We start from the raw sequence: 62,874 nt of genomic DNA, 5'->3' as shown, positions 1-62,874 counted from the left end.
TTATATTTTATATATGCAGTGGGGCACTGTAGCTTGCTGTTGGATTACACAATATGAATGAGCCTATATCCATTTTTAACTATAGCATATTAAAAAAAGAGAAAATAAAATGAAAATATCGATAGAACAGATGCGATTAAACGTAAAGCCGACTTGATCCGTTACAATAACAACCTGGGTGCAGAAACAATGCTGATTTCTGTTTAAAAAAACTGCAAATTGCAAGCATATATTGTTATCGGGATATTGTGACTCGGAAACTAGAAATATATGTTTAAAACCGTGGAAAATATCTTTAATAATTTCACAATTTTAACTTGTCTCTTTGTTAAAAATGGCGTCTAGGACCTGCCTCCTAATAGTCATGGGGAAATGTCATAAATCCGTTGTTGTTTTATGAAAATTTACAACTTTGCAATAGAACTTTACGAGTTGTTCGGTTTTTCCATTGGCCGCTGAAAGTCATGTGGAGTGTAACCGTGAACATGAACTTTTTATAATTTCCCTTGCGACTATAGAGCTGCATTCTTGTGCTAAGCGCGTCTTGGTTCGGATGTGAGAGCTTGCAGGCTTTTTTCAACGCATATTTTGTTCTTTTTTCCCCCCTCCCAGCGCAGTGATTATTGGCCATGGAGCGTCAATGCATCCAAGCTTTCAGCACAGATCTTATGGCTGGCAGCTACAAATTCCTCCACGGAAGGTGGAGCATTGGATTAAAAAGCGCCGGCTCTGATCCGCAGGGCAGTTTCCTGCAAGTCGTCACCAAACGCCGCTGGCGGAATGCGAGAGCCATTGGCCTGGGATAGAGCCGAACGGACAGCTGTCAAACTAGCACGGGCTCTACAAACACTGATACTGGGGCTCAGCAAACACTACACACGGCCTGTGCAGAGCCCGGGACAGACAGCCGGGACATACACTCAGCAAGAAGGTAAGGCCTACTCGTCATTTTCAGCTATGCAATTCTGCAAAAATAAAACATTGCCTTTTATACAAATTATTGTAAATCCGTACTTTAAAATGTTTAATTTGTGAAAGTTGAAGCAAATGATTCAGAAAGTGCCGACCACCTTCCGAATGTATTAACTCCAAATGTTACATTTGTTATGCATTTATTTAAAATAATTTGACCGTTTTCACTGGCAGCTTTTATGCATTTGAATAGTTGAAATATTTGTTTTTAAAGAGTGTGAATAATGTTTTAAAGTCGTACGTACTGGTTGATGTGATCAACAGCCAGCTTGTTGGTTCAAAGTGTTTTGCATAAGGAACAAATATAAAGAAGCATTCCTTGATCGAGTTTTTAAATGTCATACAGTGGGAATCCTGAGGATGAGTCTTATTTTAATACACGCGTTTGAAGATTTTTATGGAGGGTGGGAAAAAATACTTATTTCAGTTGCAAGTAAAAAATCTGCCGGCTGCAGCGATGGCGACGATGTCTTTCACTGAACAAGTGATTTATTTCTTTTGAATCGTTTTGACAACAGATAATTTTCGTTTAAGATGCTATGTATTTTAAAAATATTTTTATTATTCCCTTGGAAAACTGTCTGATAGCAATCTAATGCGTGTTGCACATTAAAGACTGCTAGCATTTACCTCGGAGGTGTCATCCCTAATTATTTGTGGTTTATTCCTGTGCTGATGGTGTTCAAGAATGAGAAATGTTCAAAGACATCGTATTCCGTTGTGAGCATGCAGATTTGTCTGTTATTGTTTTTACTTAACGCGGAGGTTGTCTTTCTGACAGTCAGTCAGTCTTGTCTGACTGAAAATGTGTGTGTGTGTATGCGTGGATATTGATGTTTGCTATCCTTTTTGGACTCGTTGCTGCCACCGTGTGTTTGGAGTGTGGACAAACTTGCGTTCGTGATGCATAACGTCTCTTCTGGTCATGTGTTGTTGATTAAATGGTTGAGTTGCGTTCTCCAATTAACCGTTCTATGAGTTGCTTTGTGGATTAGGCCAGTAATCAACGTTTTGCTTGCTTAATACCTGAATGTACTGAACTCGACTAAAGTGACATTTAGAGCGCATTTACATTAAATTAATTGTTTATATTTAAAACGGCTGTAAGCATGAGCTTTGAACTGCGCTCAGAGAAGAATGATAACCCCCACCATTGTGCACTGTACGCTCCCTATAGTACTAAGAATATGTCAAGTTTTTGAGTGGAATATTTGTACGTCTGCAATACATGCCCACAATTAGTTATTTTTTTCTCTTCGATCGTTAGTAAATAGTTAATATTTATGCAAAACGTAGAAGGTAAAATACGAGCGTATCTATGGTTAGAAATAGAAAATTAGATTTAAAAGCCAGTTTGTGATTGCTGATAAAAACTGAAAGATATTAAATCCGTTCGCTGTAAATCTACGAAGTCTCGTTAATTATATTCTTAAACTGTAATAATAATCCATAGTGAAGATGTCAGAGCTTTTCTAGATTTTTTCTTACTGGTGGTAGAGCGAAAGAAACGTGAATTGGAATTTAACGAAGAGTTTGAATTCACTCTGAAGGTTCAAACGTGTAACAAGAAGCTGTGTTGTCAATTAACCGAGAGTTTACTAGACAGGCCCGTTTTGTGGTGGTTAAATAATGCAGGCTTATTTTAATCTCTTAATAATACAACTATGAATAAACAGAGCCTGCAAATAAAACATCCGATCATTTAAACACTTCAAGGATACATTACGCTTTGGAAGGTGTGAAAGTTACTACAAAGTAATTGGAAGATTTATACTGCTTCCTTGCACTATGTGTAGTTGAAAAAGCGACAACTTGTTAACGAGAGATGAACATACCAATAATTATATTAAGCGCCAGGTGGGTTGCCATCTTGAATCACGGCCTCGCATTTCACAATTTCAAAGAGGTTACGTTGATTTCGGAAAAATGAGGTGAGTAGTTTAAATACGTGTTTAAATGTTACTATTTTGTAAAATCGGTATTGGTCAGGAAAGCGATAATGTCGTTTTAAGTTCACTAATAGCTTCAAACTAAGACCCAGTTATACCTAATAGGCCAGGAGAACTAAAGTTATTTATGACTGGAATTACATCTGCTGCAACTGATTAGGCTGCATCAGTCCTGATCACCCTAGGAACAAATACGACCTGGCCAGAAAATCCCCTCTTATAAACAACATGATAAAATCTCATTTACATACTTGTGGATTTCACAGTATTCCAACTTTCTTTGTTTAAAAAAAACGATTTGGCTGACATTCTTACTTCAACAGTGCGAAAATTCATTACATTAAATTCTAGATTCACGTGTTTACAATATATTCTTTTATATTATCATTCGGAAGTTTTTGCTATCTGCAAGGAAATGAAAATAGACCATCGGAAGGAATAAATCGCAATGACAATACTTTAACCTTTCGCAGTCGATTTCCTAATTAATTGTTAGCTATGGTGGAAGGGAAATGAATTGATACTGTACTTTCTGAAAGCGTCATGTTAATTTAAAAGATGAATTGAAAAATATAGTATCAAAGTGTACATTAGAAATTTAAAAGTTCAACTTGTTCTGCGTTCTTTTCCGTTCGAAAGATAACTACAGATCAAGTTATCGTTTAATGCATTATTTGTGCTCTCAAAGTGCCATTTACCCCACTCTGTGTGTTCATACTCTAATTATATTGCTTTGTTTTATCCAGTTTTCCTAAGACATGTGCAGCAGCAGTTGTGAAGTGGTTATTAGCCGTTTCACCTAATTGGAAAATAATAGCTGTGCGTTACACAGTGCCCTTTTGTTCATCTTTTAATATCATCTGTATTTCGCTCATTTGCACCACACCAACTTGTGAAGAGTCCCCGTTATAAGCGTACAGCCATTGTGGGGGCTTCAAAATCAAACCCTCAGGGTTGTGTAATGAATGTCACGAATAAACGAAAACTTAAAATAAGACGTAAAGCAACTCATAAACAGAACAGATCAACGTTGATGAGAAAACTTCGCATTTATTAAAATGTTATGTACAATAGGAAGAACAAGCACAAATTACACAACATAGTAAAAGGCTGTAGGACAGTAACTGAGGAAAGCGGCAAGCGTCGGCCTTTCATTAAGAGGGTTCGAACTGACGTGTTCTTGCACATTTTCCTCCATAGTTGTGCTGCATTTATACTCACACCTCGAAAAGACATAGCTTTTGATTTCGGCCGGCTTTCGGGTTGGTATTTTTTTAGTCAGTCTATAATTAGGAAAGAAAGACAGGTATAAGCTTTTAAGACTGAAAATTAACCTACTCGTGGTATTTTAACAACTTGTAATCAATGAAAGAGCATCCATCCCAAATAGACATTTTTAGCATTCAAAAATGTTAAATTATCCGACTACTAAACAACCGCGTTTATCATTTAGCCTTAACTTGCAAGCATTGTCCTATAATTGGTATGTTTCTAGTTCAGTTATAGGTGCTATAAGAATATTTACTACAGTGCTTAAATATTTGCCCTATTTAAAATGTATAAAAATACTCGTCATATATATATATTGTTTACAGTACTCTAGATATTTCATTATGTGATGTAACAATTGTTGACAGGAAAGGAAACCTAACGAGATAATGAGACCTTTAGCAAGGAGCCCTGAGCTTCCGTTCTTTCACTGCGATCTGATGCCGCGCTCAGGGCGCAGTAAATGCTCTGTTATTCCAAAACACAAATGTCTCCATCGAGATGTTCAAAAATGCCTAATTATTCCAAAAGAAACACTCCACTATTTTATGGTCGATAAAATCTTAACAGGGTGCAATTATGGAAAATCGAAGTTGGGATTTGGGGAATATTAGCGAATTTCAATCGCATGCAATTAAAAACAACATTCTGATGGAAGGGAGCCCATATACTGGCTTATCAAGTATAACATTGAGCTTCTGTATGTTTGCAGGTCGCTTGGGCGTTTGAAGAAACCTCGTGAACGTTGGTTAAATACTTTTCTCTAGAAGTACTGTGACATTTGTATACTAAATGCACATGTATATGCATGCATGCTTTAATGAAGAGCGCTGGTGCAATAACAATTACTACCACACACAATTACTGTGAAATCTTTTAAAGCTAAGATATCGCGTTGCGCTCTTGTGTTGGGATTTTCTTTATAAAAATATCAAAATTAAATCTATAAATCATCTTCCTGAATATATACTCTTATCACCACGTTCTTTCTATTTATTTTACCAGTATTAACTTACTGAATGCTGAATGCAGGGATATTTGGTCTTGTGGGTTTCAGTGTTTATAGACGCTATTGTTCTTTACCGAGTTTAAAATGGACAGAGAAACATATTATGGAGAGACTGATGTCTGATGTTTCTCAAACTAGTCCACGCAAGCTAACAAAAGGAATCATGTGTCTGCATGATCCAAATAGAGAGCAGAATTAATAGAATTAATCTATTCTTGCAACTGTTACTTACCTGTCTAAGCTACCCTGTGCATCTACCTATAACGCACATCTACTGAACTAATGATTTGTTGATTTATTTCTTATTATCGTCCATTTTCTATCATCTATCTTCTAATCACTGTTGATCCAGCTATTGTTGGATACATAATGCACAGTCACATTTCCATATGTGGGGCTTTTTAAAATGTGTATGCATAACTATACCCTGCAACATAATAGTGTTCTTATTGGGCCACTAATATTCTATTAGAACCACCTCTGTTATAGTTCAGAACTGATTTGGTTGTTTGTAACTTTGCTAGCAGAGTCGCCGGATCTCCAGGGAGTTTTTTGAACCAAAGTCGGTTTCTATTGGCCAGAGACTGATCAGCTGGTTATATTTGCTGCTGTCGCTTTGGCGCTCGGCCATCCTGAAACAAACCACCTCGATGACTACTAATAGCTAAACCACATTGTGTACTAATACATAACAAATCATATTACTACAGAGTGTGGAGCAAATGAGTTCGTATTTCGTGAACCCTACTTTCCCTGTTTCACTGCCCAGTGGCCAGGACTCCTTCCTCGGACAGATCCCACTCTATACAGCGGGGTATGATGCTCTAAGGCACTTTCCAGCTTCCTATGGGGCAACGACCCTCCAGGACAAGAGTTACTCGTCACCTTGTTATTATCAACAATCCAACTCAGTAATAGCTTGTAATCGTGCATCGTATGAGTATGGAGCTTCTTGTTTCTATACTGAAAAGGATCTAACCAGTGTTTCGCCATCCAGTAGTGGAAAGCATAGAGCCCAGGATGACTTTTTTCCCTCAGACCAACATTACAAAACAGATTGTGCGCAAAACAAATTTTTAAGTGAAGAAGGAAACGACCGGAAGTACAGTACTCCAATTTATCCTTGGATGCAACGAATGAATTCAAGTTCTAGTGAGTATTTTTTGTCGAAAATAATAAGAAAAAAACTTTAACTGCAGCACTTAGTTCCAACTTTACGTAAAGAGTGCATGAATATGTTAATTACTATGTTAAACGCAGCACAATTATTTGAATTGGAAAATTGAATAAAATGCTTCCTTTGATAATATTAGTTATTTTTTCAATTTCTTTTGCATTTTTTCCCCTCCATACAGGTTCTGTATTTGGGCCACATGGGCGTCGAGGGCGACAGACCTATACACGATTCCAAACTCTTGAGCTGGAGAAAGAATTTCACTTTAACAGATATTTAACTAGACGCCGTCGGATAGAAATTGCCAACGCACTCTGCCTCACAGAACGTCAGATAAAGATCTGGTTTCAGAATAGGAGAATGAAATGGAAAAAGGAAAACAAACTTCTAAACACAACAGAGTCCAACAGCGAAGAAGCGGAGGATAAAACAGGGGAGTAAGAGCTCGAATTCAAAAGAAGTTAGCCTGGGCCTTTCTGTTTGGTAGTGAGTTATTATGTGCTCATTCTGCTAAACAGTACAGAAAAAAATATTCGTATTTCTGTTTGTTTTCGTTGTCCCTCTTTTTGAGCTTATGTCTATGTATAAGTGGTAGAGGAAGTATTCAAATAATTCTGCATTCCATAGGATGCTAGCATTATACGGTATAGGATTAATTGTTTTATAAATGCGACGTGTGAATGTTTCTGCTTCTATAGGCGTTACTATGTGATGAGTTTGTCTACAAATAATACCCCAATTGTTTCAATGGATAGTTTTCTTCGCAGATATAATTTGACACTCTTCAAATAAATGTACGCAGTAGATATGCCCATTTGCTAATGATAAATATTGTATTGTATAAGTCCATATTTTACCTCAATATTTCTTTTTGTTTTGGGCTAATTAAGAGGACACAGTGTTCAATCAGCTTGTGCCATGCTTTCTCTACAAAGAAAAACATTTATATTTGCTTTTGACTTGACATTCGTACTATAAATAAAGCTAGGCTGGCAACGCTATCGCTCTTAAACTGAAATTTCGCGAATAAAATTTTCTTAAATATATATTATAAATATATACAGTAATATATATATAAATAAGCTGCCCGATATTCAAGCGTTTAGCCTTCAACTAAAGCTGCCGAAACTTTTTTTGTATTAAATAAGCTGTGAAAGGAAACTTAGCACTGTGAAATTGATCGGTAGATGTCCTTGTTTCAGAGAAGAAAATAGACAGTATACGTGGTAGGAATGACTATTTGGTTTCTGGGTCCATTAAATACGGCAATTTTCACTAACTGCACAATTAAAGACGTAGTTGGACCCGCGGTTAAATTATGAAGCATTCTTCATAATATTTACTATAGCATTCCTAGAAACAGTATCCAACACAAAGCTCTTGTTTTGATTAGGCGAATGACTATTTGTAAAGTGGGCTCTCTTTTGTTGGATACACTATTGCCTTTCTTCCTAATCGAACCAACACAAAACTATGTGCAAATAAATTGTTTCCATGTAAATTAGGCACAAGGCGACGTTTATTTACCAGTCGGAAAGGGGTTCTGGTTTAACATGTACTGTGTAATAAAGTAAATTGGAACGATTTAAATGCATTTTCAATATACGTGACATGATTTTTAAGAACACGAAGATTGGTTTGATAGTTTAAGTGTGCGATACCTTCGAAATTTCCACAAATACGCAAAAATAACTCCAATATTATGAGCTGTACGGACAAAACAGAATTTTAAAAAGCGTAACATATGAAAATAATTGGTATTTTGATGCTGTACGATACCGTTCCCCCCCCTGAACTAATCAGCGATGACAGCCCAGGCGTAAGAAAAAACACTAAACGCATAATAACTAAAATTAAATCTGATTTGTTTAAAATTCAAAACAAACCAGTTACAAGAAAACCTCGAGTCCTATTTGTAACACTATCAGCGCTAGCACATTAAAAAAATCTGCGCTTGGGGATTGAACAAATGTACCGTCACCTTGCGTGGATCTTTTTTTTTTGAAAGATGCCCTTCTCACTGGTTTATGTGGTTTATTCTACGAAATGTAACGGTTACGTTTGAAATGTGTGGTAGCCTTAATTCGACCCGAGGCCGATTGCCCCGTTGATCAGAACCACAGGATCCATAGCCTCAGTCTCCAGAGGGTGGCGCGCAAGGACAACCCAAAGCTACGACTGGGAGCCGGTGGCGCGCCTCCGTGCGCGTACCCCTCATTCTTCCTTCCACGCAACCTTCCAATTTGCAGTCACAGTGCACGGATTTACCTCTAGAGGTCATCAGCGAGAATTTACGACTGGACAACAAAAGCACGTGATTCCAAATCGTACCCCATATTTGGGCGCCTACGTAGGAGGGAACGAAGTACATGTCCCAGTCATTTCCATAATTCATCATAAATTGTGCAGGGTGCTAGACGCACAAACGACCAAGAGCCACAAATCAAGTAAAAAATAAATAAATAAAAAAAATCAAATGAGCTCTTACTTTGTAAACTCATTCTGCGGTCGCTATCCAAATGGCCCGGACTACCAGTTACATAATTATGGAGATCATAGCTCGGTGAGCGAGCAATACAGGGATTCTGCAACGATGCATTCCAGCAGGTACGGCTACGGTTACAATGGGATGGATCTCAGCATTAGTCGTCCAGCATCTAACCACTTTAATGCCAGTGAAAGATCTCGAAGCTACTCTGCAGCAGCAACAACAGCAGCAGCAGCAGCAGCAGCAGGACCAGAAGCAGGAGCAGACACCAGGTACAACCAACCTGCCACATCCACTCAGTCTCCTTCACCTGACCCTCTGCCCTGCTCCGCCGTGGTCAGTCCGCCTGCCAGCGACAACCACCATGGAATCAAAAACTCCATAGCAAGCCCAACTACCTCCTCAAATTCCAGCAGCAGCAGTCACATCAGTAGAGATGGGGTTGGCACGTCGCCTGGTACTGAGGATGACACCCCGGCAAGCAGCGACCCTCCAAGTTCACAGAACGGGCAAAGCACAGCACAACAGCAGCCTCAGATTTACCCCTGGATGCGAAAATTGCACATAAGTCACGGTAAAATCCCTCCTCTCTTATCTTTGCAATAGTGGAGTCCTAAATTACCCTGGATGTTGTAAATCAAAGCGCTAAATATACACGCTAATGTTTTTTAATATCTCTGTAAGGGTCATCATTTTTAAGTTGCTATTATTTTTGGAACCATTTGGGTGATGGGGTATTTAGTGTTTAGTTGCGTATCAGTAATGTAAGAGTAAGTAGGAATGGATAGATAGAAAAAGGTGTGGTTGATTATGGGACTGCTTCGTCCCAGTGGATACTTTAACATTTAGTTCTAGTTAAGTTTCTAAAGTCATTTTGTTATTTAGGTATAGGAAGAGCGCAGAGGTTAGCGTAGACATGCGTGTGCTAAATTTCGGTATTCTGCTTTCAGTTCGTCTTTATGTATTTTGTAGTGTATTTCATATTCGACAATGTACTGATTTCACTAAACAAAGGATTCATTTTTGTGTGTGTGTGTGTGTGTGTGTTACAGACAGTATGGGAGGACCAGAAGGTAAAAGAGCCAGGACGGCTTACACCCGATACCAAACCCTGGAGCTGGAAAAGGAATTCCACTTCAATAGATACCTGACACGGAGACGACGGATAGAAATTGCACATGCTCTTTGCCTCACAGAGAGACAGATTAAGATCTGGTTCCAAAACAGGAGGATGAAATGGAAAAAAGATAACAAGTTAAAAAGCATGAGCATGGCCGCTGCAGGAGGCGGATATCGTCCATGATCAATAAAAGTACTGGGCAGTAGCTGACCAATTAGCATAATGTCAATACAGTACTGACTTCCAAAACTCTTTTCCCGTGTTACTTCTATGAAGAAAATCATTTCCATGTTGCTGTATTCCAATCTTTGAATCGTTAGTCTGTTTTCTGGTCGTACTGTTGCCTGTACAAGTAATCTGCTTACAGTATATTGTCTAGGAGTAGGATAGCCTTGTGAATTATAGCTGTTTTAACTTATTTATATTAATACAAGCGGTGTTACTTGAAGTAACTGTATAAAATCGTCCAGTAAAAATGTAATTATGTATTGCACTCTGCAAAAAAAGTGTATGTATGTGTTAGTGATGCTAAATGTCAAAATAGCTCCAAGCTTGCAATACGTATTTAATTTCAGACCATCGTCCTCTGTAATTGATATCGTAGTGTTAAATCACTGAGATGCTACCTATTCTGTGTTATTAGTGAGCAGTGAATTTTGTGAAGGATATTGCGACTTTGAACTGTATGTCTATGCTGTGCCTTTGTATGACTTTGCACGAACTCCAATAAGTGGCTCTTAGCGCAGCGTCAGTGTATGTTTTTTGTGACAAAGGATAAATATAAAGCCTAAAAGACTGGCAGTTTAAGAAATTCGTGATGAGCTTTTGTATTTGTTTTTAAAACTGACTGGAAGTTAAAATAAAGTTTCTATAGTAACTTTCCTGGACTTTGGCCTCCCAGATAAGTATTTCTGTTGCGTCTGTTGTCTTGTGAATTAAATAGTTTCGAATATTTCCGTTTATCATCGTTTTAGTTCCAAACTCTCTCTGAAAGCAGTAAGTTTGGCCTAATCTGTACAACTTTTCACCATTCCTCCAGATGGGTGTCTTGCAGCTTGGATTTATGACAGGCAATCAAGTTGCGCAAACTTATAAAATCGGACGTTCAACAAATATATTTCTAAATCTCTGCTTATTGGAAATGGTGGAATTCAGTAAGGATTAGTACAAACAATAGTTAAACGTGGTGTTATATTGTAATTTGGTATATTTACGCAATTCGAAGTAAATGCGTTCGCCTCTTGCAGTGCCATTCCATGTGCCCTGTTTGTTGCGCACTTCAATACCGTTTGCTAAATTGCACAGTTCCTGCTAAAACCCAATTTCTTTTTTGTTGCTGTTGCCTTTCTTATACAACCCCCCTTTATAGACGTGTTTCTCGGAAACTCTATAGTGTTGGTTTGAGGAAAAAGTGAACCCTGAAGCACTTCGACCACTTTGTTCCGCAGGTAGGCGTTAGTCACGTTCTCTCAACTCCTCTACCAAAGTGTAGCGTAAACGTTTTCCAACAGGTATTTTTCACTTTATAGAGTTAACTTTACTTACCGCGTGAAGGCAGGACAGCAAATTCGCCTCTTAGTTCCTGACAGCAAGGGGGATCAGCACTTTTACCCTTTCTGCTTACTGAATGCTTGCTCTTTAAAGTTATAAACAGTAAACTTTTATACACCTCAGTTCCTGCTATATGACATTTGGGTGCCAAATGAATAGGGTTTTGTCTAGGAATTAGATCGTAAAATCATCCATAGCGCAGACTGATAGCCTCACTGGCTATAAAAAATCACGTGGTGTCATTAAAGTAAGTTTTATGGTTTTGGGGAGTTGACAACCAACAGTATATTCTACATAACATATAATCTCACTGACGCTGCACTTCATTTGGCTCCTTTGCAGATTGCGTGTGCAGACAGGCCACTCAAATGGCTAATCTTCTTGTTCAGAGGACTATCCACAGCTCCACAACTCCAGTGTACAGGAAAGTTGCATTTTCTTGTAAGACAAGGTAAATTGTGTTGAAATATTATCGTTACTTACTTTTCACGAGGAAATTTGGCCCAGTAAAATGGGCCTTAAGCAGCACCCAGAGTGCACTGAGGCAGAAATGTGTCTGGGTAAGCTACTGACTGGTTTCTTTCTGTGTTCACATGGAGCTTCTATTTTATAAACCAGATAGAAAATGAATGGGTAAGATTAGAAAAGGAAATAACTTTTAGAGGGAAGAATGGGTTCTAATTTTTTAATATTTTATGTGGTACATGTTTTTAGAAGATACTCAATTATTTTTCATTAAAATTTACTGGTATTGTTCAGTACCTTCATATTGTGGGGTAATCATTCTTATTCCTTTTTGCGGTTGCTTTCCCCGCAAACTGTTGTGCCATTTTATTTGCTTATTTGTGTTTTGCTTGTGGGGAGTGGTATGTTTCTATTGTGACAAGTCTCCAGTTGGTACTGTTACAAAGTATATATTTTCAGACGTCTTCATTGTCATGCATTTTGGGAAGTTGTAGGGCACTGACACTTTAATGAGTATTGTGTAAGTGTTAACAACTTGCTATTACTCTCAGTGTTACAGCAGAATCTCTGTCGTCACACACGAGCTGATTAAGGTACACACAATGTACCACATGCATGCTCTCACGCATCCAAACAATCCCCTCCTTATTTTAAATTTAAACTTTTATGGCGACAATCATCATTCTCTTGAGGAATGAAAGTACACGTATTATAAATAAATATGTTAATGAAGAAGAACAAAACAAAAATACAAACAACCTGGAATGAGATATAGGTGCGATTGAAACATTTAGAGAATTAAAAAAAATATTTGAAATACAGCCAGCGGAAGAACTACAGTAACTTTAAATCTGACTGTTGTAGCACTAACATTGATTTTGGTGAATTGCAGGTTTCCCACAGTTGTGACTGACAAACCATAAACTTTATGACCGTTTTTCATTCTTTGAAGCTTCCGCAAGTCTAGTGTGTATATGGAGGCATACATGTGTAATTTAAGGAGGACTGCTTGAAGATTTAGTGCTTCTAAACAAAAACTGCAGATTTTAGTAAATGTGGAAGACTAGTTTCTATGGGTATTCAAAGTTTTTCTATATGGACAAATCCTATAGTATCGGAAGTGGAGATAGCAGGCAACCACACGGTTTAAAGGGATAACACGGTTGAAAGCAATTACCATCCAGAATTTCTACTCAAAACATTCCACTGCAATTAGGTTCGTTTTACGATGTGCTATAAAGATCCAACAGTAAATAAAGGAAATCGGCCCCTGTATCAGTACAGCAGTTCCGGATCGGCCATGTCAATCGCGTCAATCTGTTGTAATTTCCTCTGTATTAGTTTACATTTAAATATGACAGTTTAATATATCATCTGTCCAAATCACTTAAATACTTTTTTATAACAAGACGAAACAATCTTTAGTTTCACTCAGTACTAGGGTGGCATTCAGACTAGCATTACATATCAGTTATAAGATTAACAATTGATTTACGTGTAATTACTTTCCTAAATATTAGTGATTGTGTTATTTCGTTTCAAATTGCACAAAGGTTTGTGCTTTTGAAATATTTAAATTTCGTCGAAGTCTCTAAAACTGTGCAGTTTAAAAATCCGAGACTCCAAAGGGTGGGGGGGGTGGGGAGGGGGCGGGGGACACAATGTATATTCAAAGGATTAAATATGTAAATGTTTATCTAAACTGCATAATCATATACGTAAACACAATGAAGACTTTCTGTGGGAACCGATGAAAAGATAAAGTAGTTATGGGGCTCTTTTCTAGAAATACAGAATCCCTGACCTTTCATCAAGAAGGGAGTTATATATTCCCGAAACGTAGAGATTTTCTTGTTTCTGCATTTAGTAAACAAGCTCTGTGTGTGAGAGAGGAGTTCAATTCTTTCTGAAGAGAACTGTGTGGAATTGTCTTTCAGAAGAGCTTTTTCTATGATTGGGGCTGCCATCGTACGTGTATGCAAACTTATGCAATTTTATGGGGGGCGGCAGTTATCGGGGTGCATTTTACAAATGTTTCCTCAAGAAGTCTCTTCACGAAAGAAAAACATGCTATGCAGTATAAAACACATCTGTTCCATAGGTCAAACATAAGTTATTAATAAAGTCTTCAATTTCTGTCACAACCGAGGATATAAGCTGAAATCGCAGTGAATCAGTTTCCCCGCCAAAATCTCTATTACAATTTATAAATCTGACTGGCCAGTCTAACTATAAATGTGAGGTCTTTGCTCTATCTTACATTAAACTATTGCCAAAGTTTTGTTTGAGGCACTTAATCCAGAGCTATCACATATCATATCTGTACCTACCCTTTAACATGCCATCTCATTAATCAGTGGCTAAAATAAAAATCAGCTACTGTTCGGTTTCGCCAACAATTCTCTGAAGCATATCGCGAAAAAAAAATACAAATGTAAAACAAATAAGAAGCTGTGAGTAGTAAAATAAAGAGGTGGTCGCCATAAAATCTGGAATGCGACGTGCTTACGTTTCGTCTGTGTTAAGGGCACCGAAAGGACAGCACATTTTTCAATAGCAATCTATGCTAGTTTGTCTTTTGGACACAACAGAATTTTCCCTAAGCATTGCAAATGAGCTTCTTCAACAAATCCAGGGCAGGACGTACTGTTAGTTTAACAGTTTCCTATTTGTAAACCTGTGCAGCTGCATATTATGTGATGAATCTGTTCAGGACCCCCTTTCAGCGAATTTAGGGGGCTCCGCAGCATTGTGGTTTCCTAATTCTGAGCAAAGTAACAGATAATTGATTTGGCGTTTATTAGCGCAGTAAAATATCTTAAAAGAGGAAGCATTAATGCTGCTTCTTTTGTATATGAACACGATACGTTATAGTACAAATCACTATGAGCAAAATAAATAGAAATGCATGTGTGATAATATCGTCATGCACATGGTAATCTAATATATCATTTCCATATTACAGAATAATGAAGCAGGATAAATCTTTTACAGATTTGTTTCCTTTTTCAATTCTATTTACTGTATCTATCTGACTTTTAGCGATCTAATTAGTTATCATGGAACTTCATACAGAATCCTCTGCAATCTAAACAGTGCTTTGAAGGGTTTTTTTAAACAGAAAGTAATAAACTTATATGAGTTTCAGGGGCTGTAACATATTCACATTTTAATACTTGTATTTGTTTTGCATAATGTCCTTTGGTACTCACCATTTATGAAGTTAACAGATATTCAGCAGGCAAAAAAAAACAACGTAAGGACGCAAATTGTTACCAGATAGTCTGCCAAGAATTTCTCAGCAATAAAGTTTTAGCTGCAGCATGACTTTGTAGAAATAGAGGACTCCTTAAGTCTTCCGGGAATGGATTTATTAATAACTGCGGTGTTTACTTGAATGCAAGATATTGCAATACACAGCTGAAGGATTGCATTGATATCATTGCATCATACTATAGTCAGAATGGGGAGAAAAAACACATGAACCCACTAAATAAACCTTTTGCCTTTTATTTTGTTATCAGAGACAGATCGTTTCATAAAATAAGGAAGCAAAAGTAATTATTAGCAACACAGTACTTCTCTAAAAACATATTAGATAATAGTAATAATAGCATTATGAATTACGTCTATATATGTATTTGTATTTGTCAACGTCGTAGTTCGCTTGAAGAAATGGACACTTTGGAGCTAATCTTTTAAACAAAATGCACATAGAATCAATACACAAAAGCAAATTTAAACAACATTTATTATTTTCTCTTCATTTGATATTTTGTTATTGCTTCATTTTAATGCTTGCAGTTACGATATGCTAACTAATATTGCACTATTTTTTCTTAGAGGAGTGTGATTAAAATAATCTGTCTTTGGCACAAAAATTTAAAAAAACATATGCACCCACCCTTCCCATTTTTGCCAAAATATGCTACTTGAATCGTGGGTTATTTCATTGTTCTAGGGTTTTGCGTTGCTTAAACCTAAGAGGATATGTATTCAGGAAAGAGAGAGAGAAAGAGAATTACAGGAAAATGTATCTGCACACTCTGCGACTCACCAGCAGAGCTCGCTTTAGACCAAGTTCACAGTCATATTGTATTAGCATGGACTGGGAGCTCACGCATCCATTGTTCTATCAGTACAACAAAAAAGGACGGAAATACTAAAATAGACTCAAAAGCTTAATGAATTTGTTTTTTTTGCTATACTATCTATAATTACATTGGCTGGCCGCTGCAGTAAAAACTTACCCACTTTGGCATATCCAACTAAATAAAAGAGCACTTGAATAAACAGCTTGCAGACAGTTGAGGTTCATGCCATTTTTGAGATTAAAGAAATGTTTCACTTATGGGGGACGGGACGAAAGTGTGGTTTCGCGAGGAGTGGGGTGCGGACGATGCCTTCATCATTCCCAAACCTGAAATTAGCAGTATATCATGAAAATAGTGAACGAAAGGGGATATTATTTCAGACCTCAGTGGTGCTTTGAAAAAAGGCTCCCTGTACCGTGGTTGGTAGGGCGGTACAACTGTAGGTCAAAAAGTTGAGGGTCAAAAGTTTACGTTTTGCACGACTTGTAATCATCTGCTCAGACAGAGTTTGATGTCAATGTTATAGCGCGATCTTGACTATCAGCACAAAAGATAAAATAGCTTTGAGTTACTCGTGTATCATACTCTGGACTCCAGGTGAACCCTAGCGACTGAACGACCTCAATTACTGACGAAAGGAAAGAAAAAAATATTCTTTTCATGATCGAGACACGTTGTATTTCATCTTGAAAAATTGACCACGGTAATTTTTCTATCTGCTGTGTATGTGCAGCAGGTAAACTTTTAGCAACTGTACAAACAAAATTAAGAGACTTTTCACGTAAAAAGAAATCGAATTGTTTTATTTGAATTCGCCTTTTTACGCGTCGAATGCCGTTTTTTTGAGATCGAAATACAGCAGCCGTCTGCCTATCAAATTACACCACACAACAGTGTACACCGTCTAACTCAAGGCAAGATCGGTATCAGTTGGCTTAGATTCACAGACATTCCCCAGATTATGAACCCGTTTTAAAAATATAGAAACACTGGTGCTAATTTAAAATTAATCAGCATTTCAAAAATACATATATTTGAATTTATATGTAATTTAAATCATATAGTTTGAAATATGTGACCTATTTTGTATTTCTTTCAGTTCCGTTTAGATAGTACAAGAATACTCTCAGGCCCAGAGCGATAGAATGCTTATCAATTTTTTTAAAAGTCCCTTGTCTACAATGCAGAAATAACATTTATGTATAGCTCTTCAAACACTTTTATTTATTTTAATAACTATCCGACTGTGCCTTTCACTCTTATTTTCTCACTGCTAAAATACATTTCAAGAATAATATAAAATCGATCAGCATAACAAGCATGATAACCTTATTCGTAATGTAAATAAAGTATTACAATTTAAAATTAGCTGTGGCCCGTGATGTTTAAAGTAAAGGACTGAAGCCCATTTCACATGATTTGTGAGATTTCAGCATGTAAAACAAGAACACATGTTGTATGTGGTATTAAATCCTTTCCCAGATATAATATTTGATATCAAACATAATCGTTTAGCTGCACCTTTTCCGTTTAGATGTCTTCAAGATAAAAGTCAAATGTACTTTATTTAAAGATGCTACAAGAAAGTTTAAAACCATATTAGCTTATAAAATTTTAATGTTATATCACTTCATTCTCACATATTGCGAGAAACGAGATACACAATTTCTGACATATCTATTTCGGAGGTCAATACTATTATTCTTCTACTCTGTGCAACTGGAGAATGTGTACCTTCGAAAACATAATAATTAGCACACAGGTAATGGATCGGTTAAAAAAAGACGCATATTATGCAGAGATAAACGAAAATAGTTTTTATTACGAGCTGTTCAAAATATACACCATATACTAAAATTTGCAAAAGACCAATCATTTAATATCTGAGGTTACAATAAATGCATTATTCAATAGGTTAAGAAGCCTTCTTTATTCGCAGTCCACAGAACATTTTCCAACAAATCGCATTCCACTTGAAATATAACATTGATTTAAAATACAAACTTTAGCGTGTATGCATGTATGGATAGATAGGGAGAGAGGCTGACAGAAAAAAACGGACGGAGAGAAATATCGTGGATTTAAATGAAAGAGGAGTACTGCATTTTATAGTAGAGAAGAGCATAAAAAATATCCATTATATATAATCTGACCTTTTAATCTCCTTGAGAAAGATGAGAAACGTATTTCAAACGAATAATTTCGTTTTGCTAAATTGACACTTGTTACTAGAATAGTTTGCAAGACATTAAAACGTAAGCGATAACACATGGATTAGGGTCGCTAAATTGATGAAATAGAAATATGTGGATTTTTGTCACTGTTTTAAAACGGAAGATTACAAATTGAACATAATTTTATCCTAAAAATCTAAATTATTTTAGGATTCGATTTAAAAAAAAAACAGCCTGCTTAAGTTTTGAACCCTGTAGCACACAGATGGAGGCACAAATGAGAGATTTGAAATGAATTGCAGATGTATTGGTAAAACAAGGCAGTCCTTTGTGTAACTTTTTTTGCAAGTTAAATTAATTTCAAATTCCAACAACAAATTATCTAATTACAGAAGCCGTTAAATGTTATTCAATATGCCTCCACTTTAATTGCTTTCTGTGATACATCAAACAAAACATTACACATCTATTGATTTTTACTAGAAACCGTGTGCATTTTATTTACAAATATTTAAAGACGGTTACCGAATGGGCTATTGAAACACTCAGGACTGCATAGAAACCACTCATTTTGCCTAGTTTCCCCCTCTACAAAGGTAATGACCTGGGCAAAACACCCTGATATTTGAAAGAGCACTATAGGCCTTTTAGAAATGGCTAAGTCCAAGGCCGAGGTGAAATTCAGGTCACCGCGTCTAACAAATATGAAAATGTCGCCTCACGAATGGCACGCCTTGTTACTTAACAAAGACTGTCAATGTATAAGATTAATAAGAAACAAAATGCACACGGTGTCACTTTTCGGTCACTTCCAAACTTAGCTTAGCGTATCCCTTACGAAATCTCATTTCATTGAATAAAATCTTTTGTTTTGTTTCCCGTGTTGTAGTCCAATAAACGCACAGTTGTGCAGCTCTGTGGGATGTGGTGCAAGCCTGCTCGAAGATATATCTTCCAAATGTATATTTTATTTGTTTTATTTTGTTTGTCAGTCGGACACCGGCTGTTTTAACCATATGTCCCAGATATAATTGGAAAACAATCACAAGTCACCTTGGTACAATCTATCTGATACACCCCGAGCAGTGCTGACGGATTCAGACGGTAAATGAAGAAATTATGGCACTCTTTATCATCTAAACTACTGATTTGCTGTTCGGAGGAGAATTAAAACTGGTAAAGTCTAATGTCTGATTTATCAAACCTTGAAACAAATCTTTCCTTCAATGCTTCGGATCTTGGATGATCTTTTACGTAAAACAGATTTCATAATCTCGACACTTTCTAAAGTGTAAATTTGATATTAGCTCTTAAAACACACACGTTTTCGAAATGTAAAAAGAGTTAACTTTGCCTTTCGCTTTAAAATGGCTGTAAATCTACCCTTGCAGTAAAAATGTCAAATGTGCACGCAGGCGAGGTAACACTTGGGGGTCCTGGCTCGATCTCTGTTTATTATGAAAAAACTGCAGAGGGGACTGACCTGCATTTGCTCGTTCTAAGTAATGCCTTGTGTTTATGCAATAAGAACCTTTATTTCCCATTTTTCTACAAACCGCTTAAATACACACATTGCCCCAGCTAATTACTCGACTGCGTTATTTACAGGCAAGTTACGTGGTCAGAGCAAAACGATGCACATCGCCCCTGTCAACGAGAAGAAAACACATTTTTGGAAAGTTGAATTTTATGGGAGCTTTTTTTTGCGAAAAGAGTTTTAGTGACATCATTTGGACCAGTTTACATTATAAGACTGTTTCGTAACCATTTAAAATATATATTATGACTGACCTAAATATAAACATTTACACAAGATGTTCTTGGTGAATAAAATAAAATCGGACAAAATATTAAGTCTATTTCCATGATGATTTACCCTACACATCCCCTTTGTATAGTGAGCAGTGGAAATAAACGTGTTCATTACACGGAAAGGCAATTGATTTTACTGCGAGATATTTAGCTGAAAGCGTTCTAATGGACGATTACACTGCGCAGCAAAACAGGGTGGGTTGGTAAATGTACCCTACAAACTATGTGTTGTAATGGTTGAAGAGGGTTCATTCTAATGAAATGTTAGCTTGTATGTCCGGATAGAGTATATTGTCCAAACATTAAAACAGGGTTTTATAATGCGTCCTTGATTGACAAGAACTCATGTTGTGAATCGATTATATTTCAGGGAAGAAGGCATATTGCATATGACTACTTTGAAAAAATAACGTGCAGTGTATCTAAATTGTCACTTTTCTATTTAGTCAATTTCATATTGCGTGCTGTTTGAGGTAGATAATAATTCAAATATAAAAAATTATGTCATTTTAATCACGTTAACTAATATGACAAGCTAATTAGTTTGCAAATGTTTACGGCAGGTTATGTTTGTTTCTGAAAAAAGGAAGTAAACATTACAAGGCGTTACCAATTACTGCTGGTGTTTTATATGTTTCTGAAACGGATTACATTTATTGAAGTAACAAATTATACTATATTCAGTCTTAATCGTGTGACTATGTTAGAATCACCTGAAATGTAATTGATATAGTCAGGATTTAATTATGTAGGGAGTTTGAAATTAGCAGTTTTGTTCCAAAATTCAAATGTACAATACAAAATGTGTGTTAAATACCTTAGAATTGAGCTCCATTCAATTTAATCGTTTTATAAATAGTTGTGTTTTTGTGCATTAAAAAAAAGTATGCGATCAGTATCTACTTTTACTGGGTATCTCGACTAACAGAATGTTCGTTTCTATAATTTTATTTTATGCAGATCAATTAAAGAAGGGCTAAAACAGAATCTCGCAGCACAGTATTTTGTTAAATATACCACATTACAATCGAACAAGTAAATTATGGCATATTGTAACCAACATTTATTATGCCGAGTAATAATCTCAATTGATTATATAACGTTTATGTAATATATATATGCAGTAAATGGACAAAATCCTCTAACGTTGCCTTAGTTATTTAACACTTCGGCATATACTTTGAATTTACATTAAGCTCTGCAATGAGATATTCGATCTTTTCTAAGACTTAAAAATACGTATTTTATTTAATAATCCAAGTATTTTCGCAATTTTATTGAAATTCTTCTTGTATGGGCTGGATCTCAGAATGTCTTTGATAGCATCTTTTATACTAGAAAGGACACGCGAGTGTGTTGAATTCTCGTAATTATTTTCCCAACAGTCTTAATTTTGTCCCAGAGAAAGCACTGAAACATGTTTTGTAGAGAAGCATTCTCAGAAAAGAGTAAACTATTTCAGACAGTAGCAGATCTCTGCTGATACTATCTTGTGATTTTTCCCCCGTCAACATACATTTTCAAATATTAGCATTCGATAAAACATCTTAACATCATTACCCATTTTAGATGATTTTAAAATTAGTGTTTTCCTGAGTGTTGCAGTTTTTTCTTTCTATGCGACAACATAATTTCAGGGGAAACGAGATTTTGAATGATAATATGGAATTTTTGACTGGACTCCATGCATTCATCATTGGTGTATTTCCTTATCCGGGGCCCACAGCTACTCATCCCATTGGCTGCTTACATCACATGGACAGCTAACTTTATACACTTGACAGCAAGTAGGAGGGTTTTATGGAACAGAAAAACGACAACGCGAGAAAAATTAGTATTTTGCACTTCAGAAATTAATGACCATGAGTTCGTTTTTGATAAACTCCAACTACGTTGAGCCAAAATTTCCACCTTGTGAGGAATATTCTCAAAATAACTACATACCAAGCCAATCTCCTGAATACTACGAGCGGCCGCGGGACCCTGGATTCCATCATGAGGCACTATACCCACAATCAAACTACCCAGAGCCGACCTACAGCTTCAACAATGTCCAAGGCACTGGCAACCAAGACATGTCGCAAAGGGGTCATGTGCAGTCGCAGGCTAGCCTCCAAAATCACATACCGAGACAGAATCAGCTTTGTGAAGTGGTCCCAATAGCCACACCAGCTTTGTGTAGCCAGAATGCGAAAAATTCCACTGCCCAGAAAGGTACTCTCAGCAAAGAGCCCATAGTTTACCCGTGGATGAAGAAAATTCACGTTACCACCGGTAAGTAACTAAAGCTAACTGAAACAATTAAAATTCACTTGAAATCGGATGTGCGGAACCCTTTCTGTAACTAGCCCTTTCATGAGATTTACGATCACCTAACTGTTAGGTCGGTAATTACAGCGCCCATAAATTTGATTGCCCTGGCTCTTGCTCCTGGCCATGTGTCTTTGATGCTTTTCTAACCTAAATACCCAGAGCCATTTTATTGCAGTAGATTGTTCTCCGTTGTCAGAACACTTTGAAAAAAAAGTCTTGTCTTTTATAACCTTCATTCACGTGCATCTAATCCCATTGTCAGATTCATGCCTGTGTCTGTATTTATGTTTGGTTACTTTTTTTGTTTTGTTCAGTGAACCCAAATTACACTGGAGGAGAGCCCAAACGGTCTCGAACTGCTTACACGAGACAACAAGTCTTAGAGCTGGAGAAGGAGTTCCATTTTAACCGTTACCTAACCAGGCGTCGACGCATTGAGATTGCACACACTCTTTGCCTGTCTGAACGCCAGGTGAAGATCTGGTTTCAGAACAGAAGGATGAAATGGAAGAAAGATCACAAACTGCCTAACACTAAGATGCGTTCTGCTAGCTCATCATCTTCTGCAGGCCAGCAAACACAAGTACCCTCCCAGGGCCCACAGCCAGATGGTTCAGCACCAAATTCATCAAGCCTATAGCTGCTTCGAGTCTCCAACCCCTCTCCCACAACATAGTTTGGACCAAAATGTGTTTGCCACATAACTGACTTGAATGTGGAGGGATTTCTTGCAGTGAGAATTTTCTTCCAGGTGGATGCTGTTAACCCCAAAAGGGACAAGCATTTATATTGTGTTAACCTATTCTCTGCAGACATTCAAAGTGTTTTCTGTTTGATTGGGTACATTCTGTATCCTTCATTAACTCCACATGAACTGATGCTTGGTTCTATCAAAGTGGCTGTTTCCATGATATTCAAAGCAAAAAGAGCAGAGGACAGTGATTAATAGATATTGTGAGGAACTGTAAGCGTCATAATTTCAACTAGTGTAGTCTGTTGGAATATTTGTGAGAATTTAAGAATAAATCTGTTTTAGAAAATGAGAGAGGCAGCAATATGTGTGGATGTGGAAAATGGTTTTAGAGTGATTAACTGTCCAGATGCTACATATATAGAAAATAAATTATGTCGCCATCATTATTTAACGTGTTTTTTTTAATTTTAAACCTGTATCCTCTATATAGTTGTGGTACTGGTATCAGTATAACGAATGTGCAAGGATCTTATCCAGAGATTTCAGACGAGTCGTTGTATATTTAACAATTTTGGTACAGTCCAAACTGTGACGAAACCGTACAAATCATTGGTAAGATTTGTGTATTTTTCTGTGGATATTTCAGTGTGCTATGTGCAGTGCCAAATGTTGCTAAAACGAAAGACATAAATTACAGTGTAAAAATAAAGCCCGGGCTTTAAATAAAATGGTAATTCGTGGATCAACTCAGTTCTTATGTGTATAATTTACTTCCAGTCAGGATTTAGCAAACACACAGAGAGTCAGACTTTTTTCGACTCCAAAACGTGACTATGCATTTAAGTGATTTGGTTTGACTATATTTTTGTTCATATTCTTATTTTCAAAATAAAAACATTTTTTTAAAAACCCCACTGCAAAATATCTAGTGTAGTTCTGAAGAATAACTCAGAGAACGAGGATAAATTACTGCCTGGATCTAGATTTCATATTTCTACAGCCTTTCCACATCAAGTTCTACGTCACCAAGTCGTAAATAATGCAGTAAAATGTGAGGCGATCAAATAATGTCAGCTATAAGGTGGCGAACACGGCCTTTTGTAACCCTAAATGTTATATATCTGATCCTAGAGTGCAGTGAAGTCATGTGGGATTATTTTTACTTTGACTTTCTTATACTGTTGTGCTTTCTCATACATTACAGAATTTAACGCGACAGTAACATTTTAAATATAAAATCGCAATGAATACTTATTTTATTACATGTACTATATGGCCAAATAAACCATAAACTGCAGAAGTAAATATTCGAATGTATACTGTGATTTAATTTGTTAATCTTGGGGAAAGGGTTGCTAAACAATTTCACTGAACATTATATTCTAGTTCTATAATTATGATAAAATTCGAATATGATCAATGTTATTGATTGCTTGAAGACATAACAATTATCAGGGTCCCTGAAAGAAATAGTATACATCGGAGGTTTCTTTGTACAACAAATAATGCACTTCTTCAAAACCATGTTATCGATTTTGATACATCTGTATGTCCGAGCAGCCATTTAAAAATCACAGCAGAAAAATTCGTTCATAGCTGTTCGTTTCCTCGTCAAATAGAATGGATAATAAGAACAAACGATATCAATACACAGAATGCACCATGTTAATGGTGGGGAACATACACTTCATTTATTAAGCATATTGGATGTATTTCCCGCTAAAACTATTTTGTCTAAAAATTGGAAGACGCTGTAATTATGTGAAATTGCTCACAAATAATGTATTCAGAACTTTCGGTGGGAATTTCACGAAATGGATACAATTTCCTAATTTCAGCTTCTTCAGAGAGAAAAATATATTTTGCTGCGAACTAGACAAATATTTTGTTTTTACAAATGGCAAACAACAACTGCTAACACTAGCAGGCATAGACTTTCTTAAATATGTTTTGTATAATAGCTTTAAGACGAGCGCAAAAGCATATAGAAAGACAAAGAATAATACGATGAGAAAATTCAACCCCATTAGGCAGTCGTGCTTGCTTGTCTGTAAAAGGAATTTTAAACAGATTGAAAATACCAGATTTTACCCAGAATCATTAATCACCTCATTCAATAAATACTTCTTTGTATACTTCAACAGCAAGTCTGAAGGGCGTTCTTTTGGAAAAGTGTGTGTGAACACACTGGATTCTCCCGAATAAAATGTGGCCATCTCGACGCACACCATGTCTCCCCACCACCCCCCCTCTCCACCTTGGAATAGTTGTTTCTTGTTGGACAATGTTTATTACCACAGAAAATTATAAAACGCATATTTTCAAAGGCAAAGCTAATTTACAGTATTTAACGGAAGTTTTGGAAAGTACAAGTTTATTAAAGCCAATCCTTTATATGATCAAACTTTAGGCGCCGTTGGCAAATGAAAACCCGTATGCATCTTTATTTTCTTTCTCTTTGATGTTTTAGTTTATTGTAAATCGAACGGTCTTTTGTAATAAAACGTTGCATTGTTTATCAACGGCTGGGCAACCAGAGTGAGTTCACCAAGAGGACAAATTTTCTGACCGATTAGCCATTTTTAGCGGCGCAGACTGACCCCTCAAACCCTTGACCTTTACAAAGATGGACAGTGCTCTTTCCACTATTTCCTATGCCTGCAGATAGGAGCTTAAAGAATGTCTTTCGTTATCAAAAATCTCTTATAAAAAATCCAAATAATATATTTTAAAAATTAATGTTTACGTATACGGCGATACTGAGAGAAAGGTTTATATATTGTGCATTTTACTGTGTGGTTATGTGCTTGTGTGAAAAATAATATTGATTTATACGTAATCGCGAAAAGTCCGTTTAAATACAATCTTCGTACGTGGTAAGAAACAATGCTTGTTTTAAATGGTTCAGTTAATAAAATTTTTGTAGTTAATGGTTGTCACAATTTAAAAGAATGGTTCCAATCCTTCACATGTTACTGTGAGATAATTCACTTATTGTGGGAGTGGGGGTGGCTCTATTGTTCTGATTATTGAATAGAGGAGTAACTGGCATTTTTTCCATCAAACACATGCTTACTTTCTAGAAATTATATCTGTGCCCGTAGCTCTTTGCAGCCAGTATTTTGGAAATGTATTCGTATTTAATTTTTTAAAAATGATGCAACATTTAGTTTGTTCATTCAAACGTGCAACCGCATGATTTCATCAAACTGAAAACACTGCAGGTTGAGTTTAAAGCACAATTAAAGCAGGTAGCAAAATTGCCACCAACCATTAAATTCACTGGAAGTATTTTTTAATCAACTGTTTGTAGAACACAATGTTCCTTATCACCCTTAAATGAACTAGCCTATGCACTGTGGTAATCGTGGGCTTTCTAAGTCTACCAGACATAATAACAAAACTAATACACATTTAGGTGGTAAAATAAAATATCGACTTTGGCTATTGAGGGTCGATTCGGTGTCAAATTTAGCAGCCTTGCGGGGATGTAAAGTCATATATGAAAGAGTTTGCCTTACATGTGACTGTTATATACGCGGGGTACTGTAACACTGAGCTTCAATATCAAACTGTCAGGCGGACAATAAAGACAGCTTGAAGAAATGACCAAGAATATTGGAGTGAGGCAGTTCGAACTATAGGTGACATAAATGGCAGACCTGTCAAATCTGGGATCAGCATAAGCCAGTCATTTTTGTATTACCACATACCAGCAAGTATCCAAAGACTAAAAAAAAAGCCAGAACAATAAAAATTCAAGGAAGAAGGGGCGCAAAGAGAAAAAAACACTCCACACTCCAAGAAAAAGGGTCACGCATCTCCTCTGTGTATGTATTGAAATTTTAATCTCCCTAGTCACGTGACTCATTAAATAATTAATGCAGCCGGTCCGGAATAGATATGTAGTCGTCAGTATTCGCACTAGATCTGTTTCAGTCTGATGTGAAATTGAACTTTCCTTTAAAAATAAGTCTATAATTGGAAGATCTGTCTCAGAAAGGGGAAAGGCACAAATCAGGCAAGAATTGTGGTAAGTAGTGTCTTTATGATCCATGCTTTATTCTGTTTATAATTTTACAATATTTTTATTTCTTAAAACTGTCATAAATGTGATGAATAGCGCCCTTTAGTATTCAGATTTAAATCACGGCATGTCTGTGATGGTGTTTAGTCAGTCTATCGCGTGTCAGTAATATTTTAGATTTTTTTCATGATTAATTGCAACAAATACAAACACATATGATGATGTTCTAGTTCACAGTATGTATGCCTGGATACCACGGTGTAGCTGTGCTGCTTTGTTCAATTTTCCTGTCGTTAATAAATCACCATCTCTTACATGCGCAGGGCTGAGAGGCAACTGTAGGCAGCAGCGTTTGTAAATGAAGAGGCATAAGCTAAATTCCTCTATGATTCATTAATTTGAGCGATTTACAATAAGTGGCAGAGTTATGGTGCTCCAGCAAATGCACTAACATATGTAATTCTGAGCAAAGTGCAGCACTTATTCTGCCTATGTACTGCTTGTCTTGTGCAACTATGATCTGGATAATACACATAACACCAAAGAGTTGTACAGAAACACCTGTCTTTATTGTTGTGTTTCATGACATATGCCCGGCTCTGTTTATTGTCTAAATATTTTATTCATATATTTTGTTCATATATTTCCATAGTGTTGCTGATATAAACTCTGAACGTGTTTGGACGCAGTTTGTCCTCGTGAAAGAATTCAATTGTTCCTTGCAATGATCTTGCTCTTAATTTAACAGATGCATTTGATGTTGATACCTGACAAAAGTACATCCAGAAAGCGTGCATTGTTTGCACTCATAATTAAGTACCGCTCCTAATATTTACAATAAAAGATCATTAGTAAAAGTATATAGCACTTAATTAAATGTCTCATCGCTCCAGTTAAGTACATTTTATTATTCTTACTATTGGCTATGATCCATCAAAACAAGATAATTGGAATAATATAACGGCTGGTACGATGTCTTCAGCTTCCGGGCTGGCATTCCAATAAAACACTTCTGTAATTGGATCCAGCTCCTAAAATAAGAACAACACAAATCCATTATGAGTTACTATTTGGCAACCGATTCACGATGCGTTATTTTAACGACAATAAATGTGCTCTTTTTAGGTCTAGACTGTCTCTATCCAGAAACAAGAGTATTTCCAGGATAGTCTAGCTGGGCATTGAGATGGGCTAGAGTCCGAATTTAAGAGGTAAAACATTTTGATTTGGTTGCCCTGCTGAAATCGGATGTCTGCTTTCAGGTGGACTCGTTTTATTTTAGTGTAACAGGTGGTTTAATGCTGCAGTTCATCGGAATCAGTGAACACTAAATGAAAATGTAATTTATTTTTCCAACTCTCTTATAAGATGAGAGGTTGCGTGCACTCCGCAGAGCTGATTCCTTCCACGTTGAAATGTATTACCCAGCTGCAAAAGGTAGTCATGGAACCATTTGAGAGTATCAATTCGGTGGTTATTTAAGGGAACAAAAGCCTAGGGTACTTCCTTTGTTTGGGGTTCACAGCAACCTCAAAGAATTCACTGGAGCTACAAACATACAGCTTGATTTATTTAAAATAGAATACAATAATTGTCATTTTTTAAAGGAAAGACAACTTTGTCTGTGATGCTATCAAATAATATATTTGTCACTTTCAACTTAGTATGAATTTGATAAACGAAATTGGCAGAGAAAACTATTATAACAAGATATACTTCAATCGTGTAGGGCAGCTATGTTCTTTCGCATGTTAATTTGTTGTCTTACAGATTGCCAAAATAAAAGTGCTTGTAACCATATTTGAAGGCTGGCATGCTTTGTACAGCCACCTATATATATTTTTACAGGAACCAAATGTCACTGCCAATGTAATCTTCCTCAATGTCTATATTTAAAACGTTCTCATGCAATTTTATCCCATTTATGTTTATATGTTGAAGTTAACCCGCGATTCTACTGTTGTAATCAACAAAATACAGTGAAGGGGTCTGAAACCCCTTTGCTGGAAGTGAGCGTAAAATATATCAGCTTTCTTTGTTTTATTATTACGAGACTGACAATAAAAATCGAAGAACCATCCGCCTGTTTCTGTTTCCCCCATCTTTCTGCTTCGTGTAAATATCTAAAGACACGGACTTTCCGATTTGATGTGCAATTTTTCAAAAGACAAAAAGCAAAACATTTTAAAATAAATAGTTATTTTCAACCTTCTTGAGTGAGACATTGGACATCTAGTACAAATTAATAATTTGGGTGTGATATCTATTATAGCACGAGAATTGGAAAATCACATCTAAATATTCTAAAAAAATAACATGTTAATAAAGAAAAATAAATCCACAAGTAAGAATCGACTAAGGAAAGTAATGTAGGACAGAACAGCAAAGGGACCTTTAATCTGCACACCATTCCATAAACAATATATTGAACAATGTGTTGGTTTGCCCGCAGTGAATACGAGTAAAAGGTGTTGCTAGACTTTTTGAAGTTCCGACGTGGTAAGAAAGCTCAAATGTTCTGGTTAGTTTAAAGTGCCGTTTGATAACTAGAGTAGTTTTATGGCGTGGAATGAGGAGTGTAATAAATTACTCGGCCTTAATGCTTTGTTGTGATGGGTTTGTCAATTGCACCCGCATGCAGAAATGAGTTTCTTAGAGGGCCACTCTTAAAATGAAAACAAATAGAATTTTACTGATACTTGGCTGCTTTATTTTTCAGATAGTTTCAGTTTAAAGTTGATGACATTTAGATTTAAACAAAAACGATTGTTTCATTGCGGCCTTTCGTTTGTTGGAACGTTTTCTAATACTACAAGCTATCATCCTCATTTTATTCAGATCAGCGTCAGTCTATATCTTGCACCAAATCCTGTTTCTTAGTTTATTTACCAGTTTCAGGGTTTAATATTTCCACCTTAAGATTGTATTTGTTCAAGGGAGCAAACTGAACGAAGTTATGTTTAACCGTGGTTGAACACCAATAAAAACGTTATCGTTTGATACCAAGGCAATCGTTCCCTTATCCATAGTTTTACATTTGTTACATACTAATAAATGGATGTTTAATAAGATCAATTATGATTAACATTGAAACACGTAGCAGTGGTTAGTGCTTAAAGTGCAAACCCCATTTGGTCTGCCATGCTGCACGGCTTCACCCTTACCTTCGCAATGCATTGGGACTTAGCTCTCTTCAAGTCTGGTGCAGCTGTTTCCTAAATCAACACCGCCTAAATGCAATGCCAGTTTGCAAGCATACTAGCCTAACAATGAACCACAGAAACTTTATTGTATGTGGCTGATAACCAGATTTGATCCAGATTCTGCTAACAATTATTTTTAAGTCACGTGAACGGATTCCATAAGGGTTTTCCCCCTCGACTTGGCCCTGCTTTTTTGCCGGGCTGTTTTTTTTCCCTCTCTCTCTTCAATACATAGATCTCATCGAAAACCAGTACCCCACACGCCTGCAAAAACCTATAAGGCAAACAGTTCAGCATTTGTAGGGCGCCGAATCAGTATTAAGGAGTGAAACTTCATTCTCCGGCCTTCCTGATTTGAAAAGGCTTTGCAGAAAGCAAAGCTGCCTGGAGTAAGCGCAGAGCAATATATTTAAAACAGCCGGATAGTCTGGAAAATGTAGAATCTTCGGTGTGCTTTGAAACTTTCCCCTTGTAAAGCACATTACCAATTTCGCAGCAGCCTTTATCTGTCCTTTGAGGCTGGTTTGGATTTGGCTGAATTCTCAGGTAAGCTATAACATTTCTTTGTAGCTCTGTCTATTTGCACACAGGATAAATTGCAGCCCAGTTCTTAATTAATGGCACAAAATTTGACCTATGGAAAGGGAAGACATTGCTTATCGCCAAGCCCGATGGCCCTTTACTCGGATTTTCCTATCTTTATAATGCACACGTCGATTGCAGTTATGGCCTGGAACCTTTTATGATTCAATTTTGTATTTTTTTAAGTTTGTGCTGATATTGCAAAAATGGCTATTAGTTGATAGAACAGAAGATTATTTAACTTTGGAAACTTTAGCATTGATAGATCTGTGAGCTGTAAGAACGATTTGTTGGCTTGATGGGTTCCACTTGCCCAGGAGTGTCCAGAAGATATCTTTTAACTTTAGTCGGCGAATAGTCGATTTCGTCTATGTCCCAATTTCAGAAGGTTTCTTGCACCTTCTAAGAAACCTGTCGTAAGTTTCTATCTATCTATCTATCTATCTATCTATCTATCTATCTATCTATCTATCTATCTATCTATCTATCTATCTATCTATCTATCTATCCATCCATCCATCTATCGATATGTGGGTACTTACATATGTACATCTATGTATGTATGTTTGTACATTTAATAGTTTCTGCGTCAAAATGTCGAACTTCACTTCGTGGCGTTCATCAATTATTCATTAATGTTTTACTCTGTGTGTTAAAAGTTTAACTGTGGCCTTTGTAAGACGATTGCACGGATTTTGTTCAGAGTAAAGAATATGGAGTGCGTCTAAAGTTTGCTGACATTGAAAGGCCAGTAACCTCGCCTTACTTTTGTACGCTGACATTTGAAGTTACTGCAACGATTATAATTTAACTTAATTCATTGCCGGCTATACTTAGCTGTTCAGCTGAAAACTTTTGGTGTATGCGAGTTTTCCTAAAACTGTAGAGTGGGGCATCTAAAACAACTTTCGATCATTTGTGGCATTAAACAATGCTTACATGTCAGAATAGTGTTTCAAGAAAACGTGTCTATATTGTGTAAAACTGATTGTATTGAATGCTTATATAACGGCTCTAAGAGATGTTCAAGAAATAAAAATGACAATAAGTAGAACGAAACTAGGGTGGAAGTGGAACAGTCGCAGGAAAGTAAAAGCAACAGAATGAAGGGACGTAGCTCAGGACAGAATTACAAGAGGAAGGGGTGTTTTATAATTAAATTTAAATTAAAGAACTTACGTGCTTAGAATAGAGACAAATGAATTACTAATCTCTTACATGGAATGTATTTTAACAACTTCAGTCATATGCAAATAGTAGGTGTATTGGTATTTTCTCTTACATGCTTTCTCTTTGCTCCCAAACTTTCAATACGTGTTGCACTAAAGTAACATACATCCCGTAGAGAACCAGCCCTGTGACCCAGAGATTTCAATTCTATTCATTAATACACACTGGCCAATTTCTCATCAATGGTTCCGTATCACTATTAATATGTATTACATTGAATCTATTTTGCACTTTCTTCCACAAGAAATTCCATGCATCACTCAATTGGCAGAAAACATGTAACATGTAAGCACACATTTTGCATGAGGGTCCCTACAGACACGATTTACGATTCCACTGGAAAAAAAATCAGTATCATCACATCGCTGTCAAGTCCACTCCTCACCCTGCGTTACACTGACTAAATTCATCTAAGCTTTCTGTGACACTGCTTTGCCTTTGTCAGGTAATTATAAACCTTTTCTGGTTTCCATAACTAGCATGGTGTAACGTGTGGGTGTTAAGCAAGCCCAGTACAATAGCGCTCTAAAAAGCAAGCTCTGAAAAGGGAGTTTCGCACGGAAGCTTAACCACTGTGGGGCTTCCCTGCTTTGGTCGAAAATGTGAGATGCTCCCTTCTTCATAGATCGATTTAAACTCCCGTTCCTGGTTTTAGTCCGTTACAAACAGCTATTTATCTGTTCAAAGTAGTTCAGTCTACATGATCCGGATAGAGGTCTTTCACACTATGAGATACAGGCGGCACAACTTACCTTATCGTGGATTTCCTGCAAAGAATTATCGCGGAGCAACCTTCTACAAGACCAACAAAACTCTGCTTAAGAAACTTCTCAGGTTTTGTTGGGTAAAAAGTTAGGGTTTGCCTAAAAAAAAAGTGCTCCTTTAATTATCTCCCAAATTCAAATAAAAGGATTTAAGTTGACGTATGACCACGTGAGCACATAATACAGCGCATTATTGTGGCATTTGGATCGGAGACCTATGCTGGCTTCGGCTGTGATTACGCTTTTCCACTTTCTGTTAAGAGCCAGCTATTTTCTTCTAAAGAGATTGCACTCTGGGCGCTGGATTTCACATGAAGGAATATATGCGAGCAGGGAGAGATGCTGCATTTAGCGGAATGGATTTTATTTTGAGGTATTTCAAATGCTTCCGTTGATTGTTCATTAATATGGTGAGTTATTACTGTTCAAGGCAAAGGTCAGTAGAAAGGCTTACGGGTGTCAGATTGTGCCAGAACACGCTTAGTTTCCTTTTTTCTGCTTGCTTCGGCACATAATCCATTTCCAATAATATTTCTCTCCATATGGTAAATACAAAATAAGTTATTTTGTGGAATACTATGCGTATCACATGCATGTGTTGTTCCTTAAAACACGAACAATCGAATATTGAAATCCTGTCAATGGCCGCTCTCTGTCGATTATGTACAAACAAAACATCGTATGTTTATCACATAAAATTCGACGCCAATATATGTAGCTGCGATGGCCGTTAATAAAAGTGATTATTGTATCACATGGGCATGAATATACATTTACTTATTCTGACATTTTATTCATTATATAATGTGCTCCAATGAAAGGTTCTTCGTCCATCTTAGAAATCCAGTCAGCTAGTTTGTGAATTGTAGTGTCTCTGAAATTAGGTTATTAGGGTTTTCGTTACTAAGTGTGTGATGCCGAACTCTCAATGAAACACATCGCTTAATGGACGGACATTACATTTTATGTTTCGATATATGACATACAGTGATTTTATGAAAAAAAGATAAAGACAGTTCTTCAATGTTGATTTAAAAAATTCATTGCTGTGTAAAAATTGCCCATATTTGCTCATCGTCACAGTGGTAGTATTTGATTAATGCAAGACATAAAGCAGGTTGAATCGGGGGATTATTTACTAGCAGGCCATCATTGTGTTGGAATATTGATTGCCTGGAGAATTTAACGAAATAAATTAAAAGGTGATACAACCTAAACCAATATTGCCATTTAAAAAAAGAATATATGCGCGATGAATAACAGACAGGAAAAGACTCGTTATGTTATGCTGGGGGTGCAAATGTTATATAAAATTGCACCCACCAGTGAGTCCTGCTCAGGAAAGGTCAGGATGTTGCGATTTGATTTATGTTTTCCGTGTGTTGGGACAGCCGTGCCAATGCAATCTGCTTTAACGAATGCTTTACTTCTTTTTATATATGACAAATCACATTGGCAATTATTGATAGCCAGATCAGTACCCTACCGTAATTCTACCAATCGCGTAAAATAAAGCTAAATATGTGTGTGAGTGTGTGTTGGTGGTGGTGGGGGGCGGGGGGTCATTGTAAATAAGCGAAGTTAATTTCTGCGATATATTCAGTTCTAAGCAACATGCATATGAATGAAACACATTTATTGGAGATTCTCACTACTTTGGAAACTATTATGTCTCATAATTCTTCATGTCCGTACTTTAAACATTGTTGGAGTTTATATTATTTTTCCTCATTGCTCTATTTAAATCCTTGCATTAAATCTGCAGTTTATACAGTCTCCCCCCCCCCCCCCCCCCCTCCCCTCCATCGTTGAATGCAAACACTGGGCAAAGATTTTTGTTAAATACATTAAAACATTTAATTGCAGTTCGGTTACACGTCACTGTTTCTTTTTGATTTATTATTCAGTCTTGGCACACATTTGACAAGGCTGAAACACATAAATAATACAATTGTTTTATAGTGTTTGAGAGCAAATGAGAATTGGATTAGTACAGATGTATTTGAAAAAGGCACATACATAAAGTACCGTGTTAGCTATGGTGCACAGCAAATCTACAAGATTTTATATGATAAATCCTTAGCTTGCAAGATTTCGTTCAATATTCAACAAAAATCCTAACATAGTTCAGAAATTATTTTCTCATTTATTGGAATGTTATATCTGTATAATTGATTCAAGATGTTAGATTGGTTTCTGTCCGTTAATAATCCACGTAGAATTGGTCGATGTACTTAAAACAAGGATCTCAGTTCTCCGGCGCCTTTTCCTTTACTCCGTGGAAATTAATGGTTTCTCGTTTCCGTTCCAGACTTTATTCTAAATAACAATTCTACGACCAGAGGCTTTTCAGTGAGACTGAACAAACTTTCGGTGAGTCTTCTGAATTATTATGATTTAAAAAAATACATATGGTCGTTAAAAGCCCGAAATGCAATCATTGCAAGGTGTCATATTTATTAGCCCCAGTGCAGGCGGTGGATGATGTTGAGCATCTAATAAAAGAATCACAACAGGCTATTACAATTTAAATCAAAAATGGGTTTTAGAATATTCGGATAAGTAAACAGAAATATATTAACTATAGAGGAAATTATATAAAGCAGGCATTATAGGTCTTAAAATGGGTGCTAATTCATAGCAGGTAACATAATTTAAGTATTAAAGATGGCTGGCGGAAATGTAAACTTTTGGTTATGGTGTTTGAATTTCGAGCAAGCTATCTTAGAAATGGAAGTTATAACTGCCGCAATACAATATCAACACCTTTTAAAAAGCAGTGGGATCTATCGCTTAGATTAAACCAAACGTTCTCGCCCTTTCTCTCTCTCTTCGTTTACTTTCTCTTTGTAGAACTTAGCAACTGGCTGCAGGGAGAGTCGTCAATCACCAAAGGCGTAAAACATTTCTTATCCAGTATTTTAATTCGCTGCACCCAACGACCTGGCGATGATTTTAGAAGGCGCGCTGACATAAACCGGGCGCTTTCAATTTCTATCCAGTCACTTCTTAACTGAAATTCACTGAGCCAAACTAAGTTATAGAAAGTTTAAAAAAAATCCAGCACCCGTTGGCGTTACTTTTTTTGCCACCTTCCTACGACCTCAAGAGAAAGAGAAAAAGTTGGTGTAAGCACTTTAAGAAAAGTGTAAGGGCTGATCATTGACAAAGTACTTCACTACACATAGAACATTGAGCGGCTTACTTGAAAAGTTGCATACGAGTGAATTTTTGCCCCTATCTTCCCTCCTACGCTGCTTGGCTTCCCCTTTCATGTAGTTGCATCGCAATAAGCGATAGGAGCAAGTGTTTTCTCTTTAGTGCTCTGTTTACAGCCTGAGTGCATGAAGTCATAAATCTTACGTAGCTATAAACGACAGAAGCATTGGCATGCATAAGGGGTGGCTATAGCTCATATACTCTTTCACTCCTCGCCTTTCAGCCTCGGTTTTTCTTCTGAAGTGTAACTTTTCACTCCTGTGCCTGAAACACTTTTACTTCAACATCTTTAACACCTTTAATTTTCTGAATACTAAGAAATTGACTCTGCTTTAGAACCAATTGAACCTGTTTGAAACCGGGTGTACTTTCACCCTTGTGTCATATTTTCTCCGAACTATTCTCATGCTGTACTTCAAACAAAGGCCTTTCTTTGCAACAAGGAGTTAATAAAAGTTAAGGCAATACTTTTAACGCGGAAGATTAAAAGCATATTTAAAGAATGTATACTTTTATTATTATCTTAATACAATTATTATTAAAACGTGAGTTGATTGAAATGGGCTGAGTTCGATTCAAGTTATGATTGCAGAGATTCAATGATTGCCAAACCCAGGCGCTCGTGTCCTCCGCGTTGGTTAATTTGCATAATTTTTCACTTGTGACGCTATGTTTCGGGGGAGTTTACCCAGTCTGTCTGTTCAGTACTCCCAGACAGCAATCTTAAAATCCGCGCTTTTAGCATTCAATATTCATAAGAAACATACCCCATTTCTTTGGTATTAGATAAGAGCAGCCAGGAAAGCTGATAGTAGTCTTATCTCCCTGACCAGGGCGCGCTACCATAATCACAAGAGCTGTCCATCCAAAAGCTAGAGCCTTCTCTCCAGTTCTTTGCAGCACTACCATTTTCCTTTCCCCATTTGCCGTTGTCGCCAACGAGTAAATTTCAGCGCATAAGAGTAACTGTTTGCCTTCATTCCACTTAATTTGGAAGTTTTGAAACTCCTGCTATCGATTTCCCCGGTGAATCTGAAAATATTGTGCCGTGGTCTGCGTCTATCGTCAGAGGCTAAGGTAAGCTGGACACAAATAGGCTATCACTCGTGAATGGCGGAGTTTATGTCCCAGTGATTTATGACCATATGACTTAAATCTCGGTTCAGGAAGAGTTCACATGCTATAGCTTCCTTTCACATCGTGACTGATACCCGTAGGCTTCGAATTCAAGTCTTTTATTTTTATTTTCTGTTTCTCCTTCGCCGTTGTTCGGGTTCTTTGAGATATTTTCCTTTTCCTTTTCCAAGTTTTATGAATTTATTATTGCCTACCATGCCGCCTGAGGCACATTTATACACATGAATTAAGAAACATTTACTGTTGCTCTTGGTGGAATCTGGGTTCCATTTCTTTCTTTTTCTACCTTTCTTACGTTTATAGGGAACGCGGAAGGCTGTTTATGGTGGCAATTTATTTGTAAACATGCATTCATGCCCGTGCTTATCTGTATCATTAGCTGGAAAAAGATTCCATTAATTTAACATATCTAATGTGGAGAAAAGTTTGTTAGTCATGAGTCCATATTTCACTCCAATAGATAAAGTTTTACTTCTGCTGTGTTGTCCAATTGGCAATGTAAAATATTTTTGTAAGAATAAAACAGCTTTTGTATTATCTGTACAATGTATCAGTTTCCAGTCACAAACCACTTTTGTACTAAAACATATAAACAGAATGAGAAAGAATGGCACTCCAAGGTTTATTTTTTTTAAAATTAGGAACATTGAAGAAATTGGTTTACAAAAGACAGAAGGTTACTGAGTGTAATGGCGTAGAATTAGACGCAGAGCGTTTACACAGGTGAGTGAGGTTGTATTTGTTGTTGAAAAAAAATGGCGGACAGCACGCAGGTCTGAGAAACCAAATGAAGATTTTGATTTGTGAGCTCCGATGTTCAAGGATTTCCAATAATTATTTTTCATAATGGAAGGAGTAAAACAGCTTTTTCCTAAGAGTTTATTTCTACATGCTTGGGAACGAGTTTTGATAATATAGCAAGAATAACTCGAAACAATGCAAATTATTGACAACTCCTCAGCAGTCAAACCCAATAATTCAATAACTTTTATGTTACTGTCGCCTATGGTGGCAACCAGCTCCTTAAACTTATCCAAGGGCCTGTGGTTTCAGGCGCAGCACTGAACAGTTTTCTGTGCATCACTCATTATTTAATGATTTCAGCTTTCGAAAATGCTCCGGGTACATTAAGTGCTGCGAATAACAACAATGGCAGATGACACATTCTAAGGGCAGGACCTTACAATGATATCTCAAAAGCATTTTTTGTTGCTTGCAGCGTCCAGTTTCAGAAACGCACAAAAATGTCATTTAAAACCTGTACTTAGCACAACTCTATCCTCCCTTACTGACCTTGGCAGCTTTGCTTTCGCGTACAGCTCTAAAAAAAATTATAGCAGCCTTGAAGACAGCTCCAAGTTCAGCTCATATTCAATGGGCTGTTGCGAAGTATGTTTTACAGAAAACTAGGAATGTACAAGATTGGGAAAGGACAATGAGGTCCATTTGGCCGGTCTACAAAATTGTGCAAAACCCGTAGAAAACATTTTGAAACAATCAGGTTTAAAATGAGTAGTGTTTACCAGGAGCTTGAACTATTTTCTTAGCAGTTCTACAAAATGAATGGGCTCGCTTTAAAAGTGTATTTTCCTTTGTATTAGTGTGACTGGGGCAAAGAAAGGCCTAGCAAACAATGATTTGCTTGACTAGGCTGTTTTTCTTATTCAAAATGCAAAACTCTACATCTCTTCATAATAACCGATTTATAGATACCTTAAACTACTGAAAATGCGCATTTGTGAGAAAATATCCGAATTTTTTTTGTAGAATTAACAAAGATCTGCAGGCCCAAAAATGATCTTTGTATATCTGATGCGAAAACAGTTCTATGCTGTCGTTTCAATTGATTTTTATTTCATGAGAGATGCAATTTAAAATTATTCTTTAACTAAGATATAAGGATTATTGAATTTTTAAGAAGATGATAATTAACTGAAACACTTGAATAGATTAGTGCTATGTTTACTGCCGGTTTCTCCTGATGCAGGCGCTTTATGTGGGCTGGGCTCCCAACTCTTCCCCCGGCCCAGTGACCCCCATACATCAAATTACGAGCAGTTTCAGAGACAGAGCCTATTATCGTTTGGTTGGAAGAAAAGTTCACACCGTGGTCATGAAGAAGAACGCCAGTTTTTCAGGTTCCTGGTGTTTTCCGATCCATCATGCCTTTAGCAGGTAGAATTCAAACAGTAAAAGGAACCCTTGGAAATTTCCGCCAGACCAAATGGTGACCTGTTAAAAGTGGAACCAACAAAAAGCAAGACTTTTCTACCCGCCAGTCTGGATAAATCTGGGGAGCCAAAACAAACACTAGTTTAAATGCAATGATATCAAACACAGAGCACTTAATGTCCACTTAGGGCACATACTGAATGTTTGTTCCAAGTCCCGGGTTTGAGAATGGCGAGAACAGAATTTTAAAATTATTTTCCAAAGAAATGTCTTTATTATAATACCAATGCCTATTACACGAGAGGAATGTACAAATACGAGCTAACACTACTAAACAGCGGCAAAAGCTGCCAATATTTTTAACTGATATTTAAATTGTAGCGTTTTCATACGGTGCCGCAATTAATCTGCTAGTTATTATTTGAATATAACAATAAAATAAACCCATATATAAATTAGAGTTTACATATATTTTTTTTTTCTTCGCAGAAAGTTTTAGCTGCTAAAGCTGGTTTCATTCGGTTTCACTTTTAACGAATCATTTACTTGTCCCAGTGATTGCAACATTTGAATTTCATCTCATTAGATCTGCTTGAGATGCAACTAACGAATCACATATTTACAATTGAGTCCGTTTTATAGAGATGTACAGAGATCGCAAAACTAATACATTCCGTAACCATTGGTTTGAATTTTTTAATATATATACATAGAGTGGTTCTTCTTTTCAACTACCCAAGAAGAAGGCTGCCTCTAGTTTAACCTACCGAAATCCATGTCTCACGTGAACCCTTATGTAGTACTGTATTTCCCCGATGAGACAAAATAAAATAAAAAGCTGGAATCTGCAGCTAGCGATCGTTTGCTGCTCAGCCGCACTGAGCATTTACCGCTGAGAATCAGTTTTAAACTGCTGTTATACTCAGATTGCCCAGGGCTAAGCTGTGTGACCAAATATTGCTGCACACTTTTTTTTATGGCTTTTCATGTCAGTTGCTATTGAGAGTAAGATGGATTTGTACCATTTCGCCATTATGGTTTTGTTTCTTGTAACCCCAGATCAACCCGAAGAGGCCATTGGAAGAAGAGAGTCACGTGACACAGGGTGCCAATGTTATTCTATAAGGGTGTCAAGACCCTGTCAGTTTGCGAAATAAATATTGGGAAACAACGAGATGCAAAAAGCGACATACTACGACAGCTCTGCAATTTTCGGTGGTTACACATACCAAGGAGCAAATGGTTTTAACTATAATGCCAGTCAGCAGCAATATCCGCCTTCGTCCCACGTGGAAAGCGACTATCATCGACCCGCCTGCTCTCTGCAGTCACCTGCTAGCAGTGTCTCCCATCACAAACCCAACGATATCAATGAAAGTTGCATGCGAACCAGTGCCAGCCAACCGAGCCACCACCCAGTTATTGCAGAGCAACAGCAACAGAAGCAGCCACCACCTCCACCACCTCCGTCTGTCTCACCGCCCCAAAATACCAGCAGCAACTCGACCCAGTCCAGCACAAGCAAAAACCCCACTCTTACCTCACAAACCACCATTAGTAAACAAATATTCCCCTGGATGAAAGAGTCGCGCCAAAACGCCAAGCAAAAAAACAGCAGTTCCAGTTCAGGTACTTGGCGTCCTCTCTTACCTTTTGATTATCAATCGATATGTCATTGCTACAGTGGGTAAAGTTGCTAATGGAGCTATTGGAACTGCATAGTGATCGCCCTCATCTGTAGAATATAGGAACAACTGAATAATTTCAATAGTTGTGGAATCCTGCCCTAAAAATAATGTAGAGGTCATTATCAAACAGTGATTAGGCAAAAAGTCTATAAACATAAGCACTTATATTTCCTAAATATAGGTTAGATGCTTTAAATATATATTATCTGGAAACAGTTGAGAGTGCCTCTCCCCCTCTCCTTCTCTTCCCTTCATTCCCCTTTCTCTCCCTCTCTCACCATCTCCAATCTCTCTCCCTCTCTCCCTCTCCCCTTTCTCCATCGCCCATCCCTCTCTCCCTCTCCCCCTCTCTCTCTCCCTCTCTCTCCCACCCCTTTCTCTCACACACATCCTCTACTCTAAATCTACATTTACCTAAATTATACCAGCTATTTCTAAATAATAAGATATAATATATATTTATATAACATATGCATATAAATCTTCAGTAATGTGCCTATCTCCTACCTATGGATGGTTTTAGTCTCAATGAACAGTGTATATATGGTTGGACTTGCACCGTCTACTGTACATGTGCAAATATGGAAATATATACATGCACACAATTCTAATTTATAAAACTAAAATATTAACTAGTGATAACCAGATTTGCAGACACCTGAATTGCTTGCACTAGTTATAATGATTTGATAATAATTAGATATTATCTGTGGCTGCAACTGCAAATACACACACCTATACTTGTATTGACAGAGAAAGAGAGAGCTATGTTTATAAAGATTTCTGATCAATTTTCTATAAACCATAAGACAAGATGGTAACAACTCAAAATCACGATGAGTGGATTTGAATGATGGTTCCTTGTAATTAATGTGTAATAAAATATCTTTAGCCAAATGTTTTTCTTAGCTATCATCCAATAGCTGGAAAACGATCTTTCTCATCATGTTTGTTACCATTGTGACGTAAACAAGTGTAATTGTTGGAATGGGGAAAGGCACTGCAAAGTTGTTTGTTTGTTTTTCACACGTAAAGTGGCTCAGGTAGCAAGAAATAGGTTTAAATTTTTAAGTAATACCCAAACATTATGATCAGATATGCCTATCTCTAGGCAATTCAATGTTATGGGCATGCATCGTGTTTTTTTAAAGGCTGTTCTACTGATTACATCATGGGTCAAATTTGCGCATCATTTTGGCATTACCAGTTCAAAACGCAATCTTTTGATTGGAAAAATTCTTATAAAAATAAGGCGCAATAACTTTTAAACAGTAATTTAAAGTGTAGTTTCAGATTTATTTCCAATGGTGCATTTTAATAAAAGACTACCTAGCTTTATCAAATTTTACAGTATCAGATTTTAATATTAAATAATGAGATAGTCGACGATGGTTTATGTATGGTTATACCTCTATAACTAAGTATAATATAATCTAGTAAAGAAGTAAAGATTGTGTATTATTTTTCGAAGGTGGAGAATGAGCCATTAAGGTTTTAGTAATGGGGTCTAATATGTCAACATAACTTCTTGAGAATATATTAGAATATGTCACAGAGATAATTATATATGTATATATATAGATATGTTGTATTTTCAACACCTATATTGCCTATAAATAGATTTCATCATTGTTTTCATTATTTACAGTTGAAAGTTCTGCTGGTGAAAAAAGTCCTCCAGGTCCAGCCTCCAAGAGGGCACGCACAGCATACACCAGTGCCCAGCTGGTGGAACTGGAGAAGGAGTTTCACTTTAATCGCTACCTTTGTAGGCCACGGAGGGTCGAAATGGCCAACCTGTTAAACCTCACTGAAAGACAGATTAAAATCTGGTTCCAGAATCGTAGAATGAAATACAAAAAGGATCAGAAAGCGAAAGGCATGCTAACTTCCTCTGGAGGACAGTCGCCCTGCAGAAGCCCCATCCCACCATCAGCTGCAGGAGGATATGCAAACTCGATGCATTCCTTGGCAACCAGTGCTCCATACGACCCCCACTCGCCTACATCCTTTAGCAAACCTCATCAAAATGCTTATGCTATTCCTACGTCTTATCCCGGGCCCATCAACAGTTGCCCGCCTCCACAGAAGAGGTATGCTGGGACGGCAGCTGTGACGCCTGAATATGACACGCACCCTCTTCAAGGCAACGGCGGCTATGGGACTCCTCATTTACAAGGCAGCCCAGTTTATGTTGGAGGAAACTTTGTGGAATCCATGCCGAGCTCTGGGCCTTCCCTTTTCAGCCTAACCCACCTCGGTCATCCTCCCTCTGGAAACATGGACTACAATGGTGCAGGGCCAATGACCAGCAACCATCACCATGGACCTTGCGACCCACATCCCACATACACAGACCTTTCTTCGCACCATCCGTCTCAGGGAAGAATTCAGGAAGCACCTAAACTGACCCATCTGTAATGGACCAGTTAGCTCCTGGTGGACTATCACTTTCTCATGCTTTTATGTCATGTTATCTATGATTACACTCCCTCTTTTCCCCTCCCCTTTTTTGATTTAGTATCAACCTTTATAGTTTACATGTAATGTTGTATCTATTGACAACCAATCCTTGCTTGCATTGCTCTGTCTCTGATTAGTGGTTGTTCTTTTCATGGACTCCAGCCTTAGCATTCAGTAGTAGAAGTGAAGTACTAAGGCTTACAGAACTTTGCATATATAATCTTCTACTCTTATGGAACAGGGTATATGAACAAATTTTCTAAAAATTACTTAACGTGAATTTGTTCGTGCTTTATTTTTCCTTGCGAGGAACAGTAAAATGGTTTATATTGCACTTCTTTACATTGAATGGTAAAACAAGATCAAAGCGCTTGTACAGGGTTTCCCTGGGAAAATAAGAGTTCTTGTCCATCTTTCAGTATGTGTGTATGCTGGTGAACATTCAAATTTATTTATTTGTTCTTGCAAAGGAGAATATTCTAAGTGTTTAAAATATTATTTATCCCCATCGACGCATATTTATAAAGAGAACTGTACATTGACTATTTACTTGGTTCTGTTCAGCCTTGTGTTTTAAGTCATGGTAAATATATGTTTTTTTTTAATTCCTGTAAAATACACAGAAAAGTAGTTTTCTGTTAGTAATGTATTCATGAAAAACACAATTCGGTCAATTGTGGGAATAACGCCAAGACAAAGGACTTAGTCTGTAACTGTAGTATTCTTAAAATGGAACACAAAATTGCTACAATTTTGTTTTAGGTATGCATTCCATGCTGCAAATAAGATATCCGTTGAACAGCTAGTTCTGACGAATAAATTTTTTTGTCAGCAATAATGTGTTGCTTGTAGTGTTAACTCCCCTGAAACATATACTGCATTTTTCTTCTTAAATATTAGCGAAAATGTAAACTGGTTCAGCAATATACAACAAGCACACAGCTCTCTAGTCAGACTTCCTTTGTGTTGTGTGGCTACAACCAAGTGCTTCAACCCCCACACTGTAACACCATCCATTATCATGTGGCTTGCATCTGTCTCCAATGCTCCATTTATTGAGGCCGAAAAAGAAAAGGACTCATTTTCTCCCCCACGCAAGAAATGAAAAGATCTACAAGGAGGCATTACTGGCTTCATTTTATTTAATTATTAATAATGGTTTGTTTGATCAAGATACATATATGGTACATGTAAAAGGTACAGATATTGCATTGGATAAAAAATATTTCACCAGCCAAGAGAAATATTGCTATTGCCGCCTGGTCCGTTTTCCAAAGTATCCTGTATATGCAGAGAGAGGGAAAGAAAAATATAAAACGTCAGGATTCAGACGGGTTTGGTATTATTAATTTTCAATTCATATCTGATTTAAGAACACTACTGAAAAATATTTTTAAACTCTAGCCGTTGAATATATAAATTCCAGATATGTCACGATTTTATAAAATAAAGACAATTTGAGGTGCATTTTCTATAATAAAACATCAGACATCAGTCATGTCTGTGTAGATTCCGGTATTTTAATGCGCACCGCTCAACATCCGACCATTTCAAATAAGATACGAAAGAACCTTATAAAAAAATTGCTGGCATGTCCCCTACTAAAAAATGCAGCATGTCCCTTACTTATTTTAAAATGTGCTATTAATTTCAGGTAGAATGTACTCGACATTTGCTCTTTCACCAGTAAGCTGTTCTGTTAAAACTACAGAATATGATGTATAAAATATTCTGCAATTCAACATGTCCAAAGATTCCTTTTAATTCCTATGACCAAATCATTTTCAATACAGTGCGCATTTCTCGGGCCAACAAATAAAACTCAAAAGTGAAAATATAGTGATAGTGTACCATTCCATTTTACAATCATTTGCAGATTGATTTCAAAAATAATATTTTGAGATTAGGTGGCATGGACATCAATTAATGTATTACATAAAGATCAACTATACACATAGAAATATATATATATATATATATATGTAGTTTTAGAAAACCCATTACTGCTCTGCAAGTTGTGACTATAGGTTTCTTAAATTGTGGAACAACGGGTCGAAGAAGAACACTTACACTTGGTACTCAATTAAAAAAAATGGAAATTAATTTCCATGTGGCAGAGCCTGAGCGCCGAGAAAGGAGACGCCATGTTGTCGGCATACTCGCTGTCAGAGCTTCCCAAAGGACATGCTGTCTAATTTATCTTCCTATCCAAAATACATAGGAGACTTTCTTTACTCAGCTAGCAATGTTTTAAATGTGATAAAATTAAAGCGCATATTGACGAACTGAAGGATTTTACCTCAGCATAACATGGTCTACATTACATCAACAAACTACTATAAAACACAAGTTTCGTAAATTCAGATTGAATTAAATTGTTTTGTGAGCTCTTATAAGCAGGGTCAACTTTTTCTCTGTGCAATACATGCAAATGAACCTTTTTAACGAGAGCACGCTTTAAAAAGTCTGGATTTAGACGCGATCCAAAAGATTGCTGTAAAATTGCATAATTAAATATTAAAACATTATTTGACAAATTTACTTGGTTTCCAAATATTATGTTACAACGAAATATCCCATAGAAGTGTGATATTTTACTCAATATTTATTACTTCCCTTAACTCATTTTAGAATGACGTTTCCAGTTTTGAATCCGCTTAAATGTCTGTTCTCAAAAACAATATCAAGCCACATAATTACTCCCAGAACACAATCATGATTTACTCACAAAATAGTGATAATCTAACTGCCGCTTACTTATTTATATAAACACACAGAACAGGAGTTCTTCAAGCCGTATGGGTTGCAAAACTGAAGCATTCTCTGTGGGATATGTGCCTTTTTCCTAAATTTGCCAAGTAGCATATGTACTAAAAAAAATCAACATTTTTACATCGTAAAATTATTTTCTGTTTCATTCCATTTTGTATTGCTAACAAACTGAATCAAATGCGCTTTGCTTTCGCCCACATGCCCTTGCAACAGTGAGGTTGTGAAAATCTGCAGAACGCCAACACCTACACACATTTCACATACAAAGCCCCATTTAATTGAAAAAAGGTCATTCCATTTGTAGCTTAGCACCAAAACCTACAGTTCAAACTTAAAAGAGGGAAAGCTAGTATAAATGATTAAATAGTTATATATTTTCTATGAACTCACCTTTTGCTGCGTTATATTTCAGTCGCGTTGATGATAAATAAAATATATTCTGTAACTATTTAAAGTACCAACCAGGGTTCCCACTCTCTTACTGATGGTATTCGACATTATAGAGAGAAGCTTCAAATGTGTTCTTGGGGGCCAGAAGCTGTCAGACCTTTTGCCGAACAAGATTGATAGCGCACATACTTCCTTACAGCTTTGTTTGCGGTATAAGCAAAACAGAGGCCTAGAAAATCACTACCATTTCCACCTTGCCCATTTCAATAAAATTCCAGCACTTTACAATACCTTGTTTGCGAAAGAGAATTTTTCTAAGTGCCGATATATTTACTAAATACTGCATGGCCATAACGAATATAAGTGCATTGTGACTTTGCTCCGCGCCCCTTCATAATTTAAATAGAAGGAGTATTAATTTTTAAAAGGAAATTGAAATGTTAAGTTTTTCACAGCAAACGTACAGTTTATTTCTTCGTCCATGCCACGCGAGTTATCGTTTTATTAAAACCGTTTCGTTTTATTTATATATATACATATATGTGTGTATGTATATAAATATATATATTTTATGTAAGTGTCTGTGTGTGTGTATGTATGTGTGTGTTAAACGCAGTAATCTATTATCACGTGCAGTTAATCTTTAGATGTTACAAATTTCACAAAACACAAGAGAATACAATACCTTTAGTGATATGCCTTTTACGTTTTCCGTTGGTCATAAAAGACTATAAAAAATAATGTAATGTAGTATCCAGAATCACCACCACATTCGACCTCCTGCTTGAATTTTAGCCTCCATACAGCACAATAATCAAAGAATATCCGGTACTGTACAAATATGATAATAGGGGACCGAACTCCCAACGAAAACATGAAGCAAATGGCTGAAGCTTCGCCTTGTGTAACTTCTTATGTGGCTGGGTTCTGGGGTCCAGTGTCAAAACTTTGAAGATTAATGGATTACTTTGTTAATGACTCTAGGCGTCAGATTTAGGTGCAAGATGATTTGTGAGGTGCAAGTCGTCTTCCTGACAGTCGGTAACACACAGAGAAAGAGAAGCCAGCAAGTGTGCAGGAGACAGAGAGGGGGAGAGAAAGAAACAAGCAAGGCTGAGTGAACTGATTTCCACGAGATTTAAAACAAAAATCTTTTACACATTTATTATGGGAAGATGGATCAAAAAGTGGAAATCAAAACACTGCTGGCCCAGAATGAGGCGTTCCTCTCCGACTTTTTGGATCAATCACATAGACAGTGCCTTCTTTTGATTAAACCCCAAATTGTCATTGGGCAGACGCAATCATGTGACAGCGAATTCGGTCCAATTTCAACCTTGTCTCCATGAATTCAATAGTTTAATAGTAGCACGGTCCCCATACGGCTGTAATCAGTGAATTAGAAAAAAACCAGCAGCGATATTTATTATTTTTTTAACGGGCCAAAAAATAACTAACACCTAACTTTCTCCCCCTACGTTCTGTGGAGACGGCAATGAATTACGAATTTGAACGAGAAATTGGTTTTATCAATAGTCAGCCGTCGCTTGCTGAGTGCCTGACATCTTTTCCCCCTGTCGGTGATACATTTCAAAGTTCATCAATCAAGAACTCGACGCTTTCACACTCGACAGTGATTCCTCCTCCTTTTGAGCAAACCATCCCCAGCCTGAATCCCAGCAGTCACCCTCGCCAAAGTCGGCCAAAACAGAGCCCAAATGGCACAAGCCCTTTACCAGCCGCGACTCTACCTCCGGAATACCCCTGGATGAAAGAGAAAAAAAACTCCAAGAAGAATCACCTGCCTGCTTCTTCTGGACCCGCAGCATCCTGTCTTTCACAGAAAGGTCAGCTCAAAGACGTTTCATTTCTAATTATTGCCTTAACTTAGCCTCGCTTATTTGCATGAATTGTTTAATCAGTTTTATTTTTGCTGCTAGTTAATAATTAAGAGATCGAAACACTTTCGCCGACTTATTTAATAGAGGATGATTTATTTGCCGAGCTAGTCAGAAAATGACCTTCTGTGCTCTCCCCATCCCAGAGTTTTGATATTTGACAGTAATGAAGAGTGATAGATGAGCGCACTTTCATGGTAAAGCAGCTGATGCAGAGATCACCAAATGTGGAAAAGCTGTTGCAAACTTTGCTGCAAGATTGGGCTTTGGTACACGTATATTTTACAGTATATTTAATATTTTAGCAAGTGGCAGTCGCCACAGCCGCAGACATTGAAACAATGGGTTTACTGCATTCAGGCGGCCATTTTGTTGCAGTGGATGGTCTATATTTTATGTAATTTTGGTTCAAGTGACTATAAACTGTTTTAATATTGTTATTCACTTCTATTTATTTGTAGAACCTCATGAAATTCCGGATAATACAGGCGGGGGCTCGCGGAGGTTAAGGACAGCTTATACAAACACACAGCTTTTGGAGCTGGAAAAAGAATTTCACTTCAACAAGTATCTGTGTCGACCCAGACGGGTGGAGATTGCAGCTTTGCTTGATTTGACTGAAAGACAAGTGAAAGTGTGGTTTCAAAACAGACGTATGAAGCATAAAAGACAGACCCAGTGCAAAGAAAACCAAAACGGAGATGGCAAATTTAAGAGTTTGGAGGACAGTGGGCAGACTGAAGATGACGAAGAGAAGTCACTCTTTGAGCAAAGCATCAACAATGTTGCAGGCGCTCTCTTGGACAGGGAAGGCTATACTTTTCAAACCAATGCACTGACTCAACAGCAGGCCCAGAATTTACACAATGGAGAAGCCCAAAGTTTCCCAGTTTCGCCTTTACCCAGCAATGAGAAAAATCTAAAACATTTTCATCAGCAGTCACCCACTGTTCAAAACTGCCTGTCAACAATGGCCCAGAACTGTGCAGCTGGCTTGAACAATGACAGTCCAGAGGCCCTTGATGTCCCTTCTTTACAGGATTTTAGCGTGTTTTCCACAGAATCCTGCTTACAGCTTTCAGATGGAGTATCGCCCAGTTTACCAGGGTCCCTCGACAGCCCTGTGGATCTTTCTGCTGACAGTTTTGACTTTTTTACGGATACTCTAACCACAATCGATTTGCAGCATTTGAACTACTAACTGAAAAGTCGCTGTGAGCAGAATATGCCTTCTTTTAAATTCGTTTTCTTTCCTTCAGTCCCTTTCAAATGGTCAGTATTTTTTCATTTTAATTAACTTGAATGTTTTCGAAGCCCATCTATAATTGCAAAAGTTCGCTATTATCTTTGGACTAATGCCCCTTCTTTCATAACTCGTCATCCAGCAATACATGGGTCCCTCATGAAAATTATTGCATAGAAATCGACCAATTTTTACTTTCCCCTCTTTTACTTTTGTATTATTTTAGGGTGCATTGTCATAAATAATTTGATAGAGCAAAGTATTATACGCTACAGGTAGCTATCCTGAAGCATTTCTCTCTCAGGACTATTTTCACTTAATAAATATCCTTTGATTTCTTTTTGACATAAATTCATTAATAAAATTGAACAGTCTGGTCAGTCTCGTTCTTTACATTTTTCATAACAGCATTTATTGAAGAAGAATAAAACAATTCAGGCTCTTTATTGTATGACTCCACAGAAACAACAATAAAACTGGGTTTGAAAACTTTGATCGAAACTGTTTGTGACACAGAGCCAGGCACTAGGAAAATCTATTATTATTGCGTTTATTAAATTATACAAAATATGTGGCGCTACATTTTAGTATTAACACATTCATAATCTGAACAAAAGCAAAAGGAATGCCATATATATAATATTTCGCAGAAAAATCTTCTTAAGTTCACACCCATCGACACATCTGCCACCACTCAGAAAATCTAGGAAAGAAGGAAAAAAGTTTAGGAGTGTCCACGTCCATGTGTGCTTGTTATTAAACAAACTGCTTTATTTATTGATGTCATAACTAATCTTTAACGCTGATTCCTCTATTCCTTATCTCGCTTGCTGCCAGTCATCATCAGCAAAATAAATTCGCATATGTTTTACTCCGTTAAGCGCCGTTTATCCTGCTATTTAAAAAACTGGTCTTAAGAAACTCACGCATTACCACGCAGTTTATTATTTTACTAATAAATCGTACATTAGAAATTTAATATCGACAAACGATTTTATTCAATTAGAATCACAACTTCATTTTAAGAAAAGAAAGAGTGCGCTTTGAGAGAGCGCTGGCGCAGCGCTTAAAAAATCTATTCAGCACAAATGTTTAATTTGTAACAACATTCTTTTTAAAAAATACTTCAAAAACATGATCTGAAATCTTGGCCCACATTTTATAAAAACACAACGCATATTCTGGCCTGTTATTACATTAGTATTTGTATAAATAAAACAACAGCTGTAGGAATGCATCCTCATTGTGCACTAGGATTTTTAGGCAACCATTCTTTTTTTTTTTAATCCTCCAGTAACAGCCCTCTCCCTCCATGCCCCCTCGTCCGAAGAACTTGTAACACTTATTTCGATTCAACAGAAACTTTCAATATTAGCCGCGGTGCATTATATGTTGCTGTTGCGGTCTGAAACACGTTGGGCTTTTGCGTAAGCAGTGACAGGACTGGCTCTGGATGTAATTCTTCCCAAACTCATAAATCAAAGCCCTTTTATGAATGAGAATGTCATCCAATGGATCAATCGCAGCAGCACATAACAAAAAAATCATCTTACGTATTTGCCTGGACTGGGGAACCCCTGTCAGCTTCTAAATAGTAGGCGTTGAGTCGTAATTCATTTTCACTGTTTCTTGTAAAGTGTAAAGCGCTTTCTATTGCTGCTGCTGGCACTCACTTCAAATTTGAACTTACAATGTAAGGATTTACAGTGAGGCTACTGCTGGGCTGGAGTTCCAATTGTTCAATCATTAAGCAGGGAAATAAAGGGAAGGACGTTTTACTGCATACTGTGTTACTGACTTTGTGTTGAGGCGTTTTTATTACTTTCTTTATCAGCTTGTTGTATCCAGTGCATAAGGAAAGCGATACATTTGCCTATTAAAAACAAACCGCACGGGCAAATAGTGACACATTGTCAATAAGCTGTCGCTATCAAACAAGTCTTTACACGACATAATGGGCATGTTACTCGGTGATGTGTCCTTACCGCGAAAGTACAACGCGAGAAGCTCGCCCGGTTACTCTGAACCACAGGCTCTCACGCCGCCCACAATGGCGAATCGAAAAGGCAATCACCCTAAAATAAAAGTCAACACTTCGTTTACGGTGCGGGGGCGAGGGGTGCGGACATCTCACAGGATAGTTGGGAAAACTGCCACAAGAAAAAAAATCCTCTGCGGGAGGGGGTGAAGTGCCTTTTTTGTAGAATTCAAAATGAAAAGTACACAAGACATTAAATGTTTTTTTTCGAAAACGATCCAATGCAGATTTCTTCAGCAGTCAGTTTCCGCTACACTGAATGTTGAGACCTAGTAAATAAAGATGGCGGACTTGTTTGCTACAGTAAAGCTTTTCATTTGTTCCGAATTACTAGCAAGTGCAAAGAGAAAAAATGCACGAAAATAGGATTTCTAATTGCCGTCTAATAGAAGACGAAAAATGCATTTTCCAGGTAAATCGATAAAATTTACCAGTGCGAACAGAATCGACCGAAATATTATTTCGCTAAACTCCGAAAAAAGGGTTCGTGTGTTTTTCTTGGTGCATTGCAATTCATTTCCGTGTTCATTTTGCCTGCTTAAGGATAATAGGTAAATAGGCCATTACTCAATTGGAGTTAAACTGAAGTTTTGCTGAACTTCAATCGACAGATCACAGAGTAAAAGCATCATACCTGTACAAACAGTGCATAAAAGTTCCATGGCCCATAAGTAAATATTGAAAAAATATTTCCCTGTGACATTTTCTTTTAAACAGATTTTTGCTCACTTTATGAAGTCCGTTTAATAATTAAAACACACACAGGCCTCAATTAACATCAATCAACTCGTGTTCCACTGCATTGTCCAAAGATACGTGGACTACTATAGTTAGGTTATTTGGGTTATTTGGAAGACTCGTTCAAAAATATTTCACAAATCTTAATCGGACATTTATTTTAATTCATGAGTTTTTAGATCGCACTGGTGCTCAACGCCTAAATCTATACCGAAATAATCTCGAATGTCCACGTGTGATCGCCATTTCGCAATGCTTGTTTACAGTCGAGCTATTATCCATCGTTTCTCATAATTAATTAATCCGAGTAAATTACTGTCTGTAACCCTGATCCGCGTCACTCTTAATGTGCAAAAGATTGATCTCAAATCACCACCCACCCCGACTGCTCGGAGAGGGCTCTACAGGAAGCTGACAGATGGGCGGCAGCGCCTTCCAATCGGCCACGTTTGCTTACATTTGCTTCAGCCAAGGGATGTTATTATTCATATAAAAATATTCTGATTCCCGCTGCAACCAGAATAAATAGGCAGGCAGCCAATACAATATAGAAAGATTCTTTGGCTGCCCGTAACCCTTGCGTGAGGCGATGCTCCCACCAGCCTGTGTTCGATTGAAGAGCCTGCTCATTTCCATGCCAATAGCTAGAAAGCTGAGTACAGGCAAAGGCCAAACCTTGATAGGCTGTTGCCTGCTTCCTTGTGGCATTATTGCACAGTGGAGACATGGCGCCTCCTTTTACAACCGCACATCATATCACACACAGTTTAAATACAAATCTCTGCATCAAAAACCTCTTCAATCCAATCAATCATTGCACCCTTTGCTTTGAGGGTCGTCCTCAGAATTATGTTGCACGGATTAGCACTGAGGGTATAATAGGTTAATAATAAATGTGCACAGCCTATCCTGTGTCTGAACGAAATGTAACTCTGCAGCAGTTACCTGTATTTTCTTTCATTATAGTGCACGAAGCGGTCTGGCACATAATAGACCAGCTTTGCATAGCTTTTTCCGTCCTATTGAAAGAAACGCCGCTCACCCACAATGCTATAGCTAAGACTGGAGAGAAGAACATCTGATTCTTTTTACACTGTGAAGCGACGCCAGCACTAACACATTTCCGATAGCTCTTTAGATCCTGGATGTTACGTATTTCATCGAGCGGCCTTTCTTACCTGACGGAGAGGCTGCTGTACGGAAGAAGACCAGTTATTCCTCCGTTATAGATGCGCGATCGGTGGTAACACTAATGCCATTGCAGACCCAAGCAAAAGAGAGTACGTGCATCTTGAATAAATTCCTGCTGCATTCTGCCGGGCATGCTTTGAAGTATAATGCATTTGTGGGCTAATAATGCGCGTAACCTTGATGGAAGAGCGTTTGTAATTTAAATGCCACTAAAACAGTGATCGATCACCAGCAAGAGCATGCAAACTTCGCAGGGGACCCCGCGATTGGACGGATCGGGTCACGTGGTGACACTTCACTGTATATTGATATCATTTTCTTTCAGCCCCATTGAGGAAGTGGGCAAGTTGGCACGGTCCATCCAGGTTGCTGGACAGTCACTTTACATGCTGGTTACCCCAGTGACAGATGGACAATGCAAGGATGAACTCCTTCCTAGACTATCCCATCATTAACGGAGAAACTGGGACCTGCTCTTCCAGAAGTTACCATGCTGATCAAGGAATTACAACTTATCAGTCTTGTGCTGTTAGTAATAATAACTGCAACGCTGATGACCGCTATATCGTGAGCAGAAGTATCCAAATAGGTGGTCCTCCTCCTCATCATCATCATCACCAGACTAGCTACACACATCACAGCAACCTGGGCATCTCCTACAGTGCCCACCCCAACTGTGGGACAGGATACCCAGCACAGAGCTTTAACACAGGCTACAGTCATCACTACTCATTGAATCAAGAGACGGATGGCAACGGAAGCTATCCTCAGTGTGCTCCTGCTGTCTACCCAGGAAACATTGCCTCAGCTATTAGCCCTCATCACCATGGCTATGGTGGGATGGTGGGGCCAGGCCAATATTCCCATCACCCTTACGGGCAAGAGCAGCAGAGTTTAGCACTCGCTGCAGGCTGTCACCCTCTGTCACCCGCCCATGGCAGTCACCAGGAAGCCTGCTGCTCCCCATCAGCTGAGACCCCTCCCCCAGCACAGACCTTTGACTGGATGAAAGTGAAGAGGAATCCGCCAAAAACAGGTAAATTGAATTTTCTATGTTCACTCCTTTCGACGGGATATTGTAAGTTAAAATGGAATACTAGTAACTGTGGTAAGGAAAGTGATTATAAAGTGTATCAGACTAGAGGAAAAAATTGAATCTTAATCTGTTGCATGTTGTTAAAGTTGATCTGATGGCCTCACCTTTCGTCTACACTGTCTTTATCTGTGATCTATTTATTTCTTCCTGCCTTCTCTGCATTAACTAAAGCATAATTTAAACATCAACTAGCTGATGACATGTAACAGTTGTAGAGTAATCCTTTTAGGCTTTTCTGACAAGACATTTCCAAAGTACTGAAACGGCTATGATTGATTACCAGTGCAGTAAAATTAGCCCAGCAATCCCAAGCCGTTTTCATATTCTGTCTTTTAAATCCTCCCTGACTTACCTGCTTGTTTTGTGATCATTTTTACTGATTTAGGAAAGGCTGGGGAATATGGTTTTGCCGGTCAGCCCAATACGGTGAGAACAAATTTCACCACCAAGCAACTAACGGAGCTGGAGAAGGAGTTCCACTTCAACAAGTACTTGACCCGGGCCAGGCGGGTGGAAATTGCTGCTGCCCTCCAGCTCAACGAAACCCAGGTAAAAATTTGGTTCCAGAATCGGCGGATGAAGCAGAAAAAACGGGAAAAGGAGGGTCTTACCTCAGCTTCTCCGGCCACACCTGGGAGTGAAGCAAACACAGAAGACACCTCAGACAAGTCTAGCTCTACCTCATCGACTCCCTCCCCATCATCATCTACCTCAGAAACCATTAATACTTCAGGCTGAAACATTCCGAAAACAAACCCAAACTGGGAATCATTTAATTTGCTAGTTGTTTTAAGTTAGAAGGAAAACATGTATTTCTATATGATTTTCTGGGAAACAAACAAAAAGAAACATATTTTGTTTGGAAACAAAATCTGCCAATCTCTAAACGAACCAGAGATGCACTATTATAAAAGTGTTTACACTAAGAACAAACTACTGTATAATATAAGTGTCCTATTTTAATTTAATGTGTTGCATATATATTGTAAGCTGCGCTGGTTGTATATATTTTGTCAAGAGTTTTATCTTTTTACGAGTATTTTCTAAAAATGATGCTGAAAGCCAGGGTCAAGCGATCCTTATATGATGTAGATGTAGAGTTTTTATAAACAAAATGTGATCAATTAATCGAAGTGTAAGTGAAATATTTCTTGTACTTGCAGAAAGCAGAGCTGAGCAGATAGGAAAGCTCTCCTTACACTGTGAAAGGTTATATGTACAGAAATTACTGTATACTTCATTGCACTGGGCTATGTAAAATGTGAAAAAACCTGCCCCCCTCCCAAAAGTAAGTGGGTTGTCTCAAGACCAGCAGTAGCACATTGTTAAAATACCTCAGAATTAATCACGTTTACTCCGATATCTGTTGGACTTGATGTCATAAGCTACATGTTAATGTAATTTATAGCCAAACGATTGTTTTTCCTGTGGTTTGTGTCTGGAATTTTGCATGATACAATGCTGTCAGTGTGTACCTCCCCATTACTGAGTTTTATCAGTTCTACTGTGTGACTAGATGTTATATACAATCAGCACGTGATTTGAGACAGTTCTGAGATTTTCTGTGACTGAAATCCAGAACAGAATTTACGGGTTCAACTAATACATTCTATTAAAATGCTGCGCTTCTCTATGATAATCAAGAATGTGACTGTTCCTCTTTCCTTTCCGTAAACTTGTATACTTAGTAACAATGTTAAAATGTTATTTTCCTTCAGAGACTGCGTGTTTTTACATGACACGCATTTTATTTATTTTAGATTCTAAATTGATAAGACGTGGAGAGGAAAAAATCATCAGCTTTCATTGCGGTTGGTGCTTGCCGTTTCAAGCAAATGGAATCTAAATGGGACAAGTTTTCTGTTCGCAGGAAAGACCTGGGGGTCTTTAAAGAAGCGTTATCTGCAATGTTAAATACTACACATACCAGATCTAAGGGCTGACCTTTTCACCTTGAATAGCTTATTTACATATATGTAAACAACGCACTCTCCAAAGACAGCCATTGTCATCAAATAGCTTTGCTTCAGATTATTGCACTAAAGATTTTACTGATTTCACGTAAATATACTCGATTAAGCGAAATGTAAAGGAATGACAAAAATACAAGATTATGTAATCAACTTTCTAAACTAAACTATTTTCCTTGTATTGTTTTGACTGGACAAACCGCTGAAGCCGCGTGATTAGAATGTCACTGGCATTTGCTTCAGAATCAACATGATTAGATGCAGTTTGGTGTCAATAGCAAAAGTCGATGGTGTTTTAGGGCACGTCGGCCATATCAAGGGAGATATCTGCTATAGAGCTGTCTGCATTTAGGAGGTTGGAGTCGATGGAAAAGAACTTCAAAGAAACCTTCAACTTCTGACTTAGTTGATGCTCAGCATTACCAGCACCACTTTCTGTTTACTAAAGAAAACAACTTGTAAAAGTCAAAACTCGGAAGCAACTAACCAATATTTCTTCTATACACATCCGTTTGTTTATTTTTATAACCATTGGATTGGATGCTTAGTTCGCCAACATGTAAATCTATGTTTTTAATTGCAATATATTAAGAGCACCTAGAGTTTAAAATATGAAAAGGAATGCTTAAAATAATTTCCGATAAAAGACAAAAGACTTGCATTTATATGGCGCCTCACAGGACCTTAGGACGTCCCAAAGTGCTTTACAGTCACTGAAGTACTTTTGAAGTGCCGTCACTGTTGTAATGTAGGAAATTAGATAACTCTAAGTAGGCTAGAAATACAAGTCTCTTGAAGTGGAACATTTTACAGTTGCATAATATGTACTTAGAACATTCTACTATAATAATTAGGGACTCAATACAAACTTTTACAAACCGTTTAGAGCAAATATGATTGAATTTCAAGGTATCCGCTATTACGCAGGTTGTAATGCCTGGCCATCTGTTGCTGGTGATTAGGTGTAAAATCCAATGGTTGTGGGATCCATTTGCTTTCTCATTCTGCACACCTCAACCCTCGCTGCGAGAAACACGCAGTAGAAAAAGAATCGAATGATTCTTGTTCACTTTTATGACTTCATGTCAATTCATCTCCCGATCAGTTAATATATACACAATTTAAATACATACAATACATTCAACAATTATCGTTCGCACATTTCTGAACAACAGCAACAAAAACCTACATCACATCTCAGTAGGTGAAATCTTAAAAAAACCCACAAAAGCCATGAGTTCACTTTCCTCTGATTTACTGGCAAATGTATAGCAGACTTTTACTGCACTTCCAAATCTTTTAACTTGAGGTGGAATTTATATTCAGAAAGAATCCAACTGTCAACCTATAATAATAATCTAAACTCGCCGTAATGTTCTGCTTTAAAATAGTTCAATCATCTAATTTTTAACACTGAATGACGAGTGAGTTTTTATTTTGTTTAGCTTTGGATTCCTGATTATTTCCCCTGTACAAACCAAATTTTAAATGATCACTTTATTACCGCTTCGGAACATTATATTTTTTATTTTTACATTACGGCCTCTTTTTATACTGAATTGACCTATCATGAATACGGTTGTCTTCTTTGACGCTGTTTTTTTTTTAATCGGAGAAGAGCTATAGAGTGTCTCACGAAAACGAGAGATCGCTCGCAATGTTCATTCACCGTCTTGAATTTACCTTCTTCATGCAGAGACTCTGCATTTTCTTCCAGGGCAATCAGATTGAAGATGATCAATATTTACTCAGTGTGAAAGGCTGACTGAAAACCCTATAGCTAAGAAACTGTTCCACTCTGGCTGCTCAGCCTTGTTTAATCTCCAGTTCACCGAAAGTTCAAGCCGAAATTAATTCAGCGTTGGGTCATTTTCAAATTAGCCCTCCTGTTTTAGCTCGGGGTGAGCCCTAGCTACAAACTCCAGACAAATCCCTTACACCAGCGACATGGTGTAAGCAAACGACGCATAATTACAAGAAAACCTCTCAGAATCCACACCAAAATACAGGGTATTAAGCAAATTGTTATCCTTGTTTGAGGTCAAAGTTCATTCTGTCACTGAATAAATGAATATTTAATTATAGTTTATTGCCCCATTCTAATGACAGGTCACGTTCTGAGTAATCTTCTCTATAAACATTGACGTCCTAATCGATACTGGGGTTTAGTTTTATGACAGAACTGAGGCATAAATGGTCAGCCACTATGCAGGACTAACGAGACTTTGTCAGCAGATATTGTTTTAATATAACGATTTATTTCGTTGAAAGATGGCAAGTTACAATGGAATCCGATTATTTAGTATTCATAAAGCTTATAACAAGAACCTACAATGAGATCCTAACTGACTGTTAAATGCAGAAAGTTACCAGGCACGCCTCATCCATACGACAGTGCAGTTCTTCCTCAGCCCTACGTATCATATTGGGACCATTTCCCCAGATTGTATGTTTGCGAATGTTTGATGTCCGTCCAATTTCCACAATTATTAGAATTCTGAAATATTTGTAGGAATATTCCAGATGAGCAATGCGCATAAGAGTGGTGAGACACAGTATGAATTATATGTATTACACGTTTATGCAAGGAGTCAAACAATATTCAAAGCCGCAAATAAAACGAGCTGAATGCAGTCTGAAAATCGAGACCTTTAATATAGCTCATAATGAATTGATCTAAATTTAAAATAAACTACAGTGAATTAGTCAATGCTTCTGAACGCAACGCAATCACGCTGTAATACTATAAAACGATGCAAATATTATAAACTACATAGACATACATATCAGTAAACGACCTCTACCTAAAATAGTCCAATCAGCTCTTCAACTCTCAATCATCAATCGCCACTGGACAAATAGACTAGCTAAGACAATTTGACAGGATGAAGAAAGGTTTAAAGTGACATGCACACGTTAGACAATGGAGATAATATTGAGAGAACATTTATGGTATTGTATGGATACATTTTCATTCAAATGCATTTTCAGTTAGCAATAACACAAATAGATGTGGAAGGAATATTTACCCTCAACAGCCTCACAACATCAAACGTGCAGGGTAGATTTGAAATATATATCGTGTCTGCACTGAACACAGTGAGTACCGAACCATCAGGAGCTGGATTATTCAAGGCACAACTTAAATAGTTACAGAATTATCAGAAATCAGGTTGTTTCTTTTAAATTGTTTCAATTTCCCAAATAATCAACACATTAAAGTTAATATTTAAACGGTTTCAAAAGTGTGTGTTTCCTAAACTGCGAGTCTTCCATGTTCTTGGGATCAGGTGATTAACAAAGTGCTTGTATTCTTTGCACCTCTGCTAAAGAGACCTCAAGCCGTCTTTGCGGATTGCGAGGAATAAGGCAAAAGTAATTCGGGGGTTTTTTGAGACCTCGTTTGAAACATTTTCAATATTTAGCATTAGATCGACCTGTTTACTTTAGTTGGGCAGTAGCTGTTATCAACAATCTTTTAAAAACACAAAGCTATGTGCGCTTCTAGCATTACTAAATTCACTTTAATAACAACACGCGTGTGCAGTCAGTACAGTATTAATCTACACTATAAGACAGTAATTTGTTTCGAAATAATTAACTGAGTCTATTCACAGGACAATCCCAGTTCTGACCTTTTGATAGTTTTGCCCATAAGGTTAAGCAAACGTACTTCAGGTTGTAAGGGCCGATTCATCATTTTAAGAGGCAAGCCATGATTTTAGCAATGCAGTAGCTGCTGTCGCATGATATCTAATATTTTACATTTGGAAACAATAGCGGAGTTTAATAGTACATTCAAAATAAGCACGGAGTCAAGTATCAAAATAGACAAATAATAAAACGGCTGACAGTCAGCACATTACAAATCAACAGCTACCCATATTCTGTCTCTACTGTCTATATATATACATATTATAAATTGAAAGGTGAACCAGTTAAACAAACTCCACAATCATTTATTTCCAACGCCTTTCCAAATATTTCTACTGATGAATACGATACTTTTGAAGTACAGCTGAACTTCTTTAATTTTACAAACAAAACGTGTACAATTTCTTCCATAATGTAATACAGTAATATTTATGGATATGGCCATGGGACCTTTTACATATTTACATACAGACCAAGGATCGGTCTTCCTCTTATGCTGTAGCATTAATATAAAATTTAGAAATCCAATAATATTGATCGTTAGTTTAAACGTAATTTTTGCAGTTAATACCAGGAAGTTTGAAGAGAGGAAATCGGTATCAGTCAGAATGAACAGATCATACTATCAGTATTCAACGATAATTCACACAGCCGTACAATCTACCGCAAAGCCCTGGCATTTACTTAATTAAAACCAAATTTTCAAAATCGCTCGCTGCAAAATTAAGACAACTCATTTAGAAATAAAACAAAATTATTAAGAATTTACATTACTTTTCGTTCCGTTGATGTTAACAGAAGTATTTGCTCATTGTGAAATTAATGGCGAAAAACAAAAATTCGTGCGGTATTACTCTGCAGCTGGGGTCCGCTGAGAAAGGCTCGTTTACCTCTTAGCCCCAAATCTGTACTTATAATGATATCAGCATGATAGAAGCTGTAGAATAGTAACAGCTCACGATCAAAACTTTTCTGCAAAAATGTAAAACCATCTTTAAAGCTACCGAAGTTAATTTTGAAAATATTGAGACGAGAATAGCAGAATGAAGTGCGAAGAAAATTCGAGTCTAGATATATATATATATATATATTGCGCGTAGAGGCTTACACTTTCCCTACTTTTATCAAGAAACGCACTGTTAGCTGGAGTTGAACCAATGTGCGAGACCTAAATAAAAATGGATGACCTAATCTATTTTAAAAATTCAGACTGGAGATGCCTTGCTATTTGACAGTACTAGAAACAGCGGGATTAAATTTTGCAATATAAGGGCTGTATCTATATTTGCCATATTCGGTGTTTGCCAATTTCCAAACACCATAGGCTACCTGTTGGTTGACAAGTTCGGCACAGTACCGCCAGAGTGGCTGCTCCTTCCGCTAAGATTGGATCGTGAACAAGTAAGTCAAACCGTCGTGCAAATTCAATATTTTTTAATTTCAACTGGAAGAATACCAATTATTTTAGAAAATCAAGCTTTCCACTGTTGAAAATTACACAAGCCACTAATAACCCGCTAATAAATATATAACAAGCAAAAATCTTTTGTAGTGCGCCTTAATAAAAAATCCCTCAAGGTGAATGACTGTGTTTGTATTCTCTTTCATCATGTTTCAGCACTGTGCTCTGAAAAACCGTAAGGTAAAGCCCCCAAAGCCCCTTGTAATTAATGTAGGTTTAATTTAAAATATGTCCTCCAACAATTAGGGCAATTGAAAATTATGAATTTATTATAAGCGACTAATAATCTGATCATTCTTATATAGTTGTCCTCTAGTTTGGTCGCGGTCTTTGGTTCCGGGACTTGGCTGTTGTAAAGAAGAAATCAAAGTTTCGCACCGAGTTGCGGTAGATCACGGTAGACGGGCAGCACGAAGGGACCCGAGCTGACTTCTTAAATCTAGATGGGTTTTACATACGAAACTCTGCCGGCTCGTTTTAGTTCGGGGCTCATACTGCAGTTATACTGCCAATGTCGAGTCCTCGGACAATGTGCACTCTGACTCGTTCAGTGCCTATAACATCGAAAGAGTCTTTTTGTGCCGTTTTTGTAAAATCGAAAACCCGGACTCATTTTTCTTCTTTTTCCTCTGTCTAAGAATTGTGTTTATCTGCAGAACCAGGAAAAAATGCAGGTCTTTGTGGTGGAATGAGCTCTTAGGGAAATCGATGATATTTACATAGAAGGAGCATTCAGTTTCATACACACCAGTTTAGTGATACTAACTGGCGATCAACTAAAATGGGATGTTGCAATTTATCGACTTACCTGTTTACTTTTTAAACGTTTCAGACCTATTTTTCTTTTCAAAAA

The 62,874-nt window shown here is 37.3% G+C and overlaps 6 protein-coding genes across 8 annotated transcripts; all 6 read left to right on the top strand.

The window, feature by feature from the left end:
* The first annotated feature begins 5,852 nt into the window (after positions 1–5,852).
* Positions 5,853–6,851, top strand: LOC139263863 (homeobox protein Hox-A6). Its single transcript, XM_070879919.1, has 2 exons — positions 5,853–6,351; positions 6,555–6,851. Exons 1-2 carry the CDS (start codon positions 5,922–5,924, stop codon positions 6,812–6,814), a joined length of 690 nt encoding a protein of 229 aa, XP_070736020.1. The 5' UTR covers positions 5,853–5,921; the 3' UTR covers positions 6,815–6,851.
* Positions 6,852–8,849: 1,998 nt separating this feature from the next.
* LOC139263862 (homeobox protein Hox-A5) lies at positions 8,850–10,306 on the top strand. Of its 2 annotated transcripts, XM_070879918.1 has the most exons (3): positions 8,850–9,048; positions 9,088–9,435; positions 9,914–10,306. In XM_070879918.1, exons 1-3 carry the CDS (start codon positions 8,850–8,852, stop codon positions 10,162–10,164), a joined length of 798 nt encoding a protein of 265 aa, XP_070736019.1. In that variant the 3' UTR covers positions 10,165–10,306. The 2 variants fall into 2 exon arrangements, with proteins under 2 accessions (XP_070736019.1, XP_070736018.1); XM_070879917.1 differs by having other exon boundaries at positions 8,850–9,435.
* An 11,612-nt stretch (positions 10,307–21,918) lies between these two features.
* On the top strand, positions 21,919–23,104 carry LOC139263861 (homeobox protein Hox-A4). The gene is made up of 2 exons (XM_070879915.1): positions 21,919–22,351; positions 22,705–23,104. Exons 1-2 carry the CDS (start codon positions 21,934–21,936, stop codon positions 23,028–23,030), a joined length of 744 nt encoding a protein of 247 aa, XP_070736016.1. The 5' UTR covers positions 21,919–21,933; the 3' UTR covers positions 23,031–23,104.
* Positions 23,105–40,514: 17,410 nt separating this feature from the next.
* LOC139263864 (homeobox protein Hox-A3) lies at positions 40,515–43,603 on the top strand. Of its 2 annotated transcripts, XM_070879921.1 has the most exons (3): positions 40,515–40,810; positions 40,847–41,047; positions 42,755–43,603. In XM_070879921.1, the coding sequence occupies exons 1-3, from the start codon at positions 40,594–40,596 to the stop codon at positions 43,525–43,527; spliced, it is 1,191 nt and encodes a 396-aa protein (XP_070736022.1). In that variant the 5' UTR covers positions 40,515–40,593; the 3' UTR covers positions 43,528–43,603. The 2 variants fall into 2 exon arrangements, with proteins under 2 accessions (XP_070736022.1, XP_070736021.1); XM_070879920.1 differs by having other exon boundaries at positions 40,515–41,047.
* Positions 43,604–48,226: 4,623 nt separating this feature from the next.
* On the top strand, positions 48,227–49,830 carry hoxa2b (homeobox A2b). Its single transcript, XM_070879914.1, has 2 exons — positions 48,227–48,578; positions 49,091–49,830. Exons 1-2 carry the CDS (start codon positions 48,227–48,229, stop codon positions 49,828–49,830), a joined length of 1,092 nt encoding a protein of 363 aa, XP_070736015.1.
* A 4,385-nt stretch (positions 49,831–54,215) lies between these two features.
* On the top strand, positions 54,216–55,673 carry hoxa1a (homeobox A1a). The gene is made up of 2 exons (XM_070879913.1): positions 54,216–54,875; positions 55,321–55,673. The coding sequence occupies exons 1-2, from the start codon at positions 54,248–54,250 to the stop codon at positions 55,671–55,673; spliced, it is 981 nt and encodes a 326-aa protein (XP_070736014.1). The 5' UTR covers positions 54,216–54,247.
* Positions 55,674–62,874: the final 7,201 nt, after the last annotated feature.

The sequence above is a fragment of the Pristiophorus japonicus genome, chromosome 5 (genome assembly GCF_044704955.1).
Source record: "Pristiophorus japonicus isolate sPriJap1 chromosome 5, sPriJap1.hap1, whole genome shotgun sequence".
Lineage (NCBI taxonomy): Eukaryota > Metazoa > Chordata > Chondrichthyes > Pristiophoridae > Pristiophorus > Pristiophorus japonicus.
Note: the sequence above shows the minus strand (reverse complement) of the source record. Positions and strands in the feature narration are given on the sequence as shown.

Excerpts from the sequence above, each read along its gene's own strand:
- LOC139263863 (XM_070879919.1), top strand. The coding sequence starts at position 5,922 with ATGAGTTCGTATTTCGTGAACCCTACTTTCCCTGTTTCACTGCCCAGT. Across the intron at positions 6,352-6,554 it reads ACGAATGAATTCAAGTTCTA|GTTCTGTATTTGGGCCACAT; the intron begins GTGAGTATTTTT and ends CCCTCCATACAG.
- LOC139263862 (XM_070879917.1), top strand. The coding sequence starts at position 8,850 with ATGAGCTCTTACTTTGTAAACTCATTCTGCGGTCGCTATCCAAATGGC. Across the intron at positions 9,436-9,913 it reads AAAATTGCACATAAGTCACG|ACAGTATGGGAGGACCAGAA; the intron begins GTAAAATCCCTC and ends TGTGTGTTACAG.
- LOC139263861 (XM_070879915.1), top strand. The coding sequence starts at position 21,934 with ATGACCATGAGTTCGTTTTTGATAAACTCCAACTACGTTGAGCCAAAA. Across the intron at positions 22,352-22,704 it reads GAAAATTCACGTTACCACCG|TGAACCCAAATTACACTGGA; the intron begins GTAAGTAACTAA and ends TGTTTTGTTCAG.
- LOC139263864 (XM_070879920.1), top strand. The coding sequence starts at position 40,594 with ATGCAAAAAGCGACATACTACGACAGCTCTGCAATTTTCGGTGGTTAC. Across the intron at positions 41,048-42,754 it reads AAACAGCAGTTCCAGTTCAG|TTGAAAGTTCTGCTGGTGAA; the intron begins GTACTTGGCGTC and ends CATTATTTACAG.
- hoxa2b (XM_070879914.1), top strand. The coding sequence starts at position 48,227 with ATGAATTACGAATTTGAACGAGAAATTGGTTTTATCAATAGTCAGCCG. Across the intron at positions 48,579-49,090 it reads ATCCTGTCTTTCACAGAAAG|AACCTCATGAAATTCCGGAT; the intron begins GTCAGCTCAAAG and ends ATTTATTTGTAG.
- hoxa1a (XM_070879913.1), top strand. The coding sequence starts at position 54,248 with ATGGACAATGCAAGGATGAACTCCTTCCTAGACTATCCCATCATTAAC. Across the intron at positions 54,876-55,320 it reads GAGGAATCCGCCAAAAACAG|GAAAGGCTGGGGAATATGGT; the intron begins GTAAATTGAATT and ends TTACTGATTTAG.